At 39.6% G+C, this 72,089-nt stretch overlaps 2 pseudogenes; both read left to right on the top strand.

Moving 5' to 3' along the window:
• Positions 1-8,763: 8,763 nt before the first annotated feature.
• Positions 8,764-10,311, top strand: LOC138156393 (parafibromin pseudogene; annotated as a pseudogene).
• A 21,290-nt stretch (positions 10,312-31,601) lies between these two features.
• LOC138156191 (protein regulator of cytokinesis 1-like) lies at positions 31,602-53,683 on the top strand (annotated as a pseudogene).
• Positions 53,684-72,089: the final 18,406 nt, after the last annotated feature.

Genomic DNA, 72,089 nt, shown 5'->3' with positions numbered 1-72,089 from the left:
GTCAACAAATTGATATCAACTGGCAATCAGTGCGAGAAAGATAACAAGGATTTATGAGCTATTGCATTAAGAAAGGAACCACACTGAGCCCTTCAAGGTTACCTTGTTTTTTTGTGTTATATGGACACACATACACATATGTCTCTCCTATTAGTCCCTGAACTCAAGAAGTTTATTTTCTATTTTGGTTTCTTACTATGAGGGGGTTTGTTAATTAGTTGACATTTCTTTGCTTCCTTTCAGTTTACAATATGTTGCATAGTATAATGTGTTGAAAGCTGGCCTTGCAGTCAGAAGACCTGAGTTCAAGTCTTACCTCTTACATATACTAGCTGTGTAATTCAGCATTATCAAAAGTGAGGTTAATTGACTTTCTCAAAAAAAATTTTTTTTTTAAGCAATTGGGGTTAAGTAACTTGCTCAAGGTTACACGGCCAGTTATTTCTGGGTGTGGTGCTAAGTGTCTGAGCCCGGGATTTGATCTCCAGGTCATCCTGACACTGGAGCCGGTGCTCTTACTTGCTGAGCCACCTGGCTGCCCCAACTTTCTGAAAAGTTTTACAGGATGTCCCAAAGGTCATACTGCATTTTTGAAACCATAAAGTTTAAAAACACACTAAGATTTTTGGGACATCCTGTATATAATTCAGGTTTGCAGCCAAGGCAAGAACATTTTTAATGACTCCTAATTGATAGAGAATGATCATATGATCTTCTGTGACTGTGTGAGAGTCAGAGTTGGTCTGAGAGTTTTGAAAAAGACAGACACTTTTCTTTCCTGCTTTTGAGAGAGGACATAAATCATCCCAGATATTCTTTAGGACTAACTCAGAAGTATAGAAGGTAAAAAAGACTTCTAAAGTCACAGACATATAGGGTGAGCCAGTACCTCAACATGTCTCTGATTTCCAGCTTGTCTCCCTGGAAACTTCAGATAACTTCCTCTTGAGTGAGATCAGGGACCCTCTCTTGCTTGAGCTGATATACTCCCAGAGAGTCATCATTTACCCTATATTTTCTTAAATATTCTAATCTGTGGAACTTCTTGGATTTTTGCTTTTATTTTTGTTTTGCTCTTTTGCTTGGATAAATGGATTTATTCATTACACTATTCAATGATTTGTTGGGAAAGGGCCAAGCTAGCAAGTGTAAACATGGGATACCTTTCCCCTTTAAGGGACAGTATTGAGGGAAGATGGGACCCTTGTTACTTTTACATTTAAAACAATGTCCTTAGACCAGCACAATGTAGTTGAAGGATGGAGTACATAGGTATAATCATAGTCCCATAACACTTTTCTCTGAGGACAGATACTTTCTGGACATCATCATTATCTCCTGAATCACCTTCTAGAAGGTTAAAGTTAACTGTCCTCAGTAGCCCCCTGCTCTGGTGACCTTCCCTCCAACTAACTGGAGACGGAGGGGGGGAAGGTCGACAGTGAGAGTTCCTCCCCTACATTTAAGGAGGGGACCCAATGCAGCACATCATTTCCCACCCAGTTGCAGGACCTCAAAATATTCCCACTAAGTTACACACTTACACACACACACACACACACACACACACACACACACACACACACACACACCTTTTTAGCTTCTTTTTATATATTACTTTCCCTTAAATTACACTGTGAGCCCCTGAAAGGCAATGAGTATCTTTTTTCCTTTCTTTGTATTCATATCATTTAGCATAGTGCCCGACACATAGTAGGCATTTAATAAACATTTATTGATTTCTGCCTAGAGGGGAACGAAAGACATTAATCAAAGTTTCCCTTGGAGAAGAGTAGGCAAGTTGCCAGAGGGATCTATGTATATTTCCCTCCAAGTCACCTCTCTATACATTTAGACATCCATATGGACATATACATTTTTGCTGGGCAACACACTTCTCATACATACCTTTTATAGAAGGTACCCAATGGCATTACTGATGTGCTTCCTCACTTGGGAGTTTTCTAAAATGATGAAATCACAGGTCCAATCCCTATTTCCATACGACTACTACTCATCATAAACCTCTTTACTGTCTTCTGAGCAGTACCTGCTTTTAATTCATTCAAGCCAGGACCTTCCACTATTTAAAAGGGGAATGAACAGAGGGTAGAGTCTAAAGATAGTATCTTACATGTTCCTAAAACTTCTCTTCCTTTAGATCACAGATTAAATACTACATTTCCTGTAAGACCTTCTCTAATCCCCATTCTATCCCCTGCTTGAAACTATAGTCAAGTTCTGTGATCAGAGAAAATGAGACATCCAGGTGTAAGGGTATGCTAATATCTTCATGCTGCTTCCATTGACCATAGCCTCATAATCTCCCCTTGTCATTGCCAGATCCAGCTTGGCTATACATTGTTCCACTGGTCACTAGTAGATGATGTTTGGCCAGTCTCTCCTACCACCCCACGACTATCTCTCAGAGCAGCTGAAATTCTTGGCTAAGGCACGTCCAAACTCTTACACAAAGAGCATCATTCCTTACCTTGGAACCAGCAGAAGGCCATTTCACTTCCATTTCCTCAGAGTCAAGACTTTGGGAACCTGCCAAGGAGATAGTTCTATACCCTAGGTGCATTGCTCTCTGGAACAAACGTAGGATCATTCTGGCAAGCTAAAATCTTTAGGCTTGGCCCTTTCTTTCCAGAACCTTTGCTAGAATAATGAGATTGTGGGACAGATCACTTCAGTTAGGGAGAACTTGCCCCCATTCATTTATCTTGTAATCTCCTTTTGTTGTTAGCTAGGTGGCACAGTGATAAGTGAATAGACTTTGTCTAAGTTCAATGCCTCAGTTTCCCTATCTGTATAAGGGCCAAATAATAGCATCTCCACCACAGGGTTGTTGTGAGAGTCGATTGAAATGACATACCAAAAGGATTTTACAGACTTTAGTGTTATAGAAATGCTAGTGATTTTTCATCTTTGCAGCCCAAGTACACATACCACACACATAATAGGAACCTAGTGTGAATTTGGGTTTTTTCTTAATTTTAACCCTTCTGTGTCTTTTCCATACCAGCTAATATCATATAAAATTTAAGGGTGGCACTCCATTTGTATTCTGGCATTCTCCTCTCCCTCTTCTCTACTCACTACAAAGAAGTTGAATCCCTCTTGTTATTCAACAGCCTTGCAATCCTGGAATGTCTCTATGAAATTCCATTACCTTCCTCCCATTGGTGTTTCTTCCAGGGGCCTCCTTCTAGGGTATGGCCCAAGCTCAATATTCCTTACTTCATTCCCCTTCCAGCATTTTTTCTAGCTAAATGGACCCACATTCCCCCCTGCACAAGTACCTTTTTCTCCCCCTTCCCCCTTTTTAATTCCCTTTTCTGGGTTGTATTCCTCAATTAAACTTCTTTTGAAAATGAATGTTGAAAATTATTTTTGCATGTAAATGGGGAAAACTAAAACACTTTCTTTTTTCTCTCTCTCTCTTTTTTATGATTTAGGTTACATCATTGTTTTCCACAAAGTTTTGAGTTATAAATTTTCCCTATTTTTCCCCTACCTACCACCCCAAAACAACAATCCTAATGAATATCCCCCCCAATCTGTTCTCTCCCATAGCTACCCACCCACCCCCCTCTGACTTTCCAGTAGGGCACAGTAGATCTCTCTCCCCCAGTCCCTGTATATCTTATTTCCCAGTTACATGTAAGATAATGATGATGATGATGATGATGAGATAATATAAACATTTTAAATTTTTTATTTTAAAGCTTTAAATTCCAAATTCATTCCCTTCCTCCCTTGTCACCCAACCTTACTGGGAATATAAGCAATTCAATATAGGTTGTACATGTGTAGGTATGCAAAACATTTCCATAGTGGATATATTGTGAAAGACTGACTATATTTCCCTCCATCCTATCCTACCCCCTACTTCTTCAATTCTCTACTTTGATCCTATCCCTTTTCAAAAGTGGGTGCTTCCAAATTCTCTGCCCCCCAGCCTGCCCTCCCTTCCATCATCCCCCCTCTCATCCCCTTCCTCCTATTTTCCTGTAGGGTGAGATACCCCATTTAACGTGTGCATCATTCCCTCCCTAAGCCCAATTCAATGAGAATAGTACCTTTTGCCTTCCTGTTCTTTCCCTCCATTGTAACAATTTTCCCTTGCTTCTTCTATATGAGCATTTACGCCATTCTGTCTTTCCCCATCTCCTCTCATTATATTCCTCTCTCACCTCTTAATTTCACCTTTTAATTATCATCCCTTCCTATTAAATTAGTCCTGTGGCCTCTGTCCCTGTATACCTATGCACATATATACACACACTCACATACATATTCATATGCCAATATACACTCCCATATAGACATATAAGTGTATGTATACATATATATATATATATACATACACACACATTTCTATTCCCTTCAACTATTCTCACACTGAGAAAAGTGTCATAAATTAAAATGATTGTTTTTCCCTGTAGGAATGTAAATAGTTCAACTTTAACAAGTTCCTTATGATTTCTTTTCCATATTTACGTTTTCATGCTTCTCTTGCTTCTTGTATCTGAATGTCAAATTTTCTATTCAACTCTGGTTTTTTCATCAAGAATGCTTGAAATTCCTCTATTCCACTGAATGACCGTATTTTCCCCTGAAACATAATACTCAGTTTTGCTGGGTAGGTGACTCTTGGTTTTAATCACAGCTCCTTTGCCCTCCAGAATATCATATTCCAAGCCCTTCGATACCTCATTGTAGAAGCTGCCAGATCCTGTGTTATCCTGATTGTTTTTCCACAATATTGAAATTATTCTTCCTAGCTGCTTGTAATATTTTCTCCTTGATCTAGGAGGTCCAGAACTTGGCTATCATATTCCTATGAATTTTCTTTTTGGGATCTTTTTCAGGAGGTGTTTGGTGGATTCCTTCACCCTCTATTTTACCCTCTGGTTCTAAAACATCAGGGCATTTTTCCTTGAGAATTTCTTGAAGGACGATTTCTAGGTTCTTTTTTTGATCATGGCTTTCGGGTAGTCCAATAATTTTTAAATTCTCTCTCCTGGATCTATTTTCCAGGTCAGTGGTTTTTTCAATGAGATATTTCACATTGCTTTCTATTTTTTTCATTTTTTTGGATCCATTTAATAGAACCTTGATTGATCATAAAGTCACTAGCTTCCATTTGCTCCAATCTAAATCTGAAGGAATGATTCTCTTTAGTGAGCTTTTGAGATTCTTTTTCCATCTGGCAAATTCACCTTAAGACTTTCTTCTCCTCATTTCCTTTTTGATCCTCTTTTGCCATCTGAATTAGTCAATTTTTTAAGTTGTTAATTTCTTCAATCTGGTTGTTGACTTTCATTTCATAATTTTCTTGCATTGTTCTCATTTCTCTTCTCAATTTTTCCTCCACTTCTCTTATTTGGTTTTCAAAATCCTGTTTAAGCTCCTCTATGGCCTGTAACCATCTCATATTTTTCTTGGAAACTTTTGGTGCAGGAGTTCTAGCTCTGTTGTCTTCCTCCTGTCCCATGGTTTGATCTTTTTTGTCCCCAAAATAGGAGTGTAAATTCGGACTGTTGAACTTGCTTTGCTTCCTTTGCTTGCTCATGTTGCTATTCGATTACGTGTCTTTTGAGCTTTTTGCCAAAGTAGAATTCTGCTACCAGAAAGGGGCAATTCTTCAATCTATAAAAGCCAGGGAGGAAGGATATGCACCTTATCGGAGGCCCCTGCATCATTATTCAAGCAGCTACCGTGTCCTTAATAACCATGCTGAATGCCAAATATTTTCAAGTTTGTTCCATTGGATGAGAAGAAAAGGCAAGGCTGCCAATGAGAAAGTAAAGCACTCTTTCAGACAAGAAAAGATCAGATGCAGCCCAGGGGTAGCACCAGAAGAGTCACCCTCCCCTATAGTAGATCAGTCCCTCAAACTTAGGCCTCAAGCCTGGGATGGTGTGGTGGCAGTTTTTGTCCAGGTCCCCAAGTGGCAGTTCTAAGGTTGGCCTTGGCTATTACCTGATGGATCACTGCTTGACATATCTGCTAAAATTAAAGCTTTTCATCTAAAATATGATGAAGTATGCCTAGATCCAAAGGTACAGATATGGGATGTGACAGTCTTAGAATTAAGCTATCACAAATGTCATTTGGACAGACCAGTGTTTGTAGATTTGGGGGAAACATTGGACAGGTGTATGGTGAAGCATGAATCGCATTTGAGACTCTGAATTACTTGGCTACCATTTTCCCCCTTGAAATTTGGACTAAGAACCATGAAAATGCCCCATTCTGGAAACTGAGTCTCTTGATTCATGAATTGGTCAAGAACTTTACTTTAAGTTTGTTGGGTGTTTGACGTGGAGGGGAAAAAAAGAGACTGTAATAATGTCTCAATGGGTTTGCATTGTAGACACAGGGAGATGTGGTGGTCATTGGGTTGTTTTGTTCTTCCAGTGATGGGCTTTTGTTCCTACTGAAACCTGGGAGAAGGTAGGGCCTGGGGAGAAGATTAATTCTTTTGACTCCCTTTAGGACCAAGAAGTCCATTGACCCAATTTACAATTCTAGGCAGCTACAGTGCACACTGCGCTTTTATTGACCCCCAGGAAAGAACCTTGTCCCTTGGCCTGAAGGGCCCTTAGATCAGGCCCAGGCTGAAGAGAGAGCACAGTGGGCTCCTCTGCAACTAGGCAATTCTCACACAGGTAGAAAGGGAAAGTTGAGTACTGAGAGGGATTTAGAAGTTAGGAGAGTGAGTTTCATGCCCAGTTAGAAAGGGAAAGTTTCCAAATGACAGAGATTCACAAGTGGAGGAGTTAGATATACAGCTAGCTACAATGAATGGGACAGTTTAGGAATCAGAGATTCTTAGGTGGAACCCAGGGAGGAGGGGTCTGGGTGTCCCTCCTAGGACCTAACATTCTGTTGGGTGTTTGACTTTGGAGAAACAAGAGTGTAATTATGATGACTTGCTCAGTCTGCACTGTGGGAGATTTGGTGATTGCTTTTCTAGTCATGGGCTATTATTCCTGCCCAAATTGGGCAAAGGTTGGGGCAGGGAAAGGAACTAAGAAGACTGACTTCTTTAGGACCAGCAAGTCCCAGTTTGTATTTCTAGGCAACTTTATTGTACACTGCTCTTTTATTGGCCCCCAGGACAAAGCCTCCTTCTGTGCCCTACAGGGCCCTGATATCAGACCCAGGCTGAATAGAGTTCCCAAAATGATGGAATGCAGTTGCTGATCATGAAAAAGAGAGAAATAGACTAGGACATCAGTTATGCCATTCTGCAACAGTGAAGCTGATCTCATGGAAGGTGAATGCATTAGAACCATACCTCAAGTATGTGTCTTTCACAGAGTCACACCTCTCTCCCCAGCAATATTACAGAAAAGCCTTTCCTTCATCTCTCTCATCATCCAGAAGTATGCTGGCTTATGGAATTCCTGGATCTGGTTCAGAATTTGTCCCGTTCCCATTGAGCAAAATTAACTTTCATGCTGTATCATTTGATTCTTCATGATAATTTAGAATATTCCCTTCTGGAATATTCCGGTGTGCCATCTCTTCTGCTAGCTGAAGAGCCCATTCTAGCTAAGGAATGCCATTCCACTCCAGCCCCTCCAAAACCCTGGGATTTCCCATCAACTGAAGTCAATCTGAGTTAGTCCACAGTACTAGCAGAGACCCAGCCATCTTTGTTCCCTTCGACATTTGGGGTGACCTGGCTTACCAAGGAGAAACTTAGCCAGAGAAATCCTGCCTGGAATGGTGTCTCTAGCCCAGATTGCTAGAGGCTGCTGGAATGTCAGCTTCTGCCCCTCCCCCTCTCAGGAGGAGGTTTGGACTCCCAGCCCACCTCCTCCTTAAACAGCCACCAATCAGGAGGGCTGTTGACTTGCCAAGAAGGTACCAGTAATTGGTCATTAGGCAGGCAGATATAAAAGAGTCTGAGGAGCTTCCTTGCTGGCTCAGTGTCTTTGGTGCCAAAGAGACCACTGGCCTCAAATTCTTGATCATTTGCTGTTGACCCAGAAGGGACTATACTGTAGTTAAAGTCACCAAAAGTTGGCGGAAGTGATAGAAGTTTTGTGAGGTGCTCTATTGAGTAACCCAGGGTGTTTCACTACCTTTTCTTTTTCTTCTACACAATGGCCTTGCCCAAGAGGGAGCTGGATGAGCTGAAGCCATTGATAGAGAAGACAGTGAACAGGGTGTTGTGTTTCTCTGAGCCCACACTGGTCCTGGCAGCATTAAATTGTGTAGGAAAGGGCATAGATAAGAAGACAACAGCTGGTCACTTGAAACTTTTTCTTAAGGATTCTACCCTCCAGTTCATTGACCTACTGTTTGAGGGAGTGGATAGGGACCAGAGCTCCAAGCATTCTGAGTCCAGAAGTGCCAGGAAGGGAAAATGGGAGGTGAAGGAAGTGTTTGGTGATGACTCAGATATCTAAGGAGCCATCAGGGGAGAAGAGGTGTATGCCAAGGTGGGATGAGTTGGAAGAGGAGCCAGAGTTAATTCCTGGGCCACCATCTGAGAGGCCAGGCATGCTGACTAAATTCCAGAGTAAACCAATGATGGGGGCAGTCATTGAGGGGACTGAGGGGAGGGAAAAGCCAAGTGAACTTCACTAAGCCACCCAGCCCTCAAGCAAAGACTGCTTGGTCCTCCCATTCAGAATGGCCACTCATTGGCAAGAGTCTTCTCCTTCTCAGGCTGCCCCCTTGATGAATAATGCCATTGAAAAGGCACGGGGGGGAAGGGGGGACGAGAAAGGAGGGGAGATGGCAGACGTGCTGAGTGTCCTGTGCCTTTACAACATCCAGAATAAGGAGATGGACTGAAGGGGGCAGAGGTGATCTTAGGGGACTTATCCTGGCTCAAGAATGTCAAGACCAATTATGTGGCAAGCCGACCCAAACTTTGCGTTCTCTCTTGTTCCTGCTGAATTGCGTCCATCTTTCTCATCCTGCATATGTCCGGCGTGCAGCAAGTGAAAACATTCCTGTGGTTTGAAGACCTGATAGAAAATCTCTACTAGCATATCTCAATGGCGAAACATCAACCTGGACAAATATCGCCTGAAGTGTCCCCCTTGAACTCGGCCCCCCACGATCCAGGCAAGGAAAAAGAGCTGCCAAAGAGATATTCCCAGAGGCAAAGAAACCATGGAACAGGCAGAGTGTGTGCATCTGGATAAGGAGCACTGGGCTTCTAGCCTGGAGGCTCTCAGAAAAGGGATGGTGGAGAGAGCACAGATCAGCACCTTAACTGACACCATGTCTGTGGAAAAAATCGCTGTCATCAAAGGGAAAAATATGGCCAAGAAAAGGCCGACTACCAAGACTGATCTAGATAATGACATTGTTGCACTTAAGCAAAGAAGTTTTGTTGATGCTGAGGTAGTTGTGACCAGGGATGTGAGCTGAGAGCATGGAGGAAAAGAACTACAATTCTGCAAAGCAGAGGAAAGCATTTTGCCAAGAATATTTTGGCAATTCTTCAATGGGTAAAAGCTAGGGAGGAAAGGCGTGCACCTGAGCAGAGGCCTCCTGCACTTCATAGGGCACCTGAGGATGCCACGTTGCTCAATAAGTCACCTATTCCAGCTGCCTACAGCAGATATGATCAGGAAAGGGAAAGAATAAATGCAAGACTTCCAAATTGGTACAAGGGGCACCTGCCAGGGAATGACCCAAAAGTCTCTAAAGTTGGCCACGTCTGCTAGGAAGTCTCCAACTCCTGCTGCACACCCAATACCAAGACCAGTTTCCCAAGCAAGACCACCTGCAAACCAGACAAAAGCATCTCAGACACCCATTATCATAATTCCAGCAGCTACCACCTCTTTCATCACCATACTGAATGCCAAAGACTTCCCCAGGACCTGAAATTTATGCCATCGGATGAGAAGAAAAAGCAAGGCTACCAATGAGAAAGTAAAGCACTCTTTCAGAGAAGAAAAGATCAGATGCAGCCCATGGGCACTGCCAGGAGAGTCACTGTCCCCGATTGAGTAGCAGATCAGCCCCCCAAACTTAGGCCTCAAGCCTGGGATTGTGTGGTGGCAGTTTTTGTCCAGGTCCCCAAGTGGAAGTTCTAAGGTTGGCCTTAGCTTAATTTTAAGACTGTCACATCCCATATTTGTACCTTTGGATCTAGACATACTTCATCATATTTTAGATGAAAACCTTTAATTTTAGCAAATGTCAAGTGGTGATCCATCAGGTAATAGCTATCACAAACGTCATTTGGACAGACCAGTGTTTTTAGGTTTTGGGAAAACATTGGACAGGTATATGGTGAAGCATAAATTGCATCTGAGATTCTGAATTACTTGGCAACCATTTTCCTGCTAGAAATTTGGACTAAGAACCATGAAAATTCCCCATTCTGGGAACTGAGTCTCTTGATTCATGAATTGGTCAAGAACTTGACTATTTTTTTTAGTTTGTTGGGTGTTTGACTTGGAGGAAAAAAAAGAGACTGAAATTATATCTCAATGGGTTTGCACTGCAGACACAGGGAAATGTGGTGGTGGTTGGGTTGTTTTGTTCCTTCAGTGATGGGCTTTTTGGTCCTGCTGAAACCTGGGGGAAAAGGGAAGAAGATAAATTTCTTTTCACTCTCTTTAGGACCAAGAAGTCCACTGACCCAGTTTGCAATTCTAGGCAGCTGTAGTCCACGCTACCCCTTTATTGGACCTCAGGAAAGAACCTTGTCCCTTGGCCTGCAGGGCCCTTAGATCAGGCCCAGGCTGAAGAGAGAGCACAGTGGACTCCTCTACAACTAGGTGATTCTTTTTTTTCCAAATACTTTATTAACTTCTGATTTACATCATTCATTTCCACCATATTTTAAGTTACAAATTTTCTCCCCGTTTTTCCCCTACACACAGCCCCAAAATAGCAGTCCCGCAGGATATCCCCTCCTCCAATCTGCTCTCTCCCATATTTTATCCCATACCCCTTACAACTTTTCCAGTGGATCTCTATACCCCAGTGCCTGTATATCTTTTTCTCCCAATTACATGTAAAATAGTATTAACAATAGTATACATATATATGTATATATATATATATATTTGAATATTTGATTTTAAAACTTTGAATTCCAGATTCATTCCCTTCCTCCTTTGTCACCCACCCTTACTGGGAAGATAAGCAGTTCAGTATAGGTTGTACATGTGTGGCTAATGAAAAACAGTAACATAGTAGATTATTTGCAAAAGACTGACTATATTTCCCTCCCTCATATCCCACCTCCCACTTGTTCTATTATCTTCTTTGATCCCGTCCCTTTTTAAGAGTGGGTGCTTCCAACTTCCCTCCCTTCCATCATGCCCCCTCTCATCCCCTCCCCCCCACTCTCCTAGAGGGTGAGATACCCTATTTAGTGTGTATTTCATTCCCTCCTCAAGCCAAATTCAATGGGAATAAGTTTGACCCATTCCCTTTTGCCTTCTTATTCTTCCCCTCCATTGTAAACATTTTCCCTTGTCTCTTCTATATGAGATAGTTTACCCCATTCTCTCTTCCCATCTCCTCTCATTATATTCCTCTCTCACCTCTTAATTTCACCTTTTAAGTATCATCCCTTCCTGTTAAATTGGTCCTGTGCCCTCTATGTATACCTGTAAACATATACACACATTCACATATGTATTCATATGCCCATATGCCCTCATGTATATATTTCTATTCCCTTCAACTACTGAGAAAAGTTTCATAAGTTACAATTATTGTTTTTCCACGTAGGAACGTTAATAGTTCAACTTTGATAATTTCCTTATGATTTCTTTTCCACGTTCACCTTCTCATGCTTCTCTTGCTTCTTGTATCTGAATGTCAAATTTTCTATTCAACTCTGTTTTTTTCAACAAAATGCTTCAAAGTCCTCAATTCCGCTGAATGACCATATTTCCCCCTGAAACATGATACTCAGTTTTGCTGGGTAGGTGATTCTTGGTTTTAATCCCAGCTCATTTGCCCTCCAGAATATCATATTCCAAGCCCTTAGATCCCTCAGTGTAGAAGCTGCCAGGATCCTGGGTTATCCTGACTGTGTTTCTACAATATTCAAATTGTTTCTTCCAGGCTGCTTGTAATATTCTCTCCTTAATCTGGGAATTCTGGAACCTGGCTATCATATTCCTAAGAATTTTCTTTTGGAGATCTTTTTCAGGAGGTGATTGGTGGATTCTTTCAACCTCTGTTTTGTCCTCTGGTTCTAAAACATCAGGGCAGTTTTCTTTGAGAACTTCCTGGAGGAAGATTTCTAGGTTCTTACTTTGATCATGGCTTTCAGGTAGTCCAATAATTTTGAAATTCTCTCCTGGATCTATTTTCCACGTCAGTGGTTTTTCCCATGAGATATTTCACATTACCTTCTATTCTTTTATTTGTTTGGATCTGTTTAACAGCATTTTGATTTCTCATAAAGTCATTAGCTTCCATTTGCTCCAGTCTAATTCTGAAGCAATGATTCTCCTCATTGAAGTTTTGAGATTTTTTTTCCATCTGACAAATTTGGCTTTTTAAGGCATTCTTCTCCTCATTGACTTTTGAGTTAGTCTGTTTTTTAAGGTGTGATTTTCCTCAGTCAGGCTGTTGACTCTCATTTCGTAATTTTCTTGCATTGTTCTCATTTCCCTTCCCATTTTTTCCTCTACTTCTCTTATCTGTTTCTTAAAGTCCTCTATGGCCTGTAACCAGCTCATATATTCCTTTGAAGCTTTTGGTGCAGGAGTTCTGCCTTCACTATCTTCCCCCTGTTCCCTGATTTGCTCCTTTTTGTCCCCAAAACATGAGTCTAATGTTGGACTCTTCTGTCTGCTTTGTTTCCTTTGCCTGGTCATGTCACCCCTCAGTAACTTGACCATTGGGCTTTTTGCCAAGTGGGACTCTGCCACCAGACAGGGGAGCTTTAGTCCCAAATGCTGGGGTTTTCTTAGCTGCTGGAGGTATTAGATGGGTGCCTTATCCTAGGTCTCCACATGCTTTGGCAAGCTGGACACACACTCCAGGACCTCCACCCTAGACTGCAATCCAGATCCAAGAAGGTTAAAGCAAAAGTGATTACCCCTCAGAATGGTGCTTGGTCCCTCCACCCTCTGCAGGCCAGGAGCTGAAGCTTCCAAGTGGCGCTAGCTGGCTGTGCCAGTGTTTCAGTGGCTTCTTGCCATGGGGGCAAAAGCCATGCACTCCTACTTACTGGGTCCCAAAATCCAGAATGCACCAACCTCTCACTTTTTCCTTTGCATCAATATGTTGATAAATCTGGAAAGGGCCACAGCTGCTGCTGATCTGGAGTCCCTCTGGCCAGCAGCTAGTGAGGCCTGCCCTGGGGCTAAAGTCTTGGCATGGGGTTGGGCTGGACTCAAAGAGCACTGCGCTGGCCGATTCCTGCTGGCCTGCCAGGCTGTCCTCAGGAGGAGGTTAGCTTCTCTATGCCATTTTGTGGCTTCTGCAGCTCCAAAGTTTGTTCAGAGTCCCCTTTTCACATGGATTGGGGAAGGTGGAAGCCGGAGAAGCAGGGAGATCTTGCTTCTACTATGCCATCTTGACTCCATCCCCTCCAACTAGGTGATTCTTACACAGATAGAAAGGGAAAGTTTATAACCGAGAGGGATCTAGAAGTTACAAGGGTGAGTTTCATACCTAGTTAGAAAGGGAAAGTTCCTAAATGACAGAGATTCACAAGTGGGAGAGCTAAACATAGAGCAAGCTACCATGAATGAGATAGTTTAGGAATCAGAGATTCCGAGGTGAAACCCAGGGAGGAGTGGTCTGGGTGGCCCCACTGGGACCTATGGACTTTTCAATTTGGGATCTCTTTCAACAAGTGTGTGGCAGATTCTCTCTCTTTCTATTTTACTCTCTGGTTCTAGGATCTCAGGGCATTTTTCCTTGATGAGCTCTTGGAAGATGTTTTCCAGGCTCCTTTTTTTCATCATGATTTTCTCGTAGACCAATAACTCTCAGCTTATCTCTCCTGGATCTGTTTTCCATGTCATTTATTTTTCCATTGAGATATTTTACCTCTTTTTCTAATTTTTCATTCTTGATGTTTTGTTTGACTGATTCTTGGTGCCTCAGAGTCATTAGCTTCAATTTGGTTGATTCTAATTTTTAGCGAATTATTTTCCTTATTTAGTTTTTGAAGCTCCTTTTCCATATGTTCAGATTTCATTTTTAGTTCACACATTTTTCTTTTTAAGGAGCTGTTTTCTTCACTGTAAGGTTTTTCTAATTTTGTAATTTTGATTTTAAGAGAATTATTCATTTTCTCTTCTATCCCTCTAATTTGGTTTTCAAAGTTCTTTTGGAGCTCATCTAAGAATGCTATCTGTGCTTGAGACCAGTTCATATTCCCTGTTGAGGCTTCAGCTGTGGGTGTGGAGTCAATACTTTCTCCTTCTGAATTTGGTTCCTCCCTCTCACAATAATAGGATTCTAGAGTCTTTGTAGTCTGTTTTTTAGCCATTTTGTGGCAGGGCCTTAGCCATGCCCTTCCTCTAAGGTTCCCAAGCATATACTGTTTGAAATTTTGCTCTGGGGCAATAATTTCTGTTTTTTCGGGGGGGGGGAATTGGAGCAGTTTGGGTTCACTCAGCCATCTTAGTCCCTGGAAGTGCAGGTAGAGGCTTTTTAAATTTCCAGGCTGTGGGGTTGGTAGTCCCAGGAGTAGCTGCTGCCACAGCCAGGGGCCCTGCATTTGTCTCTTACCCTGCTTCTTCAGATTCCAGCCCTGCCGTGATGGGCCTGGGAATGGCCCTTTCGCCTGTCAAGTCAACTTGCCACCACGTTGACTGGGCCTCATCCAGGCCTCTAGCTGAGAACTCTTAAGCTACCTTCTGTTAGATCTTTTTGAATAAGGGTTGCCTTATATTTTATTTATCAAGAAGTCCCACTAATTTGCTTTCAGGGAAGCAGACCTAGATTTAAACCAGCTTGAGACCCTTCCCTGCTCCCTTGGCAACTTGGATAACAGAGACTATTGACTTCAGATTCTGTAGTAGGCATGAACTCACCCTACCTTCTCATTAATATCCATCAATCAAGATCATCATTCACTTGTCAGGGAAGGTCCTATGGAGGCAGACCTGGATACAAAGTAGGATGAGGGATACTCTCCTTGATTCTTTGGCCTTTTTGGTCACCTGGAAAAAGACCATTTGACCCTTAATTTCTTGATTGAATAGGGGCAGCCACAGAAAGCTTAAAGGTTACAACCTAGGGATGGGAGCCAGCTCTAAAGGGGTTGAGATCCCATCCAGGAAAACATGGCAGCCTTCAGCAGAGCTGGAAAAAAAGCAGATCCCCAAAGTGGTGAAGATGAAAAACAAAAGCCCTGCTGAAGTGCAGATCACAGCAGAACAGCTTTTAAGGGAAGCTAAAGGAAGAGACCTTGAACTTCTTCCCCCACCTCTTCAACAGAAGATCATAGATGAAGAATTCCATGATTACACACTGAGGAAAAGATAGACTTCTGAGGACAATATAAGGAGGAATAGAACCAGGATTAATAACTGGATCAAATATGCTCAATGGGAAGAGAAGCTGAAATGTCAACTACTGAAATATCACCCTCTGGCTAAGATACACAGAAATGGAAATGAAGAATCAGTAAGGAAACCATACCCAAAATATCTGAGATTGGGCCATCACAACTCTTACCTGGGTTAGCTAGTTCTGGCACAAATGGTTTGTTGCTGTCTTTCATTCTCTAAGAGGACCAAAATGGCATCACTATGCTAGAGTCAAGTTTCAATGTGTCTGACTGTGGCTGATCAGATCAATACCAGGTCAGAATGCTCTACCACAGGTTGGGCACAAATAGTCTATATGAACGTTTGGGGTGGATTCTCCAAATTTGTGCATTCTGCATTTCCTTTGAGCTGTTTCAATTTTGCTTTGCTCACAGAGCACAACACATCTTCTCTGATGTAGGCATGCCATGCTGAGTGGTCCTGTGCCAATATGTCCCATGTCACACAATCAATTCCAAAGTTCTTGAGAGAGATCTTGAGAATGTCCTTGTATTGCTTCTTCTGACCATCATGTGAATGCTTGCCCTGTATGAGTTCTCTATTAAACAGTCTTTTTGGCAAGCAAATGTTTTTCATTCAAACAACACAGTCAGCCCATCAGAGTTGTGCTCTCTGAAGCAGAGTTTGATTGATTAACAGTTTCACTTGAATAACCTTCTCAGTGTCTGGTACCTTATCCTGCCAGGTGATCTTCATAATCTTCCTAAGACAATTCAAATGGAAGTGTTTAAGTTTCTTGGCACAGGCTAGTATACTGTCTACGTTTCATAGGCATACAACAATGAGGTCAAGACAATAGTTCCATAGTCCTTCTGTTTGGTAGTCAGTCTAACACGTCTTCTCTCCTATACTTTACTGTGTAGGTTCCCAAACACTGAGCTAGCTCTAGCAATATGTGCATCAACCTCATTATCAATGTGTACATCCTTGGAGAGTACACTATCAAGGTAAGTGAACTTATCCACAGTATTCAAAACTTCTCTATTTTCTGTAACCAATAGTTCCCCTTATGGATGGTTGTAGTGCCAATACAATATTCACAGTGCTGATGGTGACTGTGAATATGCCATTAAAATGCTGATCTGCAAAATATAACAGACTCTCCACATGTAAGACAGAACCAAAACACTTATTCAAGAAACAAAGACAAATCTCAGCACCAGAAAGCCAAATACATCATAGCAACAAAGAAATCTATACATAAAAATGCCCCAGGAGGGATTGCCATCCCCAAGCCTTCCCCCTGATAGGGCCTTCCCAAAAATGAACACTCACAGCTCACTGCCTGCTTCCTTTGTTTCCCTCAGCTCTCACTACTCTCACCAACTTCCTCTCAGCTCTGCCTCTTTCTGTTCTACTCTTCCTCTTTGTTCCTTCCTGTTCCACCTATATAGCAAGCTCCTCCTAACACAGGCTTCATGTGACTTAGACAGGTCACATGGGCCTGCTAATGGATGGGAAAGATCTTCCCCTTAGGCAAAACTACATTAACAATACATGTGGTCCAAAGATCTTTCGTATCCATTACATAGATCAATGGGGGAACTGGCATCAACATAACATACAACAATAAATCAGGGATGACACAAAATAAGCACATAAAACAATATCTTAGTGTGGGGCTTGAGCACAAGCAGTCTATCATCCCCACCCTCCTCGAATGAATGGGGCCCAAAATTTTGGGGTAAAGGTCTCTTCTTCCATAGCTACATCCTGCTGGAGTTGGACATAGAGCTGTCCCTGCCCCAAGAGGTCCCACTTGAGGGGTCAGTTCTTTAGCTGGAGCTTGGTCAATGCCAGGTCCAGGGGTAGGTGACAATCACAGTTGTGGATAGTGGATGACATCCATCTTAAGCAATCAGGCAGCTGCAGGTAGAGGGTACTAAACCCACAGGAAACAAATCTAGAAAAGAAGTTTAACAGTCAAAAAGAAATAAATAATAACCCAAAGCAGGGTAGATATAGGGTTAGTCATACTTCTGGAGTCCATGAACTCATAATCATAGTGATTCATTGTTGTTTACTGTTTTCTAATTTGCAATTTGGGGGTCATCATTCTGGATAAAGGTATACTTTCTGTTATCTGAGCTGAGGCCTGCCCAATTTCCTATTCTCCCTGCAGGTGTGACAAACTTGGATACAATATTTCAGAAGGATCTGTATGGGCAGTTCTCACTTCCCTATTCCATCTAATATCAAGCCCCTTTTCTTGGTACATTTTTTAGTTAATGAGTTGGAATGCCATCTATTCTTTCAAAAGCTACCCCTGCTCTCAAAAGAGAAGTAGATGATCATTTTCTTGTCAATCTATTATGATTTTGAATCCACTGGCTATTTGCTCTTCTCTCAAAGAAATTTATCTTTTTTCCATTCCCCTAAGTCACCTGTGAAATCTTATCCAACATCTTTGAAAGAGGGTGCCCAATTTCCCAAATTAGAGTCAGAATTAGGTGCTTATAAGCAGGAAGTGCCATCTTCACTGTGATATCTCCATGAGAAACTGTCAAGAGGGTACACACATTTGCATCTTCCATCATATCTGCAGTCTTCATTACCTCTTCCTTTAACTCTCATATAGTGTCTAAGTGAGTATCAGAGTCTATCCCCATGAAGTCACATAGAGTCAGTAGGATACTGCCTGTTACATCCATCCACAGCTAAAGCTAATAGATTAGGTGCATTGTTACCTCTTTGCATATAGTGATCCCTAAAAGCTTGCTGTACAAAAGGATTCTGACTAATACTTGTAAATTTCAAGCAATCTATTTTATCTACCCATACTCCTCTGGCCCCTTCATCACTGATTCTTACCATCCAAGATACTAATGATTCTCCCATCCTTTGGGTGAATTGACTTAATATATCAATGACTTCCTGCTGAGTAAAATTCTCAATTACCTCCCTAAATACTGTGTGGCCCCACTGGTTCTCCTGCTTTCTTCTTAGAATTGCGTGCACTGTCTGCACTTGTAAAAGCCTCCTTACCTAACTTTGTTTCATTTTCCTCCCACACATTCTCCTAGCAGGTATTTGGGCCTCCATCAAGCCCAGACTGTGCAAGGGCTGCATGTTACTTTTTTGCTTCTTTTTGAGAACTAAACACACAGCAACCTTCTTTTTTTACCTCATGAGATTTTTCAGCTTGCTTTTTTAAAGGAAAGCTTGCCCTCCATAACACAGAAAGCTTCTCATGCAAACCAGCCAACTCCATTTCCATCTGAGCTTTCTCTTCTAGCAGCTTGTCTCTACTTTTACACATAAGGAGATAACTTGTTAGCAAGGCCCAGGTTCTCCTACCCCCTGCAGCCAGTTCTTTCCCTGATTCTATTGGTATTCCTTGCAAACATCTTTCCAAATCTCTAGGTTCTCCCTTCTGTAGCCTGGGGTCCTGATTTTCACAAAGCTCTGTGCTTTTAGCCCATTGTCTTGCTAGGGAAGAATAAGATAAATCCTCCCATCCTGGGGTATCCATGTCTCTCTATAAAACCCTTCTGATGACAAATAGATGTCTGATATTTTGCAATCCCATCCTTATTGTCAAATGTAGCACCAATATGATGTTCATAGCTCCTATTTTGGTGATAAATATGTCATCATAATTCTGTTTTGGTTCTGTGTTCCATGTGTAGAGTTTGTTATAATTTGCAATTCATTTATTCAAACACCAGAAAGCCGAATCCCAACACCAGAAAGCCACATCTGTCACAGTAACAAAGAAATTCAATAACAATGCAGGGGGCACTGCCATCCCCAAGCCTTTCCCCTGCTAAGGTCTTCCCACAAATGAACACTCACAGAGCAGTGCTTACTTTCTGGCTCCCTCAGCTCTAACTACTCTCGCCAATTTCCTCTCAGCTCTGCTACTGCTCTACCCCTTCATCAAACTTCTCCCACCACAGGTTTTATGTGTTTCAAAACTGAAGGGACTTAGGCTTCCATGTGACTTAACCAGGTCACATAGACCTATAGATAGGAAAGATCTTCTCCTTAAGCAAAAATACATTAACAATACAATGTTATGCTGGTGGCTCATGGAGCACTTGTGTGTTTTCTTAGGTGTTTTTTTTTTCTTTTTGTCTTGCCACCCCTCCCCCCCGAATTTATTTATTTATTTTTAGTTTTCAACATTCATTTCCACAGGATTTTGAGTTACAAATTTTTCTCCCTAGATATCAAATCGACTGAATACCCACCCTTCTCCCAATCTGTTCTCTCATATACCTTCCCCTATTCCCCTCCCCACTTTCTAGTATGACAAGATGGATTTCTATACCTCAGTGCCTATATATCTTATTTCCCAGTTGCATGTAAAACACAATTTTTTAACATTTGTTTTTTAAAACTGATTTCCAGATTCTTTCCCTTCTTCCCTCCTCACCCACCTCCACCGGGAGGACAAGCAATTCAATATAGGTTGTACATGTAGTTACACAAAACGTTTCCATAGTAGTTATATTGTAAAAGACTAACTATATTTCCCTCCATCCTATCCCACCCCTCACTTATTCTATTTTCTCCTTTGACCATGTCCCTTTACAAAAGTGTTTGTTTCTAACTACCCTCCCCCCAATCTTCCCTTTCTTCTATCATCCTCCCTCCTCTTATCTCCTTCCCCCACCACTCTCCCTTAGGGTAAAATACCCAATTGAGTCTCTGTTATTCCCTCCTTAAGCCAAATTCAATTAGAATAAGGTTGACCCATTCCCTTTCACCTTCCTCCTCTTTCCCTCCATTGTAACAGTGTTCTCTTGTCTCTTTTATATGAGATCTCCTAGAGGACACCCAGGTACAGAGAGTCAGTAGCCAGGAGCAAATGGTTTAATAACAATACAGAGGAAACAGTTATAAAAGGAAATCCCCTCTCAGTGGTGGCCCAGACCAAAAGAGAGCTGAGAATAATAGAGAAACTAGCCAGGATAGAAAATGAACTCAGGAAGCAAAAAGGCAATTTTCTTGTGTGAATGCTCCTCAGATCTTTTACTGGAGTCAAGGATCTGCTAAACAGGGAGGTCTGTAATAGAACTTTAAACAGAACAAGAAATATCTTTTCTAATCCATGTTTATAGGGATTTTTAAGAAGAAATAAGTTGTAAAATTAACAATTGCAGAAATGGACCAAAATTCTAGACAAGGATATCAGATTTTGACTCAATATGCCACTCAAAGACTTTCCTCATGTAGAGACACAAAAGGCTACTTCTCACTAATCCCTAATACTCAGTTCCACCACCCACTGCATTTTGTCAGGTTTGTGCTAGCAAGCACTTTTATTACATCATTTGAGGGCCCATTTCTACCTGCATTTCTTGCTATTGATCTTGAGCCCATATCTGCCCAATCTGGTACAGTATTCTATCATTAGAGTGAGTCCACCTACTCAGACTTCAAAGCAAAACTAAGCGTACCATGTTGGCACCCACAATAAGGGAAAATAGATCTATCGCCAGAAGACAGTCAACATGCTTTTACAGCAAAGTTCAAAATTGAGCTTGAATCAGATGGACTTGGAAGCAAGCACTCATTTGACTTACCAAAGCCTGAAGGTCTCCCCCTCCTAGGAATCGAGGTTAAACTAGCATTATCAGGTTCTCTGTACCCCACAATCATGCTGCATCTGCCTCACTTGTATGGGCAGCTACAGCATCTATGTGGAACTCTAACTCTGATCTCATTAATAAGAATAAAGTCTCCATTTCAGGCCTTTTGAGGGATCTCTATCTTATAGAAATCTTAGGGAAAATAGAAAATAACATTGTTTTTAAAAATTCAGGAGCATTTAGGATGTAACAGAATCTGGGAGAATTTAAAGAAATAAGTATAAAACACCAAATCCTACAGAAGCAGAAATCTTGATTCAGAGATTGTATAGGACTAATGACCCTTGCACTTTCTGTGAAATAACCAAAGAGATTTCATATTTCATTAGACACTAATATCAACTCTGTTTATTTCAAAAAGGATATTTGCTCCTATCTCACTATATCCACATTTTACAGCTGCTGATACCAAGTTACATCACTCTGGCTGAGGTACAGATTAACCCCCCCCCCCCACACACACACACACACACTTTTTTAAAACCCATTTAACCATACTGAGGTTTACCTATGTCTCAGGCACTATAATAAAGTTCCAGGACCAGGTGGCATAGGGTATTGAATATGGAAAAAGATTAATCCAGAAGCACATGTTAATAGCTATTATTTTTCACATTTCACACAAATACAGGGTCTTATAAAAGAAATTATAGCTTTCCAATATCATTAGAATCTATAAGAAAGTGACAAGAGGGGGGCAGGGAGGAGTAGAAGCATGACCTCCAAGTGGCTCCAACTTCCACCTTCCCCAATCATGTAAAAAGGTGACTCTGAACAAACTTTGGAGCTGCAGAACCCACAAAATGACAGAGAAGCTAACCTCATGCTGAGGATAGCCCAGAATGCTGGCAGGAATCGGCCAGCACAGTGCTCTGGGAGCCCAGCCAAGCCCCACAACAAGACTTTAGCCCCAGGGCAGGCCTGACTAGCTGCTGGCCAGAGGGACTCCAAATCACACCTTAAAAAACAGACTAACTCAAATGGCAAAAGAGGCTCAAAAAGTCAATGAGGAGAAGAATGCCTTAAAAAGCCAAATTTGTCAGATGGAAAAAGAATCTCAAAATCTCAATGAGGAGAATCATTGCTTCAGAATTAGACTGGAGCAAATGGAAGCTAATGACTTTATGAGAAATCAAGATGCTGTTAAACAGATCCAAACAAATGAAAGAATAGAAGGCAATGTGAAATATCTCATGGGAAAAACCACTGACCTGGAAAACAGATACAGGAGAGGTAATTTCAAAATTATTGGACTACCTGAAAGCCATGATCAAAGTAAGAACCTAGAAATCTTCCTCCAGGAAGTTCTCAAAGAAAACTGCCCTCATCTTTTAGAACCAGAGGGCAAAATAGAGGTTGAAAGAATCCACCGATCACCTCCTGAAAAAGATCTCCAAAAGACAACTCCTAGGAATATTATATCCAGGTTCTAGAATTTCCAGATTAAGGAGAGAATATTACAAGCAGACAGGAAGAAACAATTTGAATATTGTGGAAACACAATCAGGATAAACCCAGGACCTGGCAGCTTCTACACTGAGGGATCGAAGGGCTTGGAATATGATATTCTGGAGGTCAAAGGAGCTGGGATTAAAAACAAGAATCACCTACTCAGCAAAACTGAGTATCATGTTTCAGGGGAAAATATGGCCATTCAGTGGAATAGAAGACTTTCAAGCATTCTTGATGAAAAAAACAGAGTTGAATAGAAAATTTGACATTCAGATACAAGAAGCAAGAGGAGCATGAGAAGGTAAACAGGGAAATCATAAGGAACTTATCAAAGTTGAACTATTAACATTCCTACACAGAAATACAAGAATTGTAACTGATGAAACTTTTATCAGTATGAAAATAGTTGAAGGGAATAGAAATATATGTATATGTATATGATGTATATGTATGGGGGTATATGGGCATATGAATAAATATGTGAATGTGTGTATATATGTTTACAGGTATATATAGATAGAGGGCACAGGACCAATTTAACAGGAAGGGATGATACTTAAAAGGTGAAATTAAGAGGTGAGAGAGGAATATAATGAAAGGAGATGGGGAGAGAGAATGGGGTAAACTATCTTATATAGAAGAGGCAAGGGAAAATGGTTACAATGGAGGGTAAGAATAGGAAGGCAAAAGGGAATGGGTCAAATTTATTCTCATTGAATTTGGCTTAGGGAGGGAATGAAATACACACTAAATAAGGTATCTGACCTTACAGGAGAGTAGGGGGAAAGGGGATCAGAGAGGGGATGATGGAAGGGAGGGCAGGCTGGGGGGGGAGGGAAGTTGGAAGCATCCACTTTTGAAAAGGGATGGGATCAACGTAGAGAATAGAACAAGTGGGAGGTGAGATAGGAGGGAGGGAAATATAGTCAGTCTTTTACAATATATCTGCTATGTTAATGTTTTGCATTAGCCACACATGTACAACCTATACTGAACTGCTTATCTTCCCAGTAAGGGTGGGTGACAAGGGAGGAAGGGAATGAATTTGGAATTCAAAGTTTTAAAATCTAATGTACACACACACACACACACACACACACACACACACACACACACTATTATTAATACTATTTTACATGTAATTGGTAAATAAGATATACAGGCAGTGGGGCATAGAGATCCACTGGAAAAGTTGAAAGGGGTATGGGAGAAAATATGGAGAGAGCTGATTGGAGGAGGGGATATCCTGTGGGACTGCTATTTTGGGGCTCTGGGTAGAGGAAAAACGGGGAGAAAATTTGTGACTCCAAATCTGGCAGAAATGAATGATGTAAATCAGAAGTTAATAAAGCATTTGAAAAATGGGGAAAAATAAATGTGTGGCAGGTAAACAAACAAAAAACAGGACAGAAAGTGACAAGAATCTGCTATCCAACTGGCAGCTTATATTCCTTGGCTGGGCTTATCAAAATGATCAGATCGCTACAATGTACATATCACCAAGTTCCAGAAGGGCTTTCATGGTAACTGATGAGTTGATGAAAATGAAATTTCTTGGTGGTTCATCACTAATTACTGCAAATATAAAAAAAAAATAAGTGGAGTGGTCTGCTTGAATCTGGTGACTGCTTCGATTTAATAATCATAAAACCACCTGGCTGGCATGGAAATGGGCCAGCTGGCACAATGAGAAGATTATCACACAGAGACCATTGAGATAATAAGACTTCTGTCCATTCCATGGATGATTTTCCCCAAATAGCAACATTTGGACTGGGGTAAGACAAGCTTACCCTCTCAGTTCTATAGTACATCATTTAACCCTAGAACTGGTGATCCACTGTGAGGACAGGTTTAGGTGATGAGCTATATGGCAGGGAAATCAACATCCTGGCACATGGGAACACTGTAGTCATAGTATCCAACACCTTGCACTTTGAAAAAATTCTGGACAACATGAATTAGATTGCAACATGAACGGGGCTACATATCAATGCAACAAAATATGTGCCCTTATTTCTTGCTTGCCCCCCAAAATGGTAATCTCCATTCAATTCCAGGTTCAAACATAAGGTATTTCCATGATATTGAAGTAGAGTCCATGTGTATACTTCAGAACATCTATGAGATTCCATATCACAATTTTGACCAGTGACATTATTTTAAATATGACATCTGATTTGGACTTATTATACAACAAGTTGAATCTGAACCCTGGCAGAAATTAGATGTGGTATATACTTTTATCTTACCCTGCACCTCTTCATTTTAAGGATGCTGTGTTTTACAAGAGTACTCTCACCATCTTGGATAGATTCAAAAGAATGTCTGGAGATAGCTGCATGTTTCTCAAACAGCATTGAAATCTAGTCCTATTCCTTTCCTTATTAAATGTGGGATACAAATTTGCTGACATGAGTTGTGTCAGTGGATATTAATTAGATAAGTAATTCAAAGGAGGTCATAGGCCTCAATGAACCTAGGTCACTTTTTTTGCCTTTTTTTTAAAGTGATATGATAAGTTTAAGCAAACCCCTGGCAACAGGATCTTGCCACATATTTGAATGGTTCAATGCAAAATAATTTTGGCAATAAGAATACAGTCACATTGGACATCTGGTCCCAGCTGCAGGTAGTACCATGATAGCTGTCCTTGAAGATTCGAGTTGAGGGGAAGGTATTTATTTTAACTCTATGCCTTAACAATAGCCCTTTGGCTCCAGAGAGGTTGAGAGGATTTTATTTTTTTTAAATTAGATATCTTAAACCGATTGGTGAAAACCATGAGTACAAGAGAACACCTGAGGTTCAGGTGAATCTGATTGCTCTGGAGTTAGACCAGAGAACTACTGGATCCATTCAAAGTGCCTCTTCTAAGAACTTCACTGCTGCCATTATTGACATCACTGGACCTTTTGGGAATGGATACATTGTTTTGGAATCATGTAAAGATGACAAAATTACAAAATAAAGAATGTATTAACATCTGGCTGCAGAAAGCTTTAGAGAAGAAAATATTGCCCTGACTATGGGGTGCTGGGAGGTTGGGACCTGGGCAAAGATTCTGTTATCCAAACTGAAAATTGTCAAGAGGTTCATACAAGTCTTTCCAGGTTTCTCTGGAACCACATTTATTTTTTAATAGCCCCAATAATATTTCATCACACATTTAATTTGTTGAGAAGAGTAATGAAAACAATGAATACGATAATATTGTAAATTAGTGGCTTTTTACCACTATAAACCATCTTAAGCTATATCTTTGAATCTCTCATTACCCAGAATTTAAAAGACCAAATCAGAAGTAAACCAACATGGGATCCCTGGCATCAGGAAAAATGGTAAATCTAATAGAACAATTCGTTCTGTGAAGCTTTGATTCAATTAAAGAGTCTGACCTAGAGGGTCACATGTGACCTTGAGGCTGTAGGTTCCTCACCCCTGGATAAGAGAAAGCACAAAAACTTGGACGGACTAAATTATATATGAGTAATAAATGAGGAACTTCCACAAACAAGTCTTTTTTGCTCTGTGGGAATGACAAAGGACATGTGTGTTTTAGGTTATTTTGACTTGACCCCAATGGCTCAATCAAATCAAATCTCTGACATTTGCCAAAAAGGAAAGTGTACCTGAACCAAGAGGTACTCCCCCTCCAAAGTTTCTACATGCAGGTAGGAAAAAGCCTGGGTTTCATGTAAGTGAAGGAGATATTTTTAGACAGAGACAGATTTTTCAAAATGTAAAGTTAGGTCAAAGAATCCTAGACAAGTTCTGAATGCTGCTACAGACAAATATCCTTTTATTCTTTGTGGTGAGGCCAGAAATTCAAGGCCATCATTATGACAATGTAACTGCCAAAACCCACCAAGTTTTACTACCTTTGAGGGTTTTCTTTGAAGAGTTCACAGAGAATGATTAGATATATTAATCTACCTCCAACATGTTGTAGGGTGGAGAGGAAAAGAGGGACTTAGTAGCATCAACCAAAGTTTGCAATTAAGAGACTATGCTGAGGGATACTCAGCAACACATGAAGAAAGACAGTTTCAAGATCCTTCAGGAGGACCTAAGGACATAGGCAAATCAGCTCTTATCCTTACCCATGAATTCCTGCCAACACACATGACACATTGCCAGGAGAAAGAAGAGACATTTCTAGAGCAAAGGCAGTCTTTCCCAATAAGTTACCCCACTCAATATGTATACACACATATGTATATTATATGGTACCAACTTAGAATGAGGTCAAAAGGTATACAAAAGTTCTGAAATCTGATAGCTGAGAAGGTTTGGTTATTGCAATGCTAAGGGTGTCAAGAACCACTTTCTCTAGTCAGCTGCCTCTCCCCCCCAGAACAATCCCAGTTGGAGAACACCAAGGGTGAATGGAAGATGGGTGGGAAAATATCCACCTTAGAAGCCATCCGTTCCAAAACAGAAAAAGTAAACTGCATTCTCTGGTTAGCTGAATTCAAGTCCCTGACAGCAGTAAACAGAAAATTTTCCTCCCATGAGAAGAAGAAAACTTTCCAGAGAAATTTAAATAAAAGTTCAAGCACACTTGTTTCTACTAGATTTGGGAGATGCTAAGCAAGCAATGATACTATAGCAGAGGGCATTTGTACAGAACCCCTCAAAATCAGTGCATTGGCCATCTGCCAAATTGAACATTCCAAAGACCACCATGCAAAGGATACCAAATGTGATTACTATTCAAGTTTAGACTTTTGTCAACTGATGAAATAAGAAATTGAAAGTTCCAATGACTGTCCAAACAAATTGACCTTTTCTGAACTAGGCACTTTTCGCGAAAGTGGCTTAACAATCATAATTGCCACATCTGAGGTACAGAAAAGCTTCAGAAGTGAAGCAACATGAGACAGACTCCAAAAAAGTTAAAGTTAGGTGCATCATTAGGAAGTCTTGCAACACTGACAATGAAGGTGGTCAATGTTGCAAGTGGCAGGTGCTATGGAATACTTAGAACTTGGTCAGATACCGAAGATACCAAGATCTTCCACTGCAGCTTAAGTCAGTGCCAATCATCTTTACTGTGTCTTGCCACTAGACTTTGACTTTAAAAGAGGAAGTAAGGCTGATAACTTTGTGGAATTCTGACTCACTTAAAGCCAATTCATTTATGAGTCAAGACATCAAGCTATGATTGGTCCTTTTCAAAAATGAAGTACAAACAACAGCTATTGATATATGTTGATGTAAAATTAGAGCCTTCCTAAACTTTAAGAAGCATGGTATTGGGGTGGCTAGGTGGTGCAGTGAATAGAGCACCAGCCCTAGAGTCAGAAGGACCCAGAGTTCAAATCTAGCATCAGACACTTAACACTTACTAGCCATGTGACCTTGGTCAAGTCACTTAACTTGACCTGCCTTCCCCCTCCAAAATGCAAAAAATAAAAAGAAGAAACATGGTGCTACTCCATCCCCCCCACCCAGAATAACAGCCTATTTTGGGGATCTTACCATCAAAAAAGAAAAAAAAATTCTCAACTTTCCAATTCTTCCCAGAGAAGGAGTACCCTTCAGTATTCTCTTCCTTCTTGCCATTTTCTTTTTTTCCATGCACTCCAAGAGTCAGCCAGGATTATTTGGTATAGAATTTCATGGATGGTCTAACAAACATGAGCTATCAGGCCTTTCTTTTAGGAGGAAGTCAGAGAAAACCTTCTCCAATCAGCCTTTCCAGCTTAAGCTCCTGTCATAATCCAGCTCCTTTCCTCCTCATAGATCCTGGAGATGCTGAGAGTTCAAAACAGTACAAAAAATTTGTCAAAGGCATCTCCCATAATTCTAAGCTGAGATTTGATTTTGTCATTCCTAATGCATGGCACTGAGTCCTTGTAGGTTCCTTCCCAGTACCTTTTCATGTGCTCAAGAAATATCTGATCCACGGAGAATTTTGAGTTCCAGTAGTTAAACAAATGTAGAAAAAAAAATCAAAGATTTGGATTTATCAGCTCAAAAATCTAAACAGTCATGATACAGTACAATTCAGGTCAGTCATGAGGTCGCAAAACCGAATGGGAGAACTTTCTAGAATCCCTTTGGCCAACTGTACATTAACACATTCCCAGACCCCTGGGAACAGAGGCCTATATTTTTTTACCAATTGCATTCTTAGAAACAAACTTAAGTCAAGTCCGGGAATATCCTAATCACTGATGGATTAATGTTGGAGGCCACCCAATAAGCAAAGGCCTACATTCATCTTGGAAATTAATCAAGACCTCCATATTCCCTTAGAAGGGCTGGTCTAAAAGTGATCAATGAAGTCTATGACCAGGAGAAGAAATTGCAAATACTTCCTTGTGATGCTGTGTACCAATGTTGGAAAAAATGTATATGGAAGAACTTTAATTTGGGGCTCACATCTCCCTTAATGATATGAACTACAGTTGATATCAACAGCAAGGTGTTACAAATTTGTCTCATTAAATGACCTAAAGGGTATAAATTTTCATTTTTCTGTGAAAAGGAGAATGGCCCTTCATACCAAATCTAATTCGCTGCCTAAAAATATTTCATGGGGGACCATGAAGTGTGTTGAGAATTTTAATCTCCTTGGGATATGCATCAATTGGGGAATGGCTAAACAAGTTGTGGTATATGAATGTAATGGAATACTATTGTGCTATAAGAAATGAGGAGCAGAGCATTTCAATCTCCTTGGAGCAATCAAGAACTAGTCAATATGGCCAATAATGACTTTATGATATGTTAGACATGAATATTAAAGGACAAGCTCTATATGAATTTAACAGGGTGACATAGAAGCCACAAGACATAATTTGAAGTTTATTCTGCCATTTGATAGTCTTGAATCCAGGGACCTCAATATTTCAATAGAGATTATTAAGAATATTATTTCTGCATGGCAAGTGCAAAGGGTTTGAGTTATTCAGAAGATTCATAGCCAACTCCAACCAGGAATTATCATGGATGCAATCATGATTATCATGATATTGGTAACATTAGAACCCACAACACTCAGAAAGGGAGAGAGAGTGAGGAGAGAAACTCCTCCTAAATACCTTGAGACCCTGCACTGAATTCCGGCACTGACTGGCATCAGCAGTCTAAGCACTGAACCTTGGGCCATTTTCTTCCTCTGCCTTCATAGTAACATCAGCATCATCTTTCCAACCTGATAATTCTTGAATAGGTCAAGGTATTATTTAACAATCAGTTACAAGAAACTTCATACTGTTGGGTGAGCCTAGGGTAAGATTACCCATCATCTTGGTTAATTTCTTTGCTTCCTTGATATTTCCAACATTTGGTTTCTGTCATGAGGGACATTTTTGCTGGTCTCTGATATAGTCTAAAATGTCACCTTGACTCCTGTGTTTCTTTTTGAGTGTCTCATGTGAGAAACAATGTTGCATATGTCAAAAACATGGTATTCAAAACTATAGCATCAAACATAGTGGAAAGTATTAAAGGATTTAGAACTGAAAATGACAGATTCATCAGATCATCTGTAAATTCCTATATTTTTAAGCTTCTCTTATCCTAGGCTTGCATCAAATCTCAACTGTACAGTTGAGGTGTGTATGTGTGTGAAATCTCAGGCCATTAAGTCCAGCTAATTCCTTCCCCCCAAAGAATCTTTGCTTCATCCTGAGAATAACTGGTCACCCACCCTTTGCTTCAAACCTTACAGTGAGTCTGAGCCCCAATACCAGAGGGAATCCATTTCACTTCTGGATAGAACTAAATGAAAATAAGCTTTTCCCATCTTATTCCTGGCCAGAAGCATTGAATTTTCAAGGATCTCTTGGTGAATTTATATTTTCATGTGAACAATGAGTCTCAGAGGATCTTGAATTAATACTCTTCCCTCTCCTTTTATAGGAAGAATGTCAGGCAAGCATCTTGCCTAGTAGGGGAGCCTATGTCAAATTTTCTAGAAAGATCAACTATTTTTTTCTGCTTTTTCATACTGGTAGAGTAAATTCTGGATCAAAGATGAGAAGGCAGGGATATACATCCCAAACAGTATATTCTAGCCACTTACTTATAAGAACAGGTATATTCCTGAGAGCCTAGAAATTATTTAATACTGCTAAACTTTGTCACTGAGTCTCTCATTGCCATGAGCTATTAGCAAACTATTTTGGAATTCTTGACATCAAGGGAATGGAAAGACTAAACAAAGTATTACAAAGCCTAATGATTTGGGCAGAATGAATAGCAAATGGCAGAAATGAAAAAAACAAAAACAAAAACAAAACTTCCAGTTTCCCCATGTTCTTCTTGCAGTGGGGGAATGATTAGGATGTGTATCCCTTGCAAGTTTGTTATAGGTTGGCAACAACTGATGACAAGAAGTTCCATGTCAGAATCTCTCCCAACCCCCAGACTCTTTCCATGCTCATTGCACTCTTACCTCACACCCCCCCCCCACGATCCTTTTCCAACTGCTGAAGGACAAGATCAGCACAAGAAGACATGGGGAAATCATTGTGATGCTTTAGGCTACTGATATATAAATTGTTCAATTTTTCAGTGACCTAGAGGTCATAATAAAGAACAGATTGATGCCTTGGTAAGGGTTTCGATTCTTCAGTTACAACATGGAAATATCAATAACCTTCCAGATCATGCCAGCAACCATGGAGATGGCTTGGGTAAAATTACCAAAAAGCCAGACTAGTATGAATGACCCTTTAGTTTCACATGTCCATTGTATTCCTCAGTCATTCCCCTCACAGGATCATCCTGGGTTGGATCCAACTGCAAGTCAAAGTCAAGAACTGAGATCTACTTAAAGGAAAAATTAGTAAGATTGTAGAAGAGTTTACCTAGGAAACTAGATTTTTTAAAAATAGTGGCTTCTGAGTACAAGTGAGCTCCCTGCATGGCCAATATGTGTGTACTTCATGGAGGATCAAAATTAAGAGTTCAAGGAGGTCTTTCAGCTGTTTGACTGAACAGGGGATGGATGGAACCCTCTATAGGAGGGCTTTGGGGGTTTGATAAGGAAGGGAATGGCACAGTCATGGCGGCAGAAATACGACATGTCCTCATCACCATGGGTGAGAAGATGACAGAGGAAGAAGTGGAAGTATTGGTGGCAGGGCACAAAGACAGCAACAGTTGTATCAACTATGAAGAGCTAGTCCGGATGGTGCTGAATGGCTGAGAACAACTCCCCTTCCCACAAAGAACCCCCTAACTTTCTCAGTGTGAAAATCATCCTCTTGCCCCTGAAGCAACCAACTACATTTTCAGGGTTACCAACATCCTTACTGTCAACCCCCACCATATGTCCTCTTTGTCCTATTTGCTCTCTGCTTTCACCAAATAACCTTGCTATCAGCTCCTAAAAAAAAATAGTAGCTTCTTTTTCTGGAGCCCCAGTCTTCCATCTTCCATGTGACACGATTGCTTTAGTTGCTTTTGCCAAATTATAAGGACAAAGAGACAGAGCATTCTGTTGTCCTTCACAATTGTGTGGGACAAAAGACCCTTGCCCAAATTAAATTCAATAGCTCAGAGGTTTCTCAGAGAAACAAAAAGATCTTTATTACCTCCCATGAGAAGAGGGGAGTCATCACCGCCAGAAGCTGTCTGGTGAGAGAGGCCCCAAATACAAAATGTAAAGCTTGGTTATATATCCAAAAGACCCCCCCCCCCTTTTGCTGTCCTATGTTCCTATTAATCAGGAACTTAGTTGCAATCTGACCACAAAAATCTTGCTTACATAACAGGTAAATGTCAACGTTATCAATGTGGATGTGGAAACAGACAGTATATATCATCAGTATCAACTTAGATATGAAAGCAGATGATGACTGTTCTAACAATATCAATATGGACATGAAAGCAGATGATATTTGATGAATCATAGGGATTTTATGACAGGTGACCTGCTTGGAGTTTCATAACAGGATTTCCAATTTTATATTTGTTCAGGTCATATGGTGGTCAGTGGAAACAAGTCTGGGACATTTGGGCCTGTGGTTACACTTGCAGGGTCTATGCTTTCCCCTACTACGTATTAGCTAAGCTTAGCAAAAACTTCAACTTATGACCAGGGAAGTAAGGCAAGGGTCCTGGGCTGTCAGCTCAGGCTGCCAAGTCTTTGGTAACTTACTACAAAATCTATCTAGATTTCAGACTAGTACCTGAGAAGTTTCTACCTGTCTCACACATATAATTAAGTCTGGGGTCCAGGTAATCTATTATTAAATCTTTGAGATGTCATCACTTTTATCCTACTCACAATAAAAGCAAGGATTTGCATTGTCAATCTCTATCTGAATTTATCTGGTGATTATTGGCATTCCCTTTCCCTAGGGCTGCGTTGTGTGACCCCAAGTATTCTCAAGATAGAGACTGTCTATGAAATGTGTCCCATCTACCCCAAGCACAATGCATCCAAGCCTCTGAATCCTGCTTGTGGGCAGGTTCCTCTCCCAGATGTACCCTTTGAAACCTGGCAGATCGATTTTATCCAATTGCCACCTGCCTTTGCATACAAATATGCTTTGGTTATGGCCTGTATGTATTCCCATTGGGTGGAATTCTTCCCCTCTCATACTGCCACAAACTCTGGGGTAGCATAAATCTTCCCAGGAAACATCATTCCATTATGCGGGGTTCCTAAGGAAAACCTATCACTTCCACTTATCAGGAATGGTTGAAAGAGTTGGTTGGTTGCTGTTCTTCATTCTTGAAGAGGACCAAAGTGACATCGCCATGCTCTAGTCAATGTGTCAGACTGTGGCTGATCAGACCAATATGAGCTCAGAATGCTGTACCTCAGGTCAGGTACAAATTGTCTGTGTGAACATTTGAGGTGGATATTCCAAATCGGTGTACCCTGTGTTTCCTTTGAGCTGTCTAAATTTTACTTTGCTGGGATACTTAAAACCTCTTTTGCTAAATTCTGAGAAACCAGGCAACCTGTGACCTAAAGCCCTTCATTTAACCCTCCTAACTCTTACATCTAACACCATTTGGTTTCTGTAAGCTCAGTCCCTAGATGATAGCAATAGGATGCCTGATGCCACTGTACCTATGGGGTAGGAAGCATAGTAGCCAAAGGCTCCCTCCTACAAAACTGTATTGGGTTGGCTCAGAAGAGATCAGAGACTTGCCAATTTGTCTCACAGTCATGTTCTTTAGAAACTCCAAATGAAACTCAGCCCCTGATCCAACCAGATGACTGGATCTGCTGGAAATGTCATCTCCAAAAACATTCCTTGAAGCCACAGTGGAAAAGCCCCTTTGAAGTCCTTCTCACCACTCTCATTGCAACAAAACTCCAGGGAGTGAAGTTCTGGATTCACCTATCACATCTCAAGAGGGTAGTACTCCAAAGTGCCTTGGCACAGACAGGGGAACTGGGAGACTCCAGCAACCAAATCTCCTGGTGCTTCAGCACAGCTCCAAGAAACAGAACTCCAGGCAGGCAGATATCCTTCAACAGTCAAACCTTTTGGTGCTTCAGAGCAACTGTCCTCCAGGGCCCAGATCCCTCTGTACCCAAAGAACTTATGTTCTTGACCCCAGTATAGCACCAAGTCTATAGTTGCCAGCGCTTGAGACCACAGCACACAAAGTCAGTGATCAGGTCCCTGGTCCCAGCCCAAGAAGCTTGGGTCAGTGCCTGCTGTATTCCAGCAGGGGAGCTCAACTTTAAAAGCCAGGAAACAGGCAAACATCATGACTCAAAAGCAGCAGTGGACAATGACCCTATATTCTTACTATAGGGACAGGGAAGATCAAAACACAAATTCTGAAGAGGACAATATTGTCTATCTACCCATATCCAAAACCTCAAAGGGGAATATGAACTGGTCTCAAGCCCAAAAAGTCTTCTTGGAAGAGCTCAAGAAAGATTTAAAAAGTCAAACAAGAGAGGTAGAAGAAAAATTGGGAAAATAAATGATAGGTATGCAAGAGAGTCAGTAGCTCAGAAAAGGAAGGACAAAAATCGACTGTAGAAAACAAGTTCTTAAAAAGTAGAATTAGCCAAATAGAAAAGGAGGCTCAAAAACTCACTGAAAAAGTTCTTAAAAAGTAAAATGGGCCAAGTGGAAAAGGAGGTACAAAAGCTAATTGAAAATAATTCATTAAAAATTAGAACTGGGCAAATGGAAGCTAAAGATTCAGACATCAAGAATCAAACAAAATCATACATATGAAAAAATAGAAGAAAACAAAATACCTTATTGGAAAAATAACCAACTTGGAAAATAGATAGAGGAGAGATCATTTAAGAATTATTGGTTTACTTGAAAGCCATGATAAAAAAAGAGCCTGGACAACATCTTGCAAGAAATCAAGGAAAATTGCCCTGAGGTTCTAGAGAGGGTAAAATAGTCAAAAGAATCCACCAATCACCTCCCAAAAGAGATACCAAAATGAAAACACCAAGGAATATTGTATCCAAATTCCAGAATTATCAGGTCAAGGAGAAAATACTGCAAGCAATCAGAAAGAAACTATTTAAATATCATGGAACCACAGTCAGGATTATGCAGGACCTTGCAGTTTCTACATTAACAGATTGAAGGACTTGAAATAGGATATTCCATAAGCTTGGATTACAACCAAGGATCAACTACCCAGCAAAATTGAGCATCATCTTTCAGGGGGAAGAGATGAACATTCAGTGAAATAGGGAACTTCCAAAGCTTCCTGATGAAAAGACTAGAGCTCAACAGAAAATTTAATCTTCAAATATAAGATGTAAGAGGCATAAAAAGGTAAACAGGAAAGAAAACAATGACAGTATATTATTCAATAAAGGCAAACTGTTTACATCTCTACAAGGGAAAATGATACTTATAACTCTTGAGAACTGTACCTATTACAATATTTTGAAGGGGTATACATAGACAGAAGACACAGGTATAAGGTGACTTTGATGAGATAATAAAAAAAACTAAGTGGTAAAAATGAATTTTCCTTGTAGAAGAGGAAAGGGGGAGGCTGAAAAGTGCAAATTACATCACATGAAATGGCACAAAGACCTATTCCTGTAGAAGGAAAGAAGGGAAGGCAAACAAGTATTGTCTCAACTTTACTTTCATAGGATTTGACTCAGAGAGAATATCGCACACACTCAATTGGGTATAGTAATCTAACTTACCCTATAGGAAGTAGGAGGTGAAAGGGGGAAGAAAAGGGAGGAGGTGGTTAGAAGGGAAGGAAGATTGAAGAAGGTGGTGGTCAAAAGCAAAACTTTAGTGAAGATGGAAAGGGAGAAAAGAGAAAAGCATAAATGGCGGGGGGGTGAAAAATATGATGAAGAGAAAGACACAAAGATAGTCATCATAATTGTGAATGTGAGGGGGATGGACTCTCCCAATAAACAGAAGTAAATAGAGTGGGTTAAAAACCAAAATCCTACAATATGTTGTTAACAGGAAACACATTTGAAGCAGAGGGATACTCACACAGTAAAGGTAAAAGGCTGGAGTAGAATATGTTATGCTTCAACTGAAGTTTAAAAAAAAAAGCAGTGGTAGCAATCCTAATCACAGACAAAGCAAAAATAGATCTAAATAAAAGAGATAAGGAAGGAAACTATATCCTGATAAAAGGTTCCATGGACAATGAATATCATTACTAAACATATGCACCAAGTGGTATACCATTCAAATCCTTAGGAGAAGTTAAGGGAGTTACAGGAAAAAATAGACAACAAAATTATGATAGTGGGGAACCTCAAATTCCCCCTCTCAGAACTAGATAAATCTAATTACAAAATAAACAAGGAGATGAATAGAATTTTAGAAAAGTTAGATATGGTAGACCTCTGGAGAAAACTGAATGGGGATAGAAAGGAATATCCTTTTTATTGATGGTACATGATACTGACACAAAATTGACCATGTATTATGGCATAAAAACCTCACAACGCAATACACAAAGGCAGAAATATAAAATGCATCCCTTTCTAATGAGGGAAATTAAAATAATTAGGAACTATTTTACCAACTGTATGCCAATAAAGTTGACAATCTTAGTGAAATGGATGAATATTTACACAAATATAGATTGCCCACATTAACAGAAGAGAAAACAAAATACTTAAATAACCCAATTTCAGAAAAGAAATTGAAGAAGCCATCATCAATGAACTCCCTAAGAAAAAGTCTCCAGGGCTAGATGAATTTACAAGTGAATTCTACCAAACGTTTGAAGAATTATTTATTCCAATACTATATAAAATATTTGGGAAAATAGGAAAAGAAGGAGTCTTATCAAATTTTTTTATGATACAAATATGATGATTTTCATATTAGTTGATATGTCTAATGAATATACTAATAATTTCATTTTCTCACGAGCTGCATCTCTGGCTTTTAAGCCAGAGCTCACAACATAGTTTAAACGGATTAATCAAAACGCTGACAACACCCACAATCACTAGACCTTAAGTGAAGCTAATGAAAGATTGTAGAACCTGTTCCTGTCACAACACTCTGGCTCTGTACCCCACGGGAGGTGGTAACAACTTGACTCCAGAATTGTTTTGTGAGATTTGTTGGCTTCTCATGGGAAACCACTAAACTATTGTCTCTAATCCATCTTCCCTACTTATGAAAGTATATAACCTGTGCTTTTACTTCAGTTATGAAAACATTCCTCACTCTGAAATCAATGAATTAAACTACTTGATTACTGGCACTCCCTTTCCCTAGGCCTGCTTTGTACAGATCTCAGCATTTTCAGGTTAGAGATTGACTCAGTAAAAATCCTATTAATACAGGGTAACCTAGCAACCAGGGAAGTTAATATTTGAAAGACTTGGCCTCAATTTTCTGCTTCTGCTTTTGAAGGAATCCTGGAGCAGGAGGGAGATATTTTCACAGTCCAAGAGGGACATATTCTTTCTTTCTTGCACTAAGATGGGAAATAATTATCAACTGGATTTCCAGATCTTAGCACACCACTGAATTCCTCTGAAATTTCTCAATTATGATTGTGAAATCATACTATTCTATAATTTGTTCTTTGGATCTCTTGTACACAATTTTCCCTCTTACCTATGTCTTTTGGCCTCTGACCCATTCTTCCTCAGGTCTTTATTAAGATGGGAAACTAACAGGTATCATGCCTATTTGCCCAGTATGTCTTTTGTCATGGAAAGCTGCTTGCTTTCTCCCTCTGACAGCAATATGGACTCTGTCAGAGGGGGCATCCTCCCATGAGATTCCTGGCACAGAGATTTCATAATATGCAAGCTAAATTGCTTGACACTTTGGACACACTTGTTATAGGTACAAATTATGGCCTTTTTGAATTGAGGAATGCACCTTTATGAAAAGAAATGTATAATTATCTGGAAGCTTTCATCAAACTTCACTTTTGGCTGGGAAAAAAAGTCAATCCTTAGTCTCTCCCACCTGGTTAGTCATGAACTTGAAGGTCTAGGGTACTGGTGAGTCCAGTTATAGTCTCCTTCCATGAACTAGTAGAAACTTGGCATCCATATTTGCTGCCCAATATAGTCTCTAACTAGCCTTCTTTAGGGTCTCAATTGTAGTATCCTTGGGATGGGTCTTCCTGGTTTAAGTTCTTCCCATTATGTGGTGCTAGAGCAATTGCAGTCCTCATTGGTGCCTAGAGAGGTTACAGACCCCAATATTTTCACATTGCATGGAAAAGCAAGTGCTAGAGAGATTCATGCTAACTCTCCAATACGTTATATAGATGCTAGATACTATGTTGGAAGCCAAGGATGCAGACAAAAACATTCATCGCCTTAAGGAGTCTATGTTCTATCAGGATAGAAAACCCCAGGTTTGCACCACGCGAAAGTGACTGAAGCCCTGGCTCTGGCGTCAGAAGAGCTGAGTTCAGATCCCGCTTTTGGTGATTACCATCTGCTTGACTTGGAGGCCCAGAGAGCTTAAATACCTTGCCCAGTTTCATCTTTTGTGAAACTAGGAATGTAGAAATAATGCTCTCTGAAGTCCCTTGCAAATCTAGATCTGTGCTTCTAGGCTTCTTATGTAGGAAATGCATAGAAGCAAAGATGAGGTAACTGGAAACCTGTGCGATCAGATAGGAAGGGATGCTTGAGTAGAGTCTTGGAGGAAGCCAAAAGTTGTAAAAAAACAAACAAAAAAAAACCAGATGCTCCAAGGATGGGGCGCAACCTGGTCAAAGGTATCAAGGAAATTAGAACACTATGTGAAGAATGGCGGAATGTTCAGGCTAGCTGGATTGTAGAGTACACAAAGGGTTAAAGGACCTTAATTATTGACTAGAGGAGTTTTCATTCAATCCTAGATTGAGGGGGTTCCTACCTTCTGTGTCATGGACTCTTTGGCAGCCTGAAGGCTCAGACCAGTGTTTCATTGCCTATGTTCAGAATTGAACGGAACACGAAATTTGGGTTAGTAAAAATTCTGAGGTAATTCTACTTCCTTCCTCCACCAAGTTCACAAATCTATCCACTGACCTCTTCAGGGAGTGATAGCTGGTCTGTGGATCCTAAGATGAGAACCCTGTCCTGAAGGTAATAGGGAGGTGAATACCTTTAGTAAGTTGGCTCTCCCCTTCCCTTCCCTGCCTTCCTACCCATTCCATTCATTCCCAACCAACAGGGCTCTGGAAGGGTGACAGAAAATGCCATCTTCTTTTTCCTTCAGGATCTCGGGCAGAAACAGGGAGCCCTGGTGCACTTTAGCTGTGAGGGCAGCCTAGGGGAGGCTGTTGGAGGAGGCAAGTGTTTCTATAGCCTTTACCTTAGACATTTCTCAGGGAAAGTGAACTGGAGTAGGAGCAAGGGAAGGCAGGGGAAGGAGGAAGGAGGAAGGAGGAAGGGATCCCACAGGGCCCTCCTCTCATCGATTTCCTGGTGCAGCCTCCTGTTTTATCACTCTCCATTTGTTGAGTGTACCTGCAGGAGAGAGCAGGAGTGTTTGTGCTCCCAGGGGACCCTCTCCAGCAACTCTCCTCCCCTGCTCCCTCCTCATCAAGGATGATGGACTCATTCACTTGCATTCACCCTGTCAACAGCCTCCCCAGACCTGATGGAGATGGATTACCAGTGGTGCAGGCGATCTGGGACACTTCATTAATACTGCATTCCCCATTAACAGGCAGCCCCTAGCCAGAGACTGCAGAGCAACAGTGTTAGGGGGGAGGGGGAGGCCAGCCTCCAAAAAAAGAGTCAATTCGTCCACTTTTCATACAGCTCCCATTCCCGCTCCTCCTCCCCCCCCCCAGTCCTTTCACAATAGCAAAACCAGACAACCTGGAGAAAAACAATAGTTGGGCCTCCCCCTTTCCCCTCCAGAGGAATGGTGATCATAGAATTTAGACATCACCTCCCTCAGCATCTAATGTGACCCATCCTGAAATAGAAAGCATGGAATTTAAAGAACCAGTCTCTTAAAAATAAGAGTGATAAACTGAGGCTCAAGAATGGACAATTGACTTGTGAGCCAAGATGCCATTTATTTCCTGACAGTTCCTCCCAGTTTGTTGACCCTATTACTTCACACATTCTGGGGATTTGCTAATCTATATACATGTTTCTCCAGTAGAACGTAACCTCCTTTACAGCAGAATAACAGTTTCAATTTTACCTTTCCATCTCTACTATCTGCTACTGTGCTTGAGCTGCAACAGGAATTCAATTCTAATTGAATTAACAGTTGGACCCAGGTCTTTCTTCACTTTCTCTAAAGATTTTTTTTGCGCTATCTCCTACAAAATAACAATAAGACCAACACTTTAACAACATTTTCCCCCTCTCTAGATCCTACGTGACCAGATCTTGCCCCCAAATAAACTCACTCCTATTAAACAGACTTTGCCTCATCGTAGGAAATGATGCTGGTACTAGAGTGGGATTCAATCCCAGGTCTCTGAGCTCACATGATGCTGGGGCATGATTCTGTCTCACCTTCCTGATCTCTTAAAAGAGCATAATTGGGGGGGGGGGTGGAGCCTGCAGCTTTGAAGCCACATATGAAGGGCCACACATGAGGACCTAGAGGGCCACAGGTCCTCTACCTCTGGTAATCCTTACCCTTACTTCCCTCATAATGTTAATGAGGAAATCATGTGCAAAACTCTAGAGTACTATATAAATGACAGTTATCTCTATGGATACTTAAAGTATTTGTGAAATGTTTTCCATGCATTCTAATTTGAATCTCAAAACAACCCAGCCTGGTAGACCTTCAGGTCTTATTAGTCTCATTTAGTCTCATAGACCGTGATCACACAGCAAATACTAGAGGCAAGATTCAAACCCGAGTCTGACTCTAAAACTAACACTAAAACTATGCAGATGGTTTTGTTGGGGCATACTTTCACTTCACTGGGTTGAGATGAGTATATCCTAGGTCTTTGCAGATCTACATTATAGAGATATGTGGGGGTCTTGTCCATTGGTAACATGTGGGGAAGGAGAACTGGGGCCTAAGAGACAGTCAGACTGGTGATCAGAACTTAGAGAAACATTCTTCAACCAAGTCACTTATCATGGTCCATTTGTCTGATGGCCTCATGGAAATCACAAGCCACTGCTACCATTTTATAGGAGGGAGCTTTTCAATTTAGAACTGATAAGAGCAAATTAGGGGCAAGCTCAGCTTCTTATAGCTAGTATAAATAAGGAACAAAGAGGAGGAGAATAGAAATCAGGCTTCTAAAATTCTTTCTTTTTTAAGGTCATACATGTACAATCATGTTAAATATATTTCCACATTAGTCATTCTGTAAAGAAGAATTACAAGAAAAAAAGAAAATGGTCTGCTTCGATCTGCATTCAGACTCCATAGTCCTTTCTCTGGATATGGACAGCATTTTAAATCATGAGTATTTTGGAATGGTCATGTATCATTGCATTGGTAAGAAGAGATAAATCTATCAAAGCTTGTCATCAAACAATGTCACTGTTACTGTGTACAATGTTTTTCTGTTTCTCCACACCACTCAGCATCAGTTCACACAAGTCTTTCTAGGTTTTTCTGAAGTCCACCTGCTCATCATTTCTTATGTAACAAAAGTATTCCATTACATTCATATACCACAACCTGTTCAGCCATTCCCCAATTGATGGGCATCCCCACAATCCCCAATTCTGGGCCACCACAAAAAAACCTGCTATAAATATTTTTGCACATGTGGGTCATTTTCCCATTTTTATGATCTCTTTGGGATACAGATCTAGAAGTGGTATTTCTGCATCAAAGGGTATGCACAATTTGATAGCCCTTTGGGCAAAGTTCCCAGTTGCTCTCCAGAATGGTTGTATCAATTTAAAACTCCACCAACAATGCATTAGTGTCCTAATTTTCCCACATCTTCTCCAACACAAAGGTCATTTTCAAATGACTATCATCCACTCCAAAGCATTCAATCTTTTTGTTTGAAAGTGTCACCCTCAATCCTCCATCCTCCATTATTCATTTCAGGGACCACGAGTCCAAGTCAATTCAACAAGCTACTTTGAATTCCCTGGAATGATAGTGAATATCTAAGACCTGTGTATCAAGGCCATTGTTAAGACTCAGTGTAGGACATGAGTGGTATGGAAAAGTTTTGCATGACCTCATCTTTATAATCTATATTAAATTGCTTGCCTTCTCAAGGAGGTAGAAGAGATAAGGAAAAAAGAATTTGAAATTAAAAATTAAAAAATGAATGTTAAAACATTTTTACATGTAATAGGGAAATACTTAATGAAATAAATTTTTTTAAATGAAAAAAGACTCAGTTCATTACAGTGGGAGAGGTAAATAGGATCCATGCAAACTTCTGAATCTTCCCCAGTCACCAGAAAGTATTCTGGAACTAGTAGTGTGCACCAGTGTGCTCAAGGTTCTGTCCACCTGTGACCAGCCCCCATAATAGGTACAAGTGAAAGGAGAGAAATCCCTTTCATAACCACCCCACCCCCAATACTCTTCACTCTAAGTCTGAGGGGGAGATCTTGGAGGTAAGACTGGAAGATTAGTCAAGTTAAGGCAACAATTAAAGATTATATATCCTCCTCAAACTGGAATTATGCCCAAAGAGTTGTATACCCTTTTGAAACAGCAACACCATCATTGGGTCTATTTCCAAAAATAATTGGGGAAAAAGACTCCTAGAAAATATTCTAGAAGATATAGGTTTTTTCCTATTATGTCATTTTGTTAGAACTTGCAGATATGAACAATGACAAAAAAGGGATGACAGCCCTAGGTACATCCAGCTTAGCTTGCTTTTATAGGTCATGAGGACAGTTGCTTCTCAATCAGGTGAAGTTTCTTGTGTCCCCTCACCTTAGACTGGATGTTCCCCTGATCTATTCACTAATATTTTTGCCCCATATATAGTTTTGCTTTGTTGAACAAGTCACACAAGAAGTCCTTTGGGTACAACGATAAAGCAAGATGAGGGATTGTATGAGAGTCTTTCACACAATGACATTCTTTCATAGAATAATTTAAAATCAATATTCCTCATACTATGGAAATTTTTTCATTAAAAATAGGCAGATATCTAGAAACCTGAAATTCTTGGATCTGGTATTTGGTGTCTTAGTCAGAACTCCCAGGATGTCAGCCAGATTACCAATAGTGTCAGCTAGGTGTCTATAGGGATCAGCCAGATGTCCCTGGGTGTCAGCCCAATCTCCCAGCAGGTCAGCCCAATATCTCTGTGGGGCAGGAAGATGATTCCTGAGGGCCATAAGATCCCCGAGGGACAGTTAGATGTCCATCAGGGAGAGGCAATGCAGATCCAAGTCCAATAGTTCTCTCAGATACATTCATGCAATGGAGTTCTTGTTGGTTAAAAGAAAAGAAGGATTCATATGAATGCTCTTTCTTCACCCTTGGTGGCAGCAGCATATGGTCTTGAAGCTCCTGTGACTGCTAACCCGGTGAGGCCAACTGTTGTCCCTGAAAGGTGGGGGGCCTGGGGCACCAAGGACTGTAGGGCTGATGGGTGGTGGAGGTGAGGCAGGTGGGAATAGTTCTGTTTGGGGTGGGGCTGCTGCAACTGATGTGGGGGCTCCTCTGCACACCCAGAAGTTGATGGGTGATTTGAGCATATCTGTTCCATTGTCCAGCCTTGCTCCTGAGTATGTGGTGGTGGCTTCATTCCTCCATGAAAGGAGCTCTGTGTGTTATATTTCTCTGACCTTTGGTTCCCTGCAGGGCCCAAGAAGATGCTGAATAGCTAAAGTCTCCCTGGGATATTGACCTGGGGAGCACATGAGGCTGAATCTCAGTTGATGGTCCCATGGTTTGGGAGGAACCAAACTGATAGCCTTGGGAAATGCCATGTCCACATAAACCAGCAGCCTCAGTGACTGAAGCTGCACTCCCCCTCTCAAAGGAGCAGCCACTCCTTGGGCCAGCTTCCTGACTAGGCTCACCTGCCCAGGAAGGACACCTAGATGCACTGAGTGTTTGTATGTTCTTGCTCAAAAATTTACTCTTCTAGAATTTGACTTGGAGATCCATCTTCCAGGCACATCTGTCTTAAGCTGGTGGAAGCCTCAAATGTCTGCTTTTTTCTTTGTGCATACTGTCTGGCTCTTCTATTTTGGAACCATACATGTATTCAAGACTCAAGAATGCCAGTCATCCTAGAAAGTTCCTCTCTTATTTGATTCCAGGATAGAGGTTCTTTTGAAAAGACTTCTTAAGAATATTTATTTGTTCTTTATTGAACACCATTCATTTTCTTCTCGTTGTTGACTCAGAATTGTAATTAAAGGAATCCAGTTTCTCCTCTGGTGGTGGCTTGTTGGCTATCTTCTTTGGAGAGTCAAGAGATCAAATCCAAATGGTAAGAAATGAATCTAAAATTCTTTCAATGGATTGGAATGTCATTGCTCTATAAACTGAGAAATTGGCAAATACAGGATGTCTTCTGAACCGATAAAGCAAAAAGTAAGTAGTGCCTACAATGAATATAATAATCAGAGAAAAGTCTTTTGGATAATTGCAGAGGAAAAGAATAAGATGATGCTTTCTGGAAAGCATGTAGCACTACACTGAAAACAACTGGACAGTCTGTGCTTTGAATTAAATGCAGAACGGCTTCAGGAGGAATAGGCTTTCCTGCTCTGCAACTGAAGAAGGATGTATACATCCAAGAGGAAGTCAAATTAAAGCAAAAGAAGCATAGGATGCATAAGCTAAAAAGGATTCAAAAGCAAGACCAGGCCTTCTGTGAGCTCCTCTACACATGCCCCTACAGCAGAGGCAGGGATTCAGTGCCCAGAGTGGAGGAGCTAGACCAGTGCAGAATCTATCTGGAAACTGAGGAAAACAAAGGCACACAAATGGAAGGAATGTGCCAGCACAAAGAGTCAGATCCTACTCCTTAGAGAAGTTAGGTTGTATTCCAGACAAAAGTGAAAAATATGTATTAAGTTACTCTCATTCTCCTTTACTGACCTCCAAAAACCCAGAAATTATCATCCCAGGAAAAATCTTGGGACAGGGAGCTAGCAGAAAAATGAGGAGGAGCATTATATTAGCCTGGGAAACTTGGCTATCAACAGGAAAGGTCCCTCTCACTCTAGTGGAAAGGAAGCACAGTCAAGGACCACCTCAGCAAATGAGTGGGAGATCCTAAGCCCCAGGCTAGTGGAGTAGGCAAGCACCATCACCAGTACTCCCATGTGCCTTGGTACAACCAAGGAGAACCAGCAGATTCCAGAACAGAGAACCACAACATGCACTGGCAGGCAGGCATCCTTCAGCAGTCAGACCACTCCATGCTTTGGTGTAGCCCAAGGCAGACAGGTATCCTCCAGGGACCAGACCCTCCGTGTGTTTCAGGGTAGCACCAAGGAAAAATATCACCTGGCCTCAACCCACACAGCAGGCACAAGCACTTGGACCCCATCTCAGCATGAGGTAAGCTGCCAGCACCTGAAGCCTGAAACACAAAGCCAGGGACCAGGTCCCTGATCCCTAGCACAAGAGACTTGGGATAGTATCTTCTGTGTTCCAGCAGGAGAGTTCAACTTTAAAAAGACAGGAAGTAGGCAAAGATTATGAACAAAAAGCAGAAATGGACACTGACCATAGATTCTTTCTATGGGTACAGGGAAGATCAAAACACAAATTCAGAAGAGGACAACATTGTCAATATACCTATATTTGAAATCTTAAAGGAGGATATGAACTGATCTCAAGCCCCAAAATCCTCCTTAGAAGAGCTTAAGAAAGATTTTAAAAGTAAAATAAGAGGTAGGAGAAAAATTGGGGGGAAAAAAACATGAGATTATGCAAGAGAGTCAACAGAATAGAAAGAAGGACAAAAACTGATGTAGAAAACAATTCATTAAAAAATAAATTGGTCAAATGGAAAGAAAGTCCACTGAAGAAAACAGCTCCTTAAAAAGTAGAAGTCAGAGGGGTGGCCAGGTAGCACAGCAAGAGTACCGGCTCCAGTGTTGGGATGACCTGGAGATCGAATCCCGGGCTCAGATACTTAGCACCCACCCAGAAACACCTGGCTGTGTAACCTTGAACAAGTTACTTAACCCCGGTTGCTTAAAAAAAAAAAAAAGTAGAAGTCAGCCAAATGGAAAAGTACAAAAGCTAACTGAAGAAAATAATTCATTAAAAATTAGAATTGGTTGGGGGTGGCTTGGTGGCACTGTGAATAGAAAACTGGCCCTGGAGTCAGGAGGACCTGAGTTCAAATTCAGCCGCAGACACTTAACACTTACTAGCTGTGTGACATTGGGCAAGTCACTTAACCCCAATTGCTCTGCCCTCCCCCCTCCAAGAAGCAAAAAAAAAAAAAAAATCGAATTGGGCAAGTGGCAGCTAATGACTATGAAACATCAAGAATCAGTCAAATAAAATCAAAAGAAAATGTAAAATACTTCATTGGAAAAACAACTAACCTGGAAAATAGATCCAGGAGAGATAATTTAAGAATTATTGGTTTAGGAAAGAATTCTGGGAAGATAGCAAAGTCCAAAAATTTCAAGGTCTCAAGATTTTCCTCTGCAAAAAGATTTTTAATCTCTTTTTAGCACCTTTGGACAGACATGGAGCCATGAAAACAAATACATATAGAGGCAGAACAAGAGTCTTCTTAGGACACTCAGGGAAGACCTGAAGAAAATCCCAGGAGTAGACTTCTTCCCAGGGAAGAGCAAAAACCTCCAGGCTAGGGGTCACTTTAGCAACAAGCTGATTAAACAACAAACCCTGGGTTTAAAGAGCAAGTTAAGCCACTCTAGCTATAGAAACCTTTACCCTTGGGACAGTGAGGGAAGTTGAGTATCTGACCTAGGGAAGATCTAGGGTACCTCTGCTGACAAGGAATGTCTGACCCAGCTGTGCTGGTGCAGGAATGAGGGGATAAGAAGGAATCGGCACAGGCCTGGTGAGTGCAGCAGAAGTGTGGTGAGGATCCTGCTGGTTGTGAACACTTAACAGGAGGCTGGAGATCTTTGTTTTAGTTAAAGGTCAGAGGAAAGAATGGAAGTGGATCAGAGGCCGGAGGTACCATCCCCCATCCCAGAGAACTAGAGGTGTTTATAAAAACTAAATTATTATCCCCCCCTCAAAAAAAAGCACAAAGGAGAAAGAATCCAACCATATAGAGTTTCTATAGGAACAGAGAAGAGTGGGGTTCATCCTCAGAGGAAGATGTTGAAGCAAAGAAACCCTCTTCTGTCCCAAAGAGTAATGTGTCAAATGGTCACCTGCAGGAAAATAATTTGCTGAAGACCATCAAAAAGACTTTAAAAATCAAATGAGAGAGATTGAGAAAAATTTAAACAGAAAAATGAGAACACAAGAAAAATAAGAAGATTATGACAAGAAAGTCAAACAATGAGAAAAATAGAACCAGAATCTTAAGGAAGAAAATTACTCCTTGAAAACCAGAATTTGGCAAGGGGAAACCAGTGACAGATGAAGAAAGAATATATATATATATGTATATATATACATATATATATTTATATTTATATATATGTATGTATGTATATAAGGAATGAAAAAAAATAGGAGAATGTGAAACATCACATAAGAAAAACAGATCTAGAGAACAGATTAACATAAGAATAATTGGACTACCTGAAAGTTCTGATCAAAAAAAGACTCAGAGAATCTTGCTACAATGGTAAAGAAAACAATTAAAGAAAATTGTCCTGAAGCATTAGAACAAAAAGTGAAAGTAGCAATAGAAAAGTTCTACCTATCACCACCTGGAAAGGATATTACAAGGAAAATTCACAGGAATATTAAAGTTAAATTCCAAACCCCCCAGATCATGGATTAAATATTATGAGCAACAAGAAAAAATTTACATATGAAGGAACCAAAATTAGAATCACATAAGACCTAGATTTGTCTACACTAAAAGATCGCAGGTCTTGCAACACTAGATACTGGAGAGCAAAAAAAACTAGGTCTCTGGCTGAAAATACCATACCCAGAAGAACTAAACATAATTCTGAAATAAAAAAAGATGGACATTTGATCAACTATCAGAGTTCTAGGACTCTGTTAAAAAAAAGAAAAGAAAAAAAAAACCTTGAACTCAATAGAAGATTTGACAGACAAGAGCCAAGAGAAATGAGGTACATACCAATGACCAATTACAAGGAACTAAATAAAGATAGAATGTTTACCTTTTATGTACAGAAAATGTAAAACCTATGCCAAAGATTGTTACTGGTAATTAGGTAGCTTATAAGAAAGATTGGGGTAGACCTAAGTGTGATATAACTTCAAAAAGTTCAAGAGCAGCTAAAAGAGTAATTACCCTATACAAAAAAAGTGCAAGAAGAAGAAATGACACAGAGGAATTAGATGGGGGATGGGGACTGTTATTACTGGAAACCTACTTTCATCCTGAATGGGTTTAAGAGGGGAAAATACATATACAGCTAGAAAAGTATAAAATTCTTCTACATTTAAAAAGAAATAAAACTAAGGGGATAGGGAGGAAGAAGAGGAAAGAGGAGGATCTTTAGAGGGGAGGGTAAAATATGTTAAAATGGGAATAGAGTAGGATCTTTAGATTTAGAGGAATGGGCTAGGTCAAAGGGGTATACAAAAGGGTGTTTTGATTTAGGGAATGGGAAGATAAGGGAGGGATTGCTGGAGTAGGGGATAGGTTAAATAATAGGAGGGCAAGGTAGCAGATAAAAGTAAAGTAGAGGAGTTATGAGAGAGGAAAAAAGAAATGAAAACAAAAAAATAGTAGGAATAGAATCTCTTAGAGAAAGTATATGTATGTATATATGCAAATATCAATACCTATATTGTTCATGCTCAATTGTAGCCTTGGGGTGGTGGGTAGGGGGGAGGAGGAGGGAAAAAGAAGTAAAAAATGTACAGTAGTAAACTAAAGAAAACTTACAAGGAAACTAAGATGGACAGCTTTCAAGATATCACACTATTTAATATAGGCTTTTTTGAAATGGTAAATTGCTATGTATTCTGAATCCTCTATGTTCTGCTGTGTACATGACATGTTTTCTTTTCTTTTCTTATTTTGTATTTAACTTTATAATGTTTCTTTTTCTTTTATGTGCTTAAGTTCTACTATTTGTCTAAAATAAAAAAAAAAAAAAAGAATTATTGGTTTACCTGAAAGTCATGATCGAAAAGAGCCTGGACAGCGCCTTTCAAGAAATAATCATGGAAAACTGTCCTGAGGTCTTAGAACCAGAGGGTAAAATAGTCATTAAAAGAATCCACCAATCACTTCCCAAAAGAGATCTAAAAATGAAAATATCAAGGAATACTGTAGCCAAATTCCATCATTTTCACGTCAAGGAGAAAATGCTGTGAGCAGCTGGAAAGAAACAATATAAATACCATGGAACCACAGTCAGAATCATGCAGGATTTTGAAGCTTCTACATTAAAAGATTGGAGGACTTGAATACGTTATTCCATAAGGCAAAGGATCTTAGATTACAACCAAGGATCAACTACCCAGCAAAACTGAGCATCATATTTAAGAGGAGGAGATAAACATTCAACGAAACAGGGGACTTCCAAATTTTCCTGATGAAAAATCCAGAGCTGAAGAGAAAATTTAATCTTCAAATACAAGACTCAAGAGAAGCACAAAGAAGGTAAACAGGAAAAGAAAAAAAAATTGTTATTCAAAAAGGGTAAACTTTGGAAAGATTATACTTGTAACTCGAGAACTGTATCTTTAATATGACAATTAGAAAGTGTTTACATAGAAAGAGGGTTTGGATATAAGTTAACTTTGATGTGATGATTAAAAAATTAAGGAATGGAAAAAATTATACTGGGAGATGAAAGGGGGAGATTGAAAAGGGTCAATTACAACACATGAAATGGCACAAAGACCAATTCCAGTAGAGGGAAAGAAGGGAGGGAGGTGAGTAATGTTTGAACCTTACTCTCATAGGATTTGGCCCAGAGGGAAAATTATACACACTCAATTGGGTATAGAAATCTAAATTACCTTATAGGAAGTAGGAAGGGAAAGGGGGAAAAAAAGAAAGGAGGTGGATAAAAGGGGGGAGAGTTTGAGGGAGAAAGTGGTCAGAAGCAAAACACAGGTGAGGAGGAAAAGGGAGGAGAGAAAAAACAGGTGGAAAAATAGGATGAAAAAAAGACAATTAGTAATCATAACTGAATGTGAATGGAATGAACTCTCCCATAAAATAGAAGTGGATAGTAGAATAGATTAAAAGTCATGATCCTGTAATACACTGTTTACAAGAAACATATTTGAAACAGAGATACACACAGCATAAAGGTAAAAGATTGGAGCAGAATATATTATGCTTCAGCTGAAGTTAAAAAAAAAGCAGGGGTAGCAATCATGATCTCAGAAAAAGCAAAAATAGATCTAATTAAAAGGGATGAGGCAGGAAACTACCTCCTGCTAAAAGGGACCATAGACAATGAAGAATATTATTACTAAATATATGTATACCAAGTGGTAAAGCAACAAAATTCTTAGAGAAGTTTAAGTGAGTAAGAAGAAAAAGAGCAAAATTATACTAAGTGGGGGACCTCAACTTCCCCATCTCAGAAATAGATAAACCTAATCACAAAATAAAGAAATTAAGGGTGTCCATTATCAACACTGTTATTCAATATTATACTAAAAATGTCAGCTTTAGCAATAAAAGAAAAAGAAATTGGAGGAATTAGATAGGCAAAGAAATTAATCTCACACTTTGCAGATGATTATGATACTATACTTAGAGAATCAGTTTAAAAAGTACTTGAAATTATAAACAACTTTAGCAGAGTTGCAGGATATAAAATAAACCCACATAAATCATTAGCAAACAAAGCCCAATGGCAAGAGATAGAAAGGGAAATTCCATTTAAAGTTACTGTAGACAATATAAAAATTTGACCTGTCAAGACAAACCCAGGAATTATATGGACACAATTATAAAACATTTTTCACACAAAATAAAATTCGATCTAAATAATTGGGAAAAAAAGATAATTGGAAAAATAGGCTGAGATAATAAAATAAAAACGACAATTTTACCTAAATAATTTATTCAGTATCATACCAAATTACCAAAAATTATTTTATTGACTAGGAATAAAAAACAAAATTCATTGGGAAGAAATGCAAAAGATGGTGTCTTAGCCATACCAGATCTAAAACTGTATTATAAAGTAGTAATCATCAAAACTACTTAGTCCTGGCTAAATATGAGAGCTGTGGATCAGTGGAATAGGTTAGGTATACAAGACACAGTATTCAATGACTATAGGAATCTATTGTTTAATAAACCCAAAGACTCCAGTTTCTAAGATAAGAACTCATTATTTAACAAAAACTGCTTAGGAAAGTATGGCAGAAACTAGGCATACACCAACAACTTACACCATGCACCAAGATAAAGTCATAATGGTTTTTATTTAGATATAAAGGATGATACTATAAGCAAATTAGGAGAGCCAGGAATAGTTTACCTGTCAGATTTACAGAGAATGGAAGAATTTATGACCAAACAAGAAATAGATTATGAAATGCAAAATGGATAACTTTGATTATATTAAATTGAAAAGTTTTTACAGGAACAAAACCAATGAAGTCAAGAATTGAAGGCAAGCAGAAATCTGGGAAACCCATAGTCATGTGAAAAAAATGTTCTATATCACTATTGATTAGAGAAATGCAAATTAAAATAACTCTTTGGTATGACATATCACCTATCAGATTGGCTAACATGACAAAACAGGAAAATTATAAATGCTGGAGAAGGTGTGGGAATATTGGAACACTAATGCTTTGCTGGTGGAGTTGTGAACTAATCTAACCATTCTGGAGAGCAATTTGGAACTCTGCCCAAAGGGCTATAAAACTGTGCCTATCCTTTGACTCAGCAATATCACTTCTAGGTATGCTATCACAAAGATCATAAAAATGGGAAAAAGGACCCACATGTACAGAAATATTTATCACATCTCTTTTTGTGGTGGCAAAGAATTGGAAATTGAGGGGATGCCCATCAATTGGGGGATGGTTGAACAAGTTGTAGTATATGAATGTAATGGAATATTATTGTGCTATAAGAAATGAAATGATGAACAGGCAGACTTCAGAAAAACCAGGAAATACTTATATGAACTGATGCTGAATGAAATGAGTAGGACCAGGAGAACACTGCACATAGTAACAACAACATTGTGCAATGATCGACTTGGATAGACTTAGCTCTTCTCAGCAATGCAAGGACCTAAAATGATTCCAAAAGACTCATGATGGAAAATTCCATCTACATCCAGAGAGAGTCTGAATATAGATCGAAGCAGACTATTTTCTCCCGTTTATGCTTTGTTTTTTTTCCTCAAGTTTCCTCCCATTCAAATTCTTCTATAAAACATGACTAATGTGAAAATATGTTTAATAAGAACATATATGGAGAGCCCATATCAGATTGCATGCTGTCTTGGGGATGGGGGAAGGGAGGGAGGGAGGTGAAAAAAATTTAAACTTATGGAAGTGAATGATGAAAATAAATATAATTTTTTAAAAGAAATTATGAGGAGGCAGACTTAACCTGGAAAGACTTACATGAACTGATGCTGAGGGAGAAGAACCAGGAATACATTGTACATAGTAACAACACTGTGCTATGACATTGATAGACTTAATTCTTTCTCAGCAGTGCAAGGATCTAAGACAACTCCAAAAGATTCACGATGGAAAATGCTATCCACATCTAGAAAAAACAAACGATGGAGTCTGAATGCAGATTGAAGCATACTATTTGTTCTTTTTTTTCTTGTGGTTTCTCCCATTGGTTCTAATTCTTCTTTAGAACATGACTAATGTGAAAACAAAAATAAAATGAAACAAACAACACAGGAAAAAAAAGAAAAAGATGTACTATATGAAGATAATGACTCTGATCTGTCATTGGAAAAACTTGTAGCTGTGCTTGACCTGCTCCATCAGCTTCAATCAGAGACAGATAAGTTGAAAGCTGAGGATTTAAGAACCTGAAAAGTGTTTGAAGTTGTCAGCGAAAACTGGCTCTGTGTTGGGAAAAGTGTTCCTACAGCCAGAAGCATAGAGAAGACTTTGCCCCCAGAGATGTCATTCCTGCTCTATGACTGTGAGGTGGTACCATTGAGGTAGGGGGTGCCCAGAGAGCTCTGCTGGCATCCCAAAGTAAGAAGAAAATTGGAAGTTCTTCTTGGAATTTAAGCTGAAAGAGGAGTGGAACACAGAAGTTGAACTGTAGGAATAAAACTATTCAAAGGATTGTGTGGTGAATGGGCAGAAATTCATGGAATATGTGATTGAACAGTGAGAGATGCATTGTTTGGAGAAAAAAAAAAGCAAAGGAATAAAAGTATCTAAAGAAGAGACAAATATAAGTTGAAATGTTTTGTGGCAGTGCCCCTAGAATTCCTAGCAGGAGGAAAGGTTAGGATCCAAAATACTCCAAAAATTCTCAGTTAATCCTGGAATATTGGTTCCCTGGAGCAAAAGATGATGAATCCCTGCCAATGGGAAGCATAGTTTCCACTAGATGAGACTTCTGAACAATGGATATTCTCAGCCATCCCTACTCCAAAAAAACCTTCTAGATTTGCTAAATTCCATTAGCATTTCACACTGTATTATATCCAAGTACAAAGTAATTTCTTAAATGTATTTTCAACAGGGCATGTTCCATAGAAAAATTAATAAAGTATGTGTTTTTTAAATGGTCCTTTCTAACTCTATATCTGTCACCATTTGTCTCTTGGTATGGCATGTCACATGCTGGCAGATGCAATTGTTGTGTTGGTTTTACTTTTAAGCAAAATGCATAAGGCATTTTGTATTTGATGTCAGAAGACCTGGGTTCAACATCTGATCCTTGACCTCAAGGGTTTAGTTTCTACACCTGAAAAAATATGAGGGCATTAGGCTAGGTGATTTCCTAAGGATTTTAAGAAGTGAAGGAGAGATGGACATTTATATTTGTGTGTGTTATGTATATATTATATATAATATATTATGTATAATCTTGATGCTTTTTGACTTTAGCATCAAAATAGGGCTTGTCCTGACTATTGAGCACCATTGATTATGTCAGTAATAAAATCTCCACCTGACTTTGATCCATAATCTGGATGCATCCAGATCTTAGCCAGTCTTTTATCTCCTACGCACAGCCCATGTATTGTCATTCTAGTTTGGTAAAATCTCCTCTTTGTTCCAAGAATAGACCTCACTGCTTCCATATATTCAATTGTATTCTTTCCATTTGGGGGCATTCTCTTGAATCTATCCCATGTCAGACAATTCCAAGCCCTTCTACATGAAACCAATTCTTGTTTTATCACCCCCATCCTTTTCTAAGGAAGGGACCTCACAACATAGAAAATCAGAGCTGAGAGGGATCTGAAAGCACCTATGACTTAGTATTTTTTGCTGTTGTTTTAGTGTGCATGTACGTTTTAAGCAGTTGAGCTGAGGAGATAAAGATCTTGTCAGATCTTTGACAAGGGGGAAATGGTTTCGATGACTTTCCTTGTGTGTGCTTTGGCTCCATCTCTCCCTGCCCTGCCACCCCCAAGGCCAAACCTCCAAGTCCAAAGATCAATTATAATCCTTATTTAGGCTCTAATAATTGAACAGGGGCATTTAGCTGAACAAAGCTAGTCAAGACTATTCAAGGCAGGAGGGACCCAATTGACATTTTCTAGATTTTGGCTTTAATGAGAACAAATATTAGCAACACCCCCCCACCCCATTTAAAGCAGGGAGGTGCCTCTTCTCCTGATACCCTGCTGAGATGATTATCCAGTCTGTAGATTACTATCGGAACAGAAATACAAACCATGGGCATCCACCTCTTTAATGAGAGCTGACATTGGCTCCAGACCTCCAGAAGTGAATTAGGGAAAGAAGACTGTCTCAATGAAATCTCCCCTCCAGGACCCCTTGCTCCCAAGAGATTAAAGATCCCTTTATCTACTAAGGGGAGTCATTATGGACATCTATACCAAGGCAGAAAAGACCCAAGGCTTTATCGAATTCAAGTCAGTCTTCTTGTTTGCATTTATTTAGAAAGAGAATAAAAGCAGGTAAAAAAAAAAGACTGGAGAATTCACTTTTGCTACTTCCCTAAGAAGGAAGATTGACTGTGAAGAGTTTAGATTTGTTCATCAAGATCAGGTTCTTTGGACTGTGCAAAAGAATTGCAAGTACTCATTCATAAAACCAGAACTGGACACACTTCAAAGATTATAACCCAATCTCCTCATTTTACAATTAAATATAAAAAGAATAAATGAACTTGCCCAAGATCATGGGAGTAATTGAAGGTGATATTTGAATGCAGATCCTATCTCCTGATTCAAGTTATGTACTTAAGTCCAAAGTGGGCTCAGAACTCTGGAACCAGAGTCTCCTGAATGTGACTCACTCTAACTGAAATAACTGATGAACTGTGTGAACACAGGCAAATCACTTCTGTGACTATTTCTTTATTCAGAAAATGAGTGTAGTATTTCCTCTACTAATCTCAGTGTTGTAAGAAGCATGTTATTGGAATCCTTACAGTGCTGTGTAATGGAGAATCATTCCTCTCAAAAGCATCTACTTATGCATTTCTATCTTGCGACCTTTGGCCCAGCCCATGAAAAGATTCTTCCGAAATGCTTCCATACACCCCTAAGCCGCTCTCCAGCTTGAGAGCCTGATTCCATGGTGTGTCTGGGATGTTTTCTTTTCCCATCATCCTTCAGGACAGAAGAGGCTGCCTTGAAAACCTTTTCCCCCTATTCTAAGGTTCTTTGACAAGAATTATCTTGCCTCTTTCCACTGTGAGAAATGCATCCTGTGAACCCTGTCTTTGAAGCATTGCAATTGTTTTCTACTAGACTGAAGCTGATGTAACATCAAGAAAGCTAGACTTATGTATGTATGGATAGGAGTTTCTTGCCCATCTCAGGCAGAGTTGTAACTAGGATGAAGTGACCAGAGCTTTGTATTTGGGTATTACAGCTTAAATGACTTGATTTAATTGAAATAGGGGAATCCTAATGAGGAAACTCCTGCCAATGCTGACTAGCTAACTATTTACCATGCAGCTACTATTCCTGAGCAGTAACCATGGCCACTGAGAGGCTCAGCATTTTTTTTCATGGTTATATCCATAGTTATCACAGAAGGAACTTTAATCCCTTGGCTCCCTGATTCTGGGACTCTCTAGTCACTATACCACCCTGCCTTTAAAAATTATAGATGATCAAAAAAAATTATACATGATCTTCAAGATTACACCATTTAGAAGTATTTCATTAGATTTTGACAGAAAGGATGGTGAGAAGTGTGGAGCTTGTAGCACAACAAGCTGAAAGGGAGACAAGGAACGATGTCAGAGAAATGGATGGTTAACAAAAGATGAGCTGGTTATTTGGTAACAGTATAGTCAGACAACAGCCTACATGCTCCACTGACATCATCATGGTATTTAGATAAATCAGAGAAGTTTCCGCTCCTTCCTGAACCATAACCGGTAAAAATGATAAACTTAATATTTATTTTTAACATTCCATTTAAAATTTTGAGTTCTATATCCTTTCTTTCCCTCCACTGTCACCCAGGAGAAAACAAGCAACAATATCAATTATAATGTGAAATCAAGAACACATTTCCATATTATTCATTTTGCCAAAAAAAGCAAGAAAAATTAAAGTGAAAAGGTTATACTTCACTCAGAGGTTATCAGTTCTCCCTCTGGAAGTGGATAGCATTTTTCATCATAAGTCCCTCAGAATTGTCTTGATAATTTCATTGATCAGAATAGCCAAGTCATTCACAGGTTATCATAATACAATAATGCTGCTACTGTGTACAATGTTCTCTTGGTTCTGCTCACTTCACTTTGCATCAAATTATGTAAGTCTTCTCAGGTATTTCTGAAATCATTTTGCTCGATTTCTTATAGCAAATAGTATTCTATCACAATAGTATATCACGTGTTCAGCCATTCCCCAACTGATAGGCATCTTTTCATTTTCCAATTCTTTGTTACATAAAGAACTATTATAATGTTTATGCAATAGGATTCTTTCTTTTTCTTTAATTGCTTTGGGATATAGTCCTAAGCGTGGGTCCAAGGGTATGCACAAAAACTGTGACCTTCTAAGAAAAGATGGGCCAAGAGCTAAGAAGTGCTTGGGATTTGACCTGTTAAAGGGAGACATCACAAAACCACTCAAGTATTTTCTTCCAATACCATGGAAACTATTTAATAATTAAGCTATGAAGCTACCACATGACATACTGCCTAGGGTCTCTCCCCTAAATGTGGTCATATTTGGAGGTCAGCAAGTCCGCAATCATTAATAATAAATAGTGTTAGGGATAAAAACACAGGCAAAAAGAATCCCTCAAGGTATTTACATTTTAATGGGAGAAGAGAAAATCCTAACAGGAGCTTTAAAGGATTTGAGGAAGAAATGAAAGTACCTGACTTAGGGAAATTTTTGAGAAAGTCCAAGAGAGGACTAAGTAGTCACCCTCTTTGACCCTAGACATGTCCTCAAGCTGAGGGGCCACTCTCCCAAGAACCAAAATCACCGGTCTCAGGTAAAGCTGGTACAACCCATGTTTCTCAATCCCCTTACATGAGCAAGGGATTCCAGAGGGCTAAAGAAATCCCCAACTGTCCATGCTTCCCTTCCTTTCTGTAGACAGATTAATTCCCCATACCTGGAATTACATTTTACACCTGCCAAAGTACTAAAGCTGTCAGGGACCTTTGGGCATCTTCACAGCTGAATGAACTGCTCTATGTTGTACCTGAGTTCATTATCAGCTATGTCTACTGTACACAGATGTTCTGAAAAAAAATGGTTTCTGCAGATGTGGACTTTCAGGAACTGTTTGCACTCAGTGTTTTAGCATCCTTGCAATGCTGATGGACTCTGAGGACACTGGCTTTGTGAAAAACACCTTTGTCAACGATCATTTAATAGGATCCAGATGCATTAATACACACCTCAACACCCATGCCTCTGGGTGGAAGTGAAAAGCATAGCTAAACATTTGTTTTTCAATCATATATAATATTTCTATATGCATATATAGGTATATATACATATAATCTTGTAGATCTATTATCTAATAGACATATATACATGTTATACACATTATATGTTTATTGTGTATGACATACATCACACCTTATGAACCCCACACATATAGAATTTATATAACACCACATATATCTCATGGGTTCCTTTGCTAGGTTTGAAAGGACTGTCTTATTCTAGCATCTCTCCCCTAAATGCGACCATGTCTGGGGCTCAACAAGTCCACGATCATTTACTCTTACTAGGTGCTGGGAATACAAACACGGGCAGAAAGATATAATCCCTGCCCTCGAGTAGTTTACATTTTATTGAAGGAAGACCATCCACAAAATGTAGCTCCAAAGTCCTCAACTTTAACAGGATATGGTGGAGAATATAGTGAGATTTCACAGAATTTAGAGCAGGAGAGATAGAGGGGTGTGTGGGTATGTGTGTGTGTCCCCTTTGATAGCCTGCTGGAGCCTATTGATCACTGCTAAGAATGTTTTTAAATGCATGAAATAATACATAGAATTGCAAAAAAAAAAAGCTAATTATATTGAAACAATTATCAAAATATTAAAAAAAACAATTTAACGGACCTCCAGTTAAGAAATCCTTATTTAAAGTTAGAGGACATGGTTTTGAATTCATTTCTACAAGTTATTCTTAGGATCATACAGAATCTCTATTTCACTTGTTCACTCTGGGACTCAGTTTCCTGTTCTGTAAAAGGGGGTCAGGCCAGAAGATTCCTCGAGTTCTTTCCAGTTGTAAATCTTCTGCACAAAGTCCTTTCTCCCCAAGCGCAGACCTGACCATGTCATTCTTTACGCCACTATAACAATCCCCTTTCTGTCTAAGCTGTCTGGTTTTTGACTCTCTTCACAGTTTGGCCTCAAGTGACCCCTCTGGCCTCATTATCTCCCCTCAGCATCACATTCTATGCTCCACCCAGACTGACCTTCTTGCCATTCCTTTACATGGAACACTACCTCCCACCTTTGTGCCTTTGTATCAGCTATCCCCAAGGCCCCAGATGCTCTCCTTCCCCTGAATTTTATAGAATTCCTCAGTGAGGCTATCATAATAACAGCACTCATTTGTAGAATACTGGAAGGTTTGTGGTGCCCTTGATCTATTCTCACTTCATCTTAACAACCATGGCAAGTAGGCACTATTCTCACTCCCATTTTACAAATGAGGAAGCCAAGGTAGAAAAAAAGTATATGATTTCTGGGGGCCACAATAGCTAGGAAGTATCTTGAAGAAGGTCTTTAACCATCCTTCTGCTCCCAGCCTAACTTTCTCTCCCACTGAACCATCCAGTTTAAGATTCATGTCCATTCAAGACTCATTTCAAGCTCCATTTTATTCTCCAAAGTTTTCCTGATTGCATACCTGCTGGTACCCTACACCTCCTGAAATCATTTTTATTTGTATTTATTCTTTCTATACTGACTTTGAACATATATAAATCTTTCACTTTTGTCTTTGTATTTCCACTTCCTGGAACATGGTAGGTTCCTAATAAGTGTTTATTAGCCCTGACTCCCCCTCCACGTGTGGTTCATAAGATCGGCTGGGAGCTGGAGTTATCTACAATTCTGAAAATGTCTACTTGGGGCTCCTTCAGGTAGGCTGGCAAGGCTTCTCTGCCCGTTGTTGCTTCCTCCTCATCTCTGGGAGCCCTGGTCAAGTGCTATCTGAAGTGTTTTGGTTTGGGGTTCTACATTTCAGAAAAGATATTGTCATTATGATTATTAATGTATTCAAGCTTGTCAATGATAACAATAGCAATCTAGTATTTATATAGCTCTTTCAGGTTTATGAAGCACTTTATAAATATCTTATTTGATCCTATAACAACCCTGGGAGGCAAATGTCCTTATCTCCACTTTATAGATGGAGAAACTGAGACATATAGAGGTTAAGTGACTTGCCCAGGATCACAGAGTTAGTGTCTGAGGTTAGATTTGAACTTGAGGTCCTTGACTCCAGCTTTCTGACAAACAAGTCCACTATGATATATTAGAGGAAAAATGAATGTGGATAGGACCAAAGCACTGGTGAGGGTTTAGAGGGAATGAGTTGGGAGGGGGGGGGGGAACAACACTTAAATTTAGTGTTGAAATTGGTTTACATGTAAGTTCCTCATCAAACTTGATTGAACTGCCATTTAATGTTAATCCCTAAGTACTTTTTCAAAATAAAAGAGGAGGCCAGGGCTGGAGACAGGGACTCACCTGGATGTTGGCAGCTGAGAGGGAAAAAAAATCAGCAGCTCTCACCGCTTTGGGATGTAGCATGCATACAGAGATGCAAAGAGGAATCCCCAAAAAGTCCCTAAAATCATCAGCTCCCCATTTGCAATGTGCCATCTTTCCATTTTAAGTACAGTAGAAAGCATCCTGACTTCTGCTTCCATTCAAACAGCTATCACTTCCATCCAAGCTATAGACTTTCATTATGAAGGCTGGGGTAAAGGTATTTGTACTGTATTCATTATTCAATTTTTCATCCAAACAGTTTGTGAAAGATGCATGTGTTTATCTGAAGAGTGCACCTCAAGATTTTCTTCCAAAAAGTTTGTGACTATAGCTTCAGGCTCGATTTCGAAAAAGAAAGAAGAAACCTCTACATTTAGGAAAATTACTTAGCCATTGGGCCTGACCATTTTAGGGACATCTGTTTGCTGCCTAGTATAGGTGATAGCAATTATCAAGATGACTGGGGAAAAGGTATATGCTACAAACCAGTGGATTTCTCAGACATTTGAGTCATCATGGACTAAAAACTACACGCAAAAGGAAACTGGAGTCAGAAGCAACAAACTCAAGACACCTGCCAATATGGGGGTGATGGAATTGAAGATGTCCATAGTCAGCAAGCAAACTAGAACCATCCTCAGCAGATGTCACAGACAGTTTAAGACTGACCCCAAGCTCATGAATCACTGTCTAATCCAGAAGATAGAAATATCAACAAGAGCTGAAAATAAACTCCATACAGATCTTCAAGAAGTAGAAAACACAGCAAATAATATAAGTAGGTCCCATAGGCTATACAGTTTAATATGGTATTTTCTTACATTTTCTTTCATATCCACAGTTTGCTATCATCTAGACAGACTCTAAAAGCAACCGAAGCAATACACAATGATTGACATCAAAACAAAGTCAGTGTCATCAGGATGTATTTGAGGTCATATAATAAAGCTCACTTAACACTGAGGATGGAATAAAGATATCAGAACCAGGGGCGGCCAGGTGTCACAGTGAGTAAGAGTGCCGGCCCTGGCATTGAGAGACCCAGGATTGGTTCTGGCCTCAGATACTTGACACCCACACAAAATAACTGGCTGTGTAACCTTGAGCAAGTTACTTAACCCCAACTCCTTTAAAAAAAAAAAAGGATATCAGAACCACAGGGTCTTTGACATTTTCAATATATCTCATTTAGATGCCCTCTTAATATGTCAGATAAACAAAAATCCTGGGTAAATGTTCTTTTTTATACTTTGGATGTCTGGAGCAAAATATTCACATTAAAATATTACAGCTTGCCTCATGTTGGCATTTTCAGCTCTCTTTAAATGTCAGAAGCCAGCTCTGGCAGCTGCATTTGTCTAATATAGTGTGTTTCTTTAATATATTCAAGTTCCAAGAATAGACCTTTTCAACATTCTTCCTTTATTCTCAGAAGGAATTGAAATAAAATTAAGTTGTATGGGAAAAAATATAGTATATTTCAGGAAAAAAATGTGGCTAAGATGGTGAAAGCATTAAATAGCAAGTCATGGGTATCAGCTGAATGGTTGTAATAAGTTATTCCTCAGGCAGTTTTCAGATGAAGAAATTAAAGCTATCTATAATTATATAAGTTGCAAATTACTATTAGAGAACTTCAAATTAAAACAACAGTGAGGAACCACCTCATACTTATCAGATTGACTAAGAAAGAAAAAGAAAACGATAAATGTGGGAGAAGATATCAGAAAATTGGGACACTAATGCATTGTTAGTGAAGTTGTGAACTAATCTAAACATTCTGGAGGACATTTTTTATTATAATCAAAGGGCTATAAAAGTGTGCATATACTTTGATCCAGCAATACCACTTCTAGGTCTATATTCCAAAGAGATCATAAAAAAGGGAGAAGGACCCATATAAACAAAAATATTTACAGCAGCTCTTTTGGTGATGGCGAAGAACTGGAAATTGAGGGGGTGCCCATCAGCTGAGGAATGACTGAACAAGTTGTGGTATATGAATGTAATAAATACTATTGTGCTGTAAGAAATAATGAGCAAGGGGCTCACTTTGAGAAGTGTTCTGTGATTTGATATGGATTCTGGGAAGCCATTGTCCAGAGCCCCCCGGCTTTGAAAAAACCAGATGTTGATTTGGTATGGATGTAATGGTTGGACAGTTTGGAAATCTGTCTACTTGATTTGTTTCTCTGACTTGATAATTCTGTCTGTGTATTCCTAAATTCGGGGTGCTGACCTTTTCCCCCTGAACTAGGTAAACAAGATACATGTTTGACTGATTAAAGTAAGCTTGTTAACCCCCCCAAAAAAATAATGAGCAAGTGGATTTCAGAAAAACATGGAAAGACTTAACATGAACAGATGCCAAGTGAAGTGAGCAGAACCAGGAGAACATTGTACACAGTAACAGAAACATTGTGTGATGATCAGCTATGATAGATCATTGTATTGCTGAGAAGAGCTAAGTCTAATACAATTTCAAAAGACTCATGGAAAATGCTATCCACATCCAGGGAAAGAACGATAGAGTCTGAATGCAGATTTAAGCAGACTGTTCACTTTTTTCTCTTGTGTGTTTTCCCTTCTGTTCTGATTATTTTACAACATGACTGATGTGGAAATATGTTTAATATGATTGTACATGCATAACCTTTATCAAATTGGGAGAAAAAAATTGGAACTCAAAAATCTTATAAAAGTAAATGTTGAAAACTTTCTTTACATGTAATTGGAAAAAATAAAATACTATTAAGTTGGGGGGGAGAAAAAGGAAAGAGAAAGAGAGAAGGAAGGAGAGAGAGACGGAAGGAAGGAAGGAGAGAGAGACGGAAGGAAGGAAGGAAGGAAGGAAAGACAGAAGACAGAAAGGGTGTAACAGTAGGATTAGGTCTGTTCTGCTTGGTTCCAGAGGACAGAAATAAAGTGGTCAGTTCTCCAGAACTAGATTTAAGTTCAAAGGGGAAAAAAGCAAACCCAAATCCTTTGTGATGGAAAAGTGAGTTCTCCATCAAAGGTTTTAGAGTGAAAGGTGCTTTATGAATCAAGAGCACTTAATAAATCCTGGTTGTCTGACACAATATGGCAGATGCTATGCATGCAAATAAAGGAATGGGAGAAAGTCCCAGTTTTTGAGGGAAACCTAATCTAGTGGGTCAGACATCACACAAACAATTAAAAATAAGCAAGATAGTGACAATAAACTGGAACAGAAGTTATTAAAAAGGACTAGGAAAGACACCTTACAAAAAAGGGGGGGGGGACTTTATTTGAGATTTGAAAGAAGCCAGAAGGCAGACATTCAGAGAGACAAGAGTTTCAGGGATGGAGGAGAGTCAGTGGAAATGCCCAGATTCAGGAAATCCATTGTCAACCATTGCAAAGTAGGAAAGAGGAAGGAGTAAGGTGTAACATGGCTGGAAAGGCAGGAAAGGCTCTGGAAGCCCACCAGAAGATTTTAAGCTTAATCCTGGAAGTAAAAGGGAGTCAGTGGAGTTTGGGGGATGGGAAGAGGAGAGATATGGTCAGGCCTGGGTTTGCTCTGCAATCCTCATCATTATTCCTAATTCTTCACTGATTACTTCCTTCCCTTCTACCATCTAGCAACTGGAGTGAGGGGTTTGTCATTTACCAATCAGAACAAGTTTATTTTGACTGGGTTGAAGAGTTGGTTAAGAGCAGACAAAGTGCCTTTAATTAAAAACAAAAACCTGTCCCTTGCCAAAAACAAAGACAGAATGGAGGAGAGGAGAGGAAATGGTTCACATATTCTAACTTAAATCTGGCAGAGCATGAAGTTCAGAAGGTACAGCATTCTTTGAAGTAAGAGCTAAGTAGTCCATCCTAGGAATAGGACACCACATTTGGAGTCAACAAATGTTGGGGACAAATCCAACTTGGCTGCTTTTACCCATGTAGCTTTGGGTTAGTCATTTACCTCCATAGGCTTCTATTTCCTCATCTGTAAAATGGGGGTGGAATTGTACTAGATGATACTGAAAGTCTTCTAGGTCTAGGTATATAATCCTACAAGCCCTGAAGTAGTCATCAGAACTTAAACATAGGCCTTATGAACTTCATGGTATGTCCCAGTTCTTTATTTTTCTTGTGGCAATTAATATTCTTCAAAATGTCACTTGACAGACATAAGGGGACCTCTGGGAAATCCATATTAAGCCTTGTGGCCTTGCTTTATCCTTTCAGGGCTGTCCTTACCTTCAGAGTTATTGCTAACCTGCTCTGGAATTAAAAGACCAACACTGAGCTTTTACATCTGGTACTTACTACCCACGTAGCCTTAGTCAAGTCATAACCGTCTTTGGACCTCTGTTCCTTCATTTGTAAAATGAGAGGGTTAGACTAACTGGCTTCTGAAGTCCATTTCAGCTCTAAATCAATGGTCCACCGAGTCATCTCTAGGTCTGTTTACTTCTCTCGGTCTCAGTTTCCGCATCCAACAAAAGAAGATTGGATTAGATGATTTCTAAGGTCCTTTCCAGGACTAGAATCCTACGAAATTGACAAATATGTAGATGTATTGCAGAGAAAAATGGATTGAATACTTAGGAAGTCCCAAGTCCAGATTTCACCTCTGAGATTTCCTAACTATTTGCGATCTTGGACAGGGTTCCTCCTTTCATTCATCTGTTAAAGGAAAATCATATATGTAGTGCCAACTTCACAGGAAACTTAGTCATGTGAATCTAATACTGTGTCATCTATTTAATTCAATTTGATAGTTTTTATGCAAATTAGTAGGTGCAGTAGCAGAGGAGAACTGATCTCAGGGGTCAGGAAGCACTGAGTGTTGCCCTTGATGATCCTGACTGTGGAAACCTGGGGGCACTCAAATCGACTTCTCAGGGCATCTTAGACTATAGAAATTGTCAGGTGGCCACTGATTTGCATTGGCAGAGTGTTTTAATCACCAGAGTTCTCAATACCAATGAAACCATATATCTAGTTTAAAAAAAAATCTAAGCACTAGAAATACGATTTTTATAAAAAGAAAAATTGTCCTTATTTAGTAAAGGACCTACCCCCCAACAAATGGCCATCTTGGCCATTGCTGAAAGATTCTGGGGTGGACAGAGTACTGGCTGTGATAAGACTGGGTGAAGTCTCAAACAGCTGAGTGACTGATAGCTTTGGGGGAGGGGAAGGAGAGAATTCTCAATCAGGCATAGAACTCATTGACTTGAGGCCCCTTCTAGCTCTGAGACTGGTTCTCAGTGATAAAGCCACATGATCTGAATTCCAACTATGAACCACTAGAAGCAAGGACTCCTCTCTGGAGGTTAGAAAGACAGACCCCATTGACCTCACATCTTCTTTTGGAGAGAGGAGGAATAGCTAAATATGGTGGAGTGGGGTAGATGGGTAGAGAATCATGGCAGTTATTTCAGAGTTATTTAGCTTCAGCATTAGCTCTAAGAAGGCAGTAGCCCTGGAAGACAGAAGCTTGAAGAGCTAAGTTGTTTTCAAGGAATTTGCATCCAAACCTGGGTCTCAAGATCCAAGATTTAGAGTTGGAAAGAGTTCAGAACATTTATGCCAACACTTTCCTTTTACAACAAGAAGAAAACACAGGGGAAACACAGGAACTAGAGAGTATAGAGAATTTAAGTAGCTTATTGCCTGAGTGATCAAAGACTCAAAGGGGCATTCAACTGTTCTATTATAGACAGGATTGTAAAGAGGTGTCAAACATGCAGCCCTAATGTGGGCACACAACATTCCCAAGTGTGGCTAAAACCAGATTAAATTTAACTTGGACATATTTAACAAAATAAATAAACACACAAAGCATAGTTAATATTATGCTTCAAAACCAAGTTAATATGTGACCTGGCAGATCCTTATGTACGAATTTGTGAGTTTCTATTTGAGTTTAAAATAATTTGTATAGCAAATTGATCACTGAACTTGAATCAGGAAGACCTGGGTTTGAATCCCACCTTATAAATTTATTAGCTATATGATTCTAGGAGTAAAATTTCTAAACTTTGCATCATGAACCCCTCAAGAGGGCTGGTGAAACCTATAGATCCCTTCTCAAAATAAGATTTTTAAATACATAAAACACATAGGATTACAAAGGAGCCAATAATATTGAAATGTAGATATCAAAGTATTTTTAAATGACAATTTTTTTAATTGATAAATTGTCCTTGGAGGCAGAGTCAAAATGGTAGAATGAGAATTAGCATTTTTTGCTTTGTTCACTTAATAATGCCTCTACTACAAGGTAAAAACCACACTACAGCAAATTCTTATTGTAAAAGTGATGGGTGAGGTGGAAAAGGAGATCAAGAATCATTTTCCAAGGGGTGGCCAGGTGGGCTCAACGAGTAAGAGCACCGGCCCCAGTGTTGGGATGACCTGGGGATCAAATCCGGGCTCAGATACATAGCACCACACCCAGAAATAACTGGCCGTGTAACCTTGAGCAAGTTATTTAACCCTGATTGTTTTAAAAAATCATTTTCCAGCCTAGGGAAGCTTAGAAAACTATAGAGGTCTGCAGACTCTGGGACTGGGACTGGCCAGGAGTGTTGCTCAGCCCAGAAAAGATATGCATACCAGTGGGGAGCATTCTAGTGTCCAGCAACAGTAGGAGGGCTGTGACCAATTGTCAGAGTTGAAGCACTGAGGCAGAATGGGATCCAAGGGAACCCATTGAATAATCAATGGGAAGGAAACTGGGTGCCACCTGGCAGTTTTGCTGCCTATTACCCAATTGTAGGGTGAAATGTAATGGTCAAGTGGGAGGGGCCCTAACTCTGAATGAAGAAAAGAAAGTTCCAAGAACTTAGCTGTGTGACTCTGAATGTGATGCAGAGGAGGGATTTAGTTGTAACCTTTAGACCCACATGCAAGCTAAAATGAAACAGGCCAGGGCAGAAAACTAGTATCAAAGGGAAAGGAAACAGGGATGTCAAGAATTCAGTTCTTCTGAACCTGCAAAATTCTCAATAGTCTAACAGTAACAGAAGCCAGTAACATACTATTAAAACTCAACCACACACAAGCCAGACCCAAACCTGGGTCAGGAACTTGCAGAGCCTCAGAGCAGGAGGATAGTGAACAAACTTTTCCCCAAATCACACTACCAAAAACTTGAAAGCTCCTACACTGAGCTGTGAAGACAGATCATAAAAACACAAAAGCTGAAATTTGGAACTATGCCCAAAGAGCAACCGAACTATATATTCTCTTTGATTTGGCAATATCATTACTACAGATATTGTAATGGGATACAATAACTGTATCCCAAAGAGATCATAAGAAAGGGAAAAGGACTCTGTTGTGGCAAAAAAAAATAGAAATTGAGGGGATGCCCATTAATTGGGGAATGGATGAACAAATTCTGGTATATGAATGTAATGGAATACTATAGTACTATAAGAAATGATGAGCAGGCAGAAGTCAGAAAAACTTGGAAAGACTTATGAAATGATGTTGAGTGAAATGAGCAGAACCAGGTGAACATTTTACTTGGTAACAGCAACATTGTGTGATGATCAGCTTTGATAGATTTGGCTCTTCTCAGTGATATAATGATCTAATCCCAGAGGTCTCATGATGGAAAAGCTATCCACATCCAGCGAAAGAACTAATGGAGTCTGAATGCAGATCAAAGCATACAATTTTTGTTTTTTTTTTTTTTTTAGTTTTAGGGGTTTTTATGGTGACTTTTCTTTTTTGTTCTATTTCTTTCACAACATGACTAATGTGGAAATATGTTCACATGATTGCACATGTATAACTTATCAAGCTTCTGTCTTGGGGAGGGGGAGGAGAGGAAGAGAATTTGGAATTCAAAATGTTATAAAAATGAATATTGAAAACTCTTTACATGTAATTGGAAAAAAATAAAATATCTACAAAACAAAAGACAAAAGCTCAGGCCAGACATCCTCCACATCAGAAGTGAGCAGACCTCAACAGTAAAGTCCAAATCAAGAAGAAGGTTAAGTTGGAAGAATGATTAAACAAAAAACAACAAAAAAAGGAAGCTAACCATAAAGAGTTACTATGGTCATAGGGGAGCTCAAGACAAATACAGAAGGCAATGACCTAAAAACATGCACAAGTAAAATATCAACGAAAGATTGTATAAAAGCTCAACAAGATTCCTAGAAGAGACTATAGATAATATAGAGCAACATCTTATATTGAATACCAATATTCAAATGGTATATGATTTAAATCTAATTAAACATAATTTAAATATAAGGTGATAAATAAATTAGGAAGCAAAGGAATAATTTTCCTGTCAGATCTATGGAGAAGGGAAGAACTTATGACCAAGTGATAGAAAGCATTACAGATGTAAAATGGAAAATTTGGATCATATTACATTTTTTTGCACAGACCAAAATAATACTGCCAAAATTCGAAGTAGAGCAGAAAACTAGGGGAAAACTTGTACAGCAAATATCCCTGGGAAAAGGCCTCATTTCTCAAATATATACAGAACTGAGTCCAATTTGTAAGACCACAAGTTTTTCCTCAATTGATAAATGGCTAAAGAACGTGAACAGGCAGCTATCTATAGTTACATGAAAAAGTTATCTAAATTACTATTGATTAGAGAAATGCAAAATAGAACAACTGAGGTATCACCTCACACCTATCAGATTGGCTATTATGATGAAAATGTGAAAATGATAAATGTTGGAGGGGATGTGGGAAAACTGGGACAGTAATGCCCAGTTGGTGGAATTGTGAAATGATCCAACCATTCTGGAGAGCAAATTGGAACTATGCCCAGAGGGCTACCCTTTGGTCCTGCGATACCACTGCTAGGTCTGCATTCCAAACAGATTAAAAAAAAAAAAAAGGTGTGTGTGGGGGGAGGACCTTTTAGTAGAAAAAATACAGCAACTCTTTTTATTGTGGTTAAGAATTGGAAATTGAAGAAATGTCCATCAATTGGGGAATGGCTGAAAAATATTATTGTTCTAGAAATGATAAGTAGGACAATTTCAGAAAATACCTGTAAAGACTTATATCAACTGATGCAGAGTGAAGTGCGCAGAAACAGAATACTGTAGTCACAGAAATATTGCTTGATGAACAATTGTGAATGACAACTGTACTCAGCAATACAGTCTTGTGCATTCAAGAAAATTCTAAAGAATGCTTGATGAAAAATACTATCCACCTCCAGAGAAAGAATGGATGGAGCCTGAGTGCAGATTAAAACAATCTAGTTTTCACTTTAGTTTTTGTATTTTGTTTCCCTTGGTCTGTGTTTTCTTTCACAACATGACTAATGTAGAAATGTTGTGTGATTGCACATGTATTACCTATATCAAATTGCTTACCATCTCAGGGAGGGGGGAGCAGAAGAAGGGAAAGGGAAGAGGGAAATTGTAAGACTGCAAGTTGTTCCCCAAACTCTATTTAAAAGAAAAAGGAATGTTAAAATTGTTTTAACTTGTAATTGGGGGGAAATAATTTATTCAAAAAAAATCCTAGAATAACTGAAGGCTTTTTTAAAATAAAGATTTTTAAAATCAAATAAGTGGCAGACAAAAAAAACTTGGGGAAATGAAATGAGGAAAAAATTATGAAAAAGAACAGCTCTCTCTCTATACACACACACACACACACACACACACACACACACACACACACACACGGAAAAAGTCAAATTCACAAGAACAAGAGTCATTCCTCAATTGATAAATAGATGGTCAAAGGATATGACTAGGCAGTTGTCATAGGAAGAAATCAAAGTTAGCAGCCATTTAAAATAAATTCTAAATAATGCACATGACTTTGAGGAACTGCCTCACATGCATCAGATGGCTGTGAAAAGTCGAACCACTCTGGAAAGCAATTTGGAACTATACCCAAAAGGCTATAAAATTGTACATACCTTTTGACCCAGTAATACCTCTATTAGGAAAGATCAAAGGAAGAGGAAAAGGACCAATATGTCCAAAAATGTTAATAGCAGCTCTTTTGTGGTGGTAAAAAAAAAATTGGAAACTGAGGGGATGTCCATTACCTGGAGAATGCCAGACTTATCTTCCTGAGTTCAGATCAAGCCTCAGACATATACTAGCTGTGTCTCTCTGGGTAAGTCAATTAACCCTGTTTGTCTCAGTTTCCTCATATACAAAATAAGATGGAGAAGGAAATGGCAAAAACGTCCCAGCAGCTTTTAGCTTTGCATGGAAAAGCCCAAATGGCTCACAAAGAGTTGGACATGACTAAAAATGACAAAAATAAAACCTGGGAAGACTTGTCTGAACTGATGCAAAGTGAAGCCAACAAGACCAAGAATAAGCTATACAGTAACAATGATCCTGTAAAAATTATCAATGTTGGAATTGTAGTGGGTCAATGTTTATCAAAGTTCCTTAGTCTTTCAAAGGACTCATGATGAAACATGCTATCCACTTCCAGACAGGGCTAATGGATTCAGCATACAGATATTGAAGCTTATTTTTCCTCCATTTCTTTTTCTTATTTTTTAAAGAAACATGGTTAATGTGAAGTTTGTTTTTCATGATATTTGTAACAGGTTTTGTTTTTCTAGACTTCTCATTGGGTGGAGGACATGGTATTAGAAGGGACAAAATTTAAAACCGGAGGGGGAAAAAGTCTTCTCTAAATAACTCCAGTCCCAAAGACTGTAAGTATGGGACTGTCTCCTTATGTGGTGGAGATGAGAGCCCTGTCCTCCCTGAGCAGGAGAACTCTGACCTTCTTTGAGTTTTCTTCAAGTCTTAGAATTGTCTTCAAGCTTAGAGTCCCTTCTGACCTGAAGTGGCTTTGAATGCTTATGGCTTTCAGCTTTGAGATAGAAAATGGACAAAGCCACCATCATCTCAGGTTTCTGAAGGAAAACACTCTGGAAAGATATGGAAGGAGATGGCCATGTCCATGTCCCTATTCCCAGTTTGCTACACTAGTAAGTTTAGAAACATCTGTTTGGGTGAGATCTGGGCTCTCTTAGTCAAACTAAGTATCCTTGCTTCCAGTAAGAGAGTTCCTTCACTCTATTGTCTGGTACATAGTCTCCTATGTATACCTTCTGGTTTCTGTTTTTGCTGGTGGTTTGAATAAATGGGTTTTCTTGATTAAGTGCTATGTGCATTTATTTGGAACTAAGTATTGGTAAGAAAAGGGTCACGTCTTAGATATAAAATTTGGGTCCTCCTTCCCCCTAATAATGAAACAGATCAAAAGTTGACTTTAACCTAATTCTATCCTCTAGACTAATATTCCAGGGAACATACAGATATGCTTCTAGTCCCAGCACTCCCTTTCTCTGAGGGGAACAGAGTGGTGATGTCAGGTCCCAGCTTCCTGCTTCCTCTTCTAGTAGGCATGAAGGTTTCCCCGGGAGAAGAGTGGAAAGAGAAGCGAGTAGAGATATCTACTCTACTTCCCTTATATCTCTACAAAGATACTGAAGTATGGAAGAAGGAACAGGAATGACCTTGACTGAGACTGGGTTATTGCAACAAGAAGAACCAGAAAGGTCAGGATGTCACATCCTGTTATAGGTATGATGGAAGAATCACCAAAGTAGAATGTTGAAAACCTGAGAATCCATATACCAGAGAGTTGGAAAGAGCATATTATCATAGCCCATTAAGATATGTATGGATTGCATGAAATTCTCCAAAATTCTTGTCATTTTTGAAGATTCAAGAGATGTGGAAAATGCAGTTTGAAATGGAGAGGTGAT

The sequence above is a fragment of the Petaurus breviceps genome, unplaced genomic scaffold, assembly GCF_028583685.1.
Source record: "Petaurus breviceps papuanus isolate PSGF00001 unplaced genomic scaffold, PetGlider_PUasm1.0 99, whole genome shotgun sequence".
NCBI classification, from domain to species: Eukaryota; Metazoa; Chordata; class Mammalia; order Diprotodontia; family Petauridae; genus Petaurus; species Petaurus breviceps.
Note: the sequence above shows the minus strand (reverse complement) of the source record. Positions and strands in the feature narration are given on the sequence as shown.